The sequence below is a fragment of the Macaca mulatta genome, chromosome 7 (genome assembly GCF_049350105.2).
Source record: "Macaca mulatta isolate MMU2019108-1 chromosome 7, T2T-MMU8v2.0, whole genome shotgun sequence".
NCBI classification, from domain to species: Eukaryota; Metazoa; Chordata; class Mammalia; order Primates; family Cercopithecidae; genus Macaca; species Macaca mulatta.
In genome coordinates, this window is record NC_133412.1 from 174,145,433 (window position 1) to 174,215,388 (window position 69,956).

At 52.5% G+C, this 69,956-nt stretch overlaps 1 long non-coding RNA gene, 2 other non-coding genes and 2 pseudogenes across 5 annotated transcripts; 4 read left to right on the top strand and 1 right to left on the bottom strand.

The window, feature by feature from the left end:
• Positions 1-23,353: 23,353 nt before the first annotated feature.
• On the top strand, positions 23,354-58,869 carry LOC707695 (uncharacterized; annotated as a pseudogene). The gene is made up of 6 exons (XR_013396540.1): positions 23,354-23,453; positions 25,937-26,045; positions 26,263-33,101; positions 33,392-33,525; positions 43,481-43,557; positions 58,535-58,869. The product of XR_013396540.1 is annotated as an uncharacterized LOC707695 (transcript).
• LOC144330396 (uncharacterized) lies at positions 25,958-27,303 on the bottom strand. The gene is made up of 2 exons (XR_013396542.1): positions 26,261-27,303; positions 25,958-26,049 (listed from the first exon to the last, which is right to left on the bottom strand). It is a non-coding gene; the product is annotated as an uncharacterized LOC144330396 (long non-coding RNA).
• Positions 45,414-58,528, top strand: LOC144330395 (uncharacterized; annotated as a pseudogene). Its single transcript, XR_013396539.1, has one exon. The product of XR_013396539.1 is annotated as an uncharacterized LOC144330395 (transcript).
• On the top strand, positions 50,405-50,502 carry MIR770 (microRNA mir-770). Its single transcript, NR_032689.1, has one exon. It is a non-coding gene; the product is annotated as a microRNA mir-770 (primary transcript).
• Positions 58,870-67,878: 9,009 nt separating the features above from the next.
• MIR493 (microRNA mir-493) lies at positions 67,879-67,967 on the top strand. Its single transcript, NR_032545.1, has one exon. It is a non-coding gene; the product is annotated as a microRNA mir-493 (primary transcript).
• Positions 67,968-69,956: the final 1,989 nt, after the last annotated feature.

The following is a 69,956-nucleotide window of genomic DNA, read 5'->3' on the forward strand; positions in this document are numbered from 1 at the left end:
GAAAGAATGAACTGCTCATGTAGGCAACAATGTAGATGCGTCTCAAAATAATTAACGTGCGGGGAGAGAAACCAGGCTCAAAAGAGTACATTTTTATTAAACTCCGGAAAATTCCAAGGAGTCTATAGAGACACACAGTGCGGCAGGGCGGTCACCTGAGGAAAGGGGGCCAGCTTCTGGGGACGATGATCTGTTCCCTGTCCTGAGCGTGGTGATGGTGCTATGATTGTATACCTAAGTCAAAATGGACTCCTTAGTACAGTTTAAATATAGGCAGTTTGTTGTATGCCAAGTCTACCTCCATCAAATTAAAAAATACAGCTACAAACCTTTGTCCTTTTGGTACCGCTGGGATGGGGTTAAACAGGTCTCCAGGTTTCCAGTGAACCTAACTTCTGGAGAGTTAGGCTTGGAGGCGTCTTCCTTGCCCTCAGTAATTACATGATGGGACTGAGAACCTCAGGCTTGGCTACTGCATCGCCCTGCCCTGCTGGAGGGAGAACACAGCTGGCTAAGTGTGGGTTTGCCAGGAGATGGAAGAATGAGGGCTGTGGTCCCCTTCATCCTCTCTGGGGAAATCTTAGTGGGACCCACAGGGTGAGCAAGAGAGGACTAAGATGAGGCTGATGGCATGTGTTGTGGGGCACAGAAGTGCCCAGAAATACCAATAGATAACTCTACACACAGTTTCCATCCTCCACCCACATCACTTTGACATTCATTCGTGCCTGAAAATGCTCTAGAAGGCTCTTACAGAGCCTACCCAAGAGAATCTTATTGGCAGAGAACGTCTCCGTGGGAAAGGGAACCTGTGGGGCGGCCCCGTGGCTGGCTACAGGGCCGAAGGCTATGCCCTGGAGCCACCAACAAATAAGAAAACAGCAGAGTTTGCTAGATCCAGAAGCCCATTCCCCGCCCATCTCCCTCTGGTGTGGACCAGTAAACACCTGTTACTGTCAGTAGTTCCAGCTGGAGTGTCCTGCCCACAGAGGAAGCTACCTTCGCTTTTTACTCACAGGATTCTCTGCGGTCCAGCTCTCTGATAGCCGGGACGAAGCACATGAGAAATGAAATTAAAATAACAGAGGCTGGCACAGTGACTCACACCTGTAATCCCAGCACTTTGACAGGCCAAGGTGGGAGGACGGCTTGAGGGTAGGAGTTTGAGACCAGCCTGGGCAACATGGCAAAACCCTATCTCTATACAAAAGTAACTAAATATATAATTAATTAAAAATAAATAAAATTGCAGCACTATTGTGAGGCCTGAAGGAGAGATGGTTCCGTCCAGAGCTTGTGCCTGGCCTGTGGGGAAGATTGGCAGGGAGGGCCCTGGCCGGGAGGCTGTGGAAAAAGGACATCCCAGCCGAGCTGTCTTTCTACGGGTATGAGGACAGCGTGGAGGGCATCCGGGGAAGTGGCTTCTTGGGAAGTGGCTTCCTGGCTCCCTGACTTTTGCTTGCTCCGCATCTCCTGTCCTCTTGGTTGGCTGTACTGACCTAGGACTAGGGAGGCCCCTGGCCCAGGCAGGAAACAAAATGGGACACGTGCCCTTGGAGCTGCATGCAGCGGCCTGCACTGCTAGATCCAAGCTGTCCCCCTGCACAGGGCTTAGGACGAAGGTGCTTGCTCAGCCATCTCTGGGCTGCCCCTGGGTGCACCTTCCTTCTGAGGCACCCTCCTTTCTCCCTGACACCTCCCTCAGGGGCTGCTCCTACCCTGCACAGAGAGAGCCCCAACAAGCGTTTCCTCTGTTACCTTCTCCTTCCAGTCTTGAGGACACTGGCCAGCCCTGTGTGTGGGCCACACCACTGGGTGGTGACAGGCATTGTGTTCCTGCTTCCCATGCCCTCCCTGACCCCTGGGTGCTGGCCCTGGCATGGCTGCCAACCTTCCCTCGGGGACCCAAGGAAAGCTGTGGGGCCGAGCTTGGCCCTGCGCTCTGCAGGTCTCCCTGATAAACGGCTTCCTGGTCCTCCTTGGAAGGCAGGGGCCGCCAGGCGCTCTCCTGGACCTGACGGGGAAGCCGTCTTGCTTGCATCCGTGGACCATCTACCCACGGTGGAGCCCTAGGGATGAGGAGGGACATGAAGTTGGGTGGTGAAGGGGAGACCCCATGGGAGGTGAGAAGCACGCCCAGGGAGGAAGGTGAATGAAGTCCCTTTTTTTTTTTTTTCCAGGCCTCTTCCAGTCCATGCCACGTGACCCACAAGAAAGAACAGAGCTGGGACACAGGTCCCCGGGACTGGCATCTTCGTGCTGCATCACACAGCGGCCTTTCAGCACCTCCTCTGTTCAAGGGAAACCAACAAACCTGCTCCTTGGACTTTGTGGTACTGAGGCTACCACTCTGGGGAACATTCCATCCAGTTCGGGACCCAGGAGGGCTCATCACGTATTCATCTCACACCTTTGCATTTGAAAAGAGAAGGTTTTCAGGCGAGGTGAGCTTGCATTCAAAGGAAAGTGCATCTCTCAAAGTCAACAAATGCCCCCAATCCTTTTTGGGGTTCAGCTTTTACTCCATGCTGTCTGTAATTTACCTTCTCCGTAGAGCTGGTCAGGGAGGGATGGCTTCGCAAGACACAAAGGTGAATCTGCCCGCATCTTCCCTGGTCTTCCCCTCAGGCCACAAGGACACCCCTAGGCCTGTTAGAGCTGGGGGCAGCTTAAAACCGAGCATGTCTCCCAGCCCTCAGGGGTGACATTGAGCTCTATGGAGAAGCCCTCTCTTCCAGGACTGTCTTCTGAAATACCAGGAACCCAACCGCCTGTGACAGGGCTCCCCCAAGGAAGCAGAACGGGGAGAGAGTTTAGAAAGAGGCTCGGAAACCACACTTCTCACAGTCACAGATCATCGCATTCTTTGGTTTTTATTTTGTGTTTTCTCTTTTCTTCTTGTCTCTCTCTCTCTTTTTTTTTTTTTTTTTTAATAGGAAACAAGAATTATTCCTGTAATTGTCTTAAAGGTTAAAATATTATGACAGTTCCCTGATTGGGCTGTTGGGAGAATTACATGCGACGGGGCTCCAGGGAACGTCAGGGTGGCTTTGGGGACCGTTGAGGCTGTGTACGAAAAAGGACAGCACTTCTGCCACCAGGATCCTTTCCCTCAGTCGTCCACAGGGAGCTGTTGGGCCCCTCAGTTTGTCACTCATCAAATCCTGGCTCCTGGCATCTTCCATGCGTCAGAATCCCTTACCAAGTCCTCCAGGGAGACCCTGCCTGCATCCTAATGGCACACCTAAGTCTCTGAGTGGAATTTTCAGTCATCAAGAACTTTCCGGGCCAAATTCCTACTAGAATATTTAAGTGCTCTGGATCTGCCAAGCCCCTGCCCCCAAACTCCTTTCTCCAGCAAGGGCTTGTGGTCCCTGAGCCCGCAACCTCCACGTCGAATGTTGAGAAGCTCCTCGCAGCTGCCCTCCCCAGCCCTGTCTCCACGGTTGTGTGATGGGGGATTTTGCACCCCAAAAGTTGCCTTTTCAGCAGCACACAGAGGCCTGGGACTGTCACAGGACTGGGATCTAAACTTAGCGCTGCCAGTGGAAGAAGTCAAGTGACTTCACTTCTTTTCTTTTCTTTTTTGAGACTGAGTCTCGCTTTGTCACCCAGGCTGGAGTGCTGTGGCACGATCTCGGTTGACTGCAACCTTCGCCTCCCAGGTTCAAGTGATTCTCCTGCTTCAGCCTCCGGAGTAGCTGGGATTACAGGCATGTGCCACCACATGCCTATTTTTTGTATTTTTAGTAGAGACAGGGTTTCACCATGTTGGCCAGGCTGGTCTCAAACTCCTGACCTCAGGTGATCCTCCTGCCTCGGCCTCCCAAAGTGCTGGGATTACAGGTGTGAGCCACCATGCCAGAGCCACCGTACCCGGCAGCTTTTCTAGTTAGTCACCTATAATATTGGAGAATAAAAAATATACACCTCCAGGGACTCATGTGAGGATGCAGCGAAATAAATGTCAGGTCAATTCCCCCTGAGATCTCAGCGAATTAAAGAGCTGGCAACGATCTGGCAAGCTGGGGATCCCTGAAGAGCAATCCTCACAGTAGAGTTGGGTGGATGCCTCCCCAGCCCCCAGGAGACAGTGTTGAGCCGGCCTAGCTATCCAATCCTCTGAGCTCCTCTCCCAGCCTGGGGCAGGGGTGGTGCTGGCTTAGCAGGAAGTGAATGGAAGCAAAATGCCCTGGGGGTGGTGGTCTTTGGTGTGAGGAGTGGCTCCTGGCTGTTGCTTTAAGGAGAGAAGCACTGGCTGGGTGTGCTGGCTTATGCCTGTAATCCCAGCCCTTCGGGAGGCTGAGGCGGGTGGATCACCTGGAGGTCAGGAGTTCAAGACCAGCCTGGCCAACATGGCGGAACCCCATTTCTACAAAAATACAAAAATTAGGCTGAGCGCGTGGCTCACGCCTGTAATCCCAGCACTTCAGGAGGCCGAGGCAGGTGGATCCCCTGAGGTCAGGAGTTTGAGACCAGCCTGGCTAAATGGTGAAACCCCATCTCCACAAAAAATACAAGAATTACCTGGGCATGATGACAGGCACTTGTAATCCCAGCTACTTGGGGGGCGGAGGCAAAAGAATCGCTCAAACCTGGGAGGAGGAGGCCGCAGTGAGCTGAGATGGCGCCACTGCACTCCAGCCTGAGTGACAGAGTGAGACTTGTCTCAAAAATAAAATAATAATAATAATAAAAGAAGAGAAGATCGGCTGCAGTGGTTCATGCCTGTAATCCCATCACTTTGGGAGGCCGAGGGGGGCGAATCACTTGAGGTTGGGCGTTCGAGACTAGCCTGACCAACATGGAGAAACCCCATCTCTACTAAAAATACAAAATTAGCTGAGCGTGGTGGTGCATGCCTGTAATCCCAGGTACTCAGGAGGCTGAGACAGGAGAATCGCTTGAACCCGGGAGGCGGAGGTTGCGGTGAGCTGAGATCGCGCCATTGCACTCCAGCCTGGGGAACGAGAGCAAAACTCCATCTCAGAAAAAAAAAAAAAAAAAGACGAAGAGAAACAAGCAGAATTCATTTTCCACCCCTCTAACCTGGTCGTGCTAGCTTGAAAATGTCCGAAGGTGGTGGGGTTGAGAAGGTAAGTGATCACGATGGAGGCCTGCCCAGACCCAACCCCTTCTTAAGTGCAACCCTGGGGACTGTGGAGTCAGACTTTAGGGTCACCCTAAGGCTGCTGAGATAGAGGGCAGAGACCCAACCTGCAGTGTTGCGGTTTGCCCTGTAACATGCCGCGGAGTGCCGGGCTCACTCGGCCCACCGGTCACTGGCACGCTTGCTTCTCGCCACTATTCATGGTGTTGTGGTCTCCTGGTTCCCATGCCTGGCAGGGCTTTGGTACCCAGTGATCTCGAGTGGCTATGTGCGTTGACTCTCTGCATCAGTTGACTGCAGGAGGGTACCTGTGCCCCTTATAGTGGTGGCATCAACATCCTAGGAGCTACATTGTGTTTCATTCATTTGCTTACTGGCTGGGAATGGGGTTTGGGATTGCTGGCAGACTTTGCCCATACTTAGGGAAACGTTCCTCCATGATCCCAAAGAGCTTTGCCCTTCAGGCCCCGGGCAAGAACAAGATAAATATGCTTAGTACTTGCTCCCACTTTGAACTTGGCAAATTTCAATCTCGAACCACCCTTGAGAGCCTGTCTGGAGATATTTGGCTCCTTTAAGAAGGGAAACCCCACAGGGTTGGAAAAGATCAACAGCCCAAGGAATTACCTTCTGCTCTCCTGCTGCCTTGCAAATAGCTCTGTCAGCTGGGGGCCTGAGCACTGGAACTGGCAAAGCGCCCCTATGGAATGAGAATGGGCTCCTCCCCTGGGGAAGAGTACACTCCTCTTTTGTGTTTTTGGCCCTAGGGACTGTAGAATCGAGTTCCGCATTTTTGATGTAATTTGACGTATGCAGGACCCCTCGAGACCTCCAACAGCACTGAGCCCAGGAGCAAGATTGGGCTACTGGCTACTAGGTGACTAGGAAGTGAGGATTTCATGCCCCAGATCCTAAATAGGGGATCACAAAGTTTTCAGGTCTGTGAGAGGCTATTTTCCTCCTACCATGATTCGCCAGTGGTGCATGGTTCGCCAGTGGCGCATGGTTCGCCAGTGGCCCGCGGTCTGGAACACTGTAACCGTGTGGGTACAATGACATTCCCTGGGTTCTTCTTTTCTCCCTGCTCCACTGCTGCCAGACTGTGTTTTGCTGCTGCCTTTTTTTTTTCCCAGATGGGGTCTTGTAATGTTGCTGAGGCTGGCCTTGAACTCCTGGCCTCAACGGATCCTTCTGTGTCAGCCTTTCGAGTAGCTGGGATCACAGGTGCGAGCCACCATGTCTGGCTCAGACTGTGGTTTGTGCCCTCAGTTCACCATGAATTGTCAGGCGTTCATTCATCTCTGATCCTTGGAGTGGTGTGTGGCTGTTCCCCTGATCTAGGGGACTGGTGTCACCAGAAAGGCTTTCCTCACCCACACCCAACTGTCCAGGGTTTGCTCTGTGCGTCTCCTACCTGGAATGAGAGGACTAGAACAGCAACAACAACCCCTCCCTGGGATGACCTTGGTAAATTTCACCCTTCCAGCAGCTCTTTAAAGCCTGCAGGGGATGTTCCTTTAAGAAGAGGAATGCTAAAAAGCCCACCGAATTTCAGAGGAGGATTCCCACTCCTCTTACTGTTTTGCAAATGTCTTTATCTTCCTGAAGCCTGCGCTCTGGGGCTAGCAAAGCGCTCTCCTGGTCCCCTCCACCCTGAGGGAGACTTGTTGTCCTCCTCTCTTCTTTTCTTCTCTGGGGACCAAGGAATTGAGTTTTGGGGTATTTGAGGAGATTTGGCATCTGCAGCTTCATGCCAAGATGCTAACTACTCCTTGGACAAGAGAGCACATAGTCCTACCACTGAACTGGGTTCCCGGTAGCCCGCGGTTCGCCATTTGCCCGCGGTTCACTGATACACTTTAATTTGCTATGAAGGATCTGAGCTGCCCTGACCCGCTAGGCTTCCTGGCCCTTCTTTGCTACAGGCAGTTCCCTGCACTATCGTTCACTGCGGTTCACCACACTTCACCCTGGTTTGCAACTTAATGCGTCTCTGAGATTCTCAGATCCACAGGTTATCATTGCTGGGTATCTGCGTGAAATAATGCCAACCACTAATCCCCGGGGAACTTTTTGCACCCTTTCGAGTATTTGCTGAAATTCTGCAGTAGGAATTGCCCCAGACCTTCATCCTGGCTTAGGGAAACCGTTCTGAAGGTCCCAAAAACCCAGTTCTCTTGTCGATAGCCCACCCGTGACCCCAGTTCTTTTCCTTGATGGTTTTTGCAACCCTGACCTGCTCAGTGAGCGAGAGGTGCCAGCCAGTCTGGTGTTCTGTAAAACTGGAGAACGGAAGACCCATTTCCTTGCATTGTTGTACTGAATAAATGGAATGAATTTCGTGATATAGTTACTGAAAACACTACGAATTGTATAAGCGTTTTGGTACCCATTCCCCTTTAGAACCACAAAATCCCTGATCTGCAGCTGGGGCTTGGGTGACCACACTACACTAGCTTTTCTTCATGTGTTGGGCGGACAGGTGAACCAGGCGAACTTTGCCCGGGTAGCTCCTTAATGTCTTGTGTCCACTCTGAGGCCATCTCGTGTGGGATGAGGCAGGATAGGAAAAGCAACAACCATCTTCCCTGCCACCCCAAGATGAATTCTGTAAATTCTGTTCCTTACAGCCTGCCTAAGGACACCCTGTTTTGTTTTGTTTTTTTTTCAGATGGAGTCTCTGTTGCCCAGGCTGGAATGCAGTGGCACGATCTCAGCTCACTGCAAGCTCCACCTCCTTGGTTCACGCCATTGTCCTGCCTCAACCTCCCGAGTAGCTGGGACTACAGGCACCCGCCACCATGCCTGGCTAATTTTTAGTAGAGACGGGGTTTCACCGTGTTAGCCAGGATGGTCTCGATCTCCTGACCTCGTGATTCACCCACATCAGCCTCCCAAAGTGCTGGGATTACAGGCGTGAGCCACTGCGCCTGGCCTGGACACCCTGTTTTTTAAGAAGAGTAAGATAGGGTAGAGTTTAAAAGACTAAATTAAAAAAAAAAAAAAAAGAAAGAAAAGAAAGAAGGAGAAAACCAAATTGAACACTCTTGAACATCAGGGATGGGGCTACCCCCAACTGGCACTGCTTGTTATGTAAATGACTGTCACCCGAGGAGGCCGGCAAATGTACCTGGCAGCTGGCTTGATCTTCCCTGAGAATGAAACCTGTTTCAGGTCTGGGTCTGAGTTATTTGGGGTCTGAGAATTTTGGAGTCTCTGAGATTTGACACCTTTAGCTTCACCCCAAGAGTGCTAGCTGCTCTGCTTCCCCAAGTAGAGGGTGGGCACCCCATCTTGCGAACTGGGTCATTGTTTACACCCCAGGCTGGAATTGCTAAGAGTTTGTGGATCTGTGAGAAATGACTTTGCTCACTGGGCTAGGGCTTGCCTGTTACCCGTGGCTTGCCAGTTGCCCACGGCTTGCCAGTTGCCCGCGGCTCGCCGATTGCCCGCGGCTCGCCAGTTGCCCGCGGCTCGCAGTTGCCCGCGGCTCACCAGTTGCCTGTGGCTCACCAGCTGCCCGTGGCTCACAGTTGCCCGAGGTTCACAGTTGCCCAAGGCTTGCTAATTGCCGGTGATTTGCCAATTGTGAGTGGTTCGCCAGTTGCCCGCGGTCCGCTGAACCCGTAATCCCGTGGTACTGTAACTGGTCACAATGGACGTGCCTTCTAGGCTTCCTGGCTCTCTTTTGCCGAAATGCAGTTCTCAGCAGTGCAGTTTGCTGTGATTCACCACAATTCGCCATGGTTTGTGATTTCATGGGTCTTGGTGATTCTCAGACCACAGGTTATCTACGGTCCTCAGGCAACTTCCTGCTTGCCCGTTTGGAGGAAAGCTGCTGCCAAATTGCTCCAGGCTCGTGTCCTGCACCTCCCCCATCTGAAACTCTACATTTCAAGAGAAATGGAATCTTGATGTTAGGCAACCCTCCCCCAAAGCTCCTGGTTACAGTGAATTAGCCAGAACTCAAGGAATCCCTGCTGGAGGCCAATGGTGGGGGATGGTGGAGTCAGAAGTGGGAAGGGCGGCACCTCCCATTCCCAGGTCCGCTTCTGCTCTCTCTGAGCTGTTTGAGCAGAGGTGGTGAAGACTGGGGGTCCTATCATTGAGGCCTAGGTTGATGTGGTACCTCTGCAGGCGCAACCCTGAGCTATCATGAACTGCAGCCCCAGCCTCATTTTCATTACAACACACAGGAGCACGCCGTGGCCACACGCACACTCACACATATAATGCACATGCACACTTCTGTCTGGAGCAGCTCCATCGCCATGAGATAGATCTTGATTGTTTCCTGGATCAAAAGGTGCAGGGGCTCAAGCCCTGTGTTGTCTGAGGAGGAGAATGAGTTATTCTCATTCCCCGCTGTTGGACAGAGCTGTGGATCTTGCTTTTCCAAAAGGGAGGGCAGCAAGGCTGTCAGCAGACAGAAGAGGCTGGGAACACCTGAGCTCACTGGGCAGAGGACCCCTTGGTTCTGTGGCCCCTGAAGCGTCTGTCTCAGTGGGATGAGGTGTCTATCTCAGGGGAGAAGTCATAGCTTGAAGAACTCTCCTCTGCCCTTGACTTGCCCTACCTTCCCTGGGCTCTTTGTCATCTTGTTTGTGTCAATAAGGGTGGATCTTGTCCTCCGTTTGAAGCAAGAAAAGGAAGTATCTGAATGGTTAGCCCTGAGGGAGCCTTTTCCTTTCGACCTTTAACATTTGATCTGTTGCCAGTGATGGCAGGAGAGAGATGACTCTACAGGACCTGGCATGGCAGGCCCCAGTGCTGGACCTACTCGTCCTCTCAATGTCTCAAGTTGGTCACTTCCCTTGGGGCAGGGGAAGGAGGAGAATGACCTGGATGGTCACAGATTGGCACTATCTCAGTGCTCCCATAGAGAGCTGGAGCAAGTCTCTGGGCCTCTGTGAACCTCCCTTGAGGCATCTGTAAAAGTGGAGGATGGAAGCTCTGTTGGGCAGGATTTGGGGGTAAAAATAAATTTTAAGAGGAGCCCCGAACTAGTAGCATGGGGAGCCCTAAAGAGCCCTGCTCTCCACTGGATGGAGAACTGGCCCTTCCCAGGCCCCAGGAGGCAACACCGACTTTACTGAGCTCCAAGCCTATCATGGGCTCTCCCACACAGCCTGGGGCGAGGAGTGGAATCTGCTTAACCCAGGCTGTGGATGGAAGCAAACTCCCCTAAGGAAGGTGGTATTCGTCTCCCTGGCCATTCCCAGTTGGAGTTGATTTGTTCCTTTAAGAAGGGGAAGGATTCTCGAGCACTGGAGTTTTCAGGTCCCTTCCCAGTCTTGCCAGTTTGCAAATGACTCTGTTTTGGGGGAGGGCTGAGACTGAAAGCCTGTCCATCTCCGCCCTCTGAGTCTGAGACTGGAGACTGGGCTTTAGGACCTCTGGGTCTTGAGGAGGCTTGGCACCTGCAGAATCCACTCCAGCACTGCCTGAAACCTCTCGAGCACTTCTTGCCAGCCACATGTACCCTTTGAGCAAATGAAAAGGGGACTTGGGGATGCACACATGTGTGACTGGGCTGCTTGGTGGCTTTGCAAATAGGATCGAAGAATGCTTTAGGTTCCCTATCAGTGATTTCAAGCCAGCGGTGGACCACGGCTGGTGCACCGGGGCCTGCCAGTCTGCTCTGCTGTGGCTCAGCAGGATTCACTGTTGCTGCCCCATGGCCCTGAGGTCCCATGGTTGGTGATGCACAGGCACCCGGTGGCCCTCACTGTGGGGTTGATGTTGATGATCTTTGGGCTGTGATTTGCAGTGTCCCACCATGATTCCTGTGGCAGCGGGTCCGGATTGGCATGCTCCTCCTGGGTGTTTGCTGAAGAGTTTGAATGGAAGCTGCCACAAGCCTTTCTCCCGAGTTAGGGAAACTGAGAGGCCCCAAGACCCAGCTCCTCTGTGGAGAGTCAACTCGAACTGTGATTTCTGCATTGAGCCGTGTACACCAGAGAGCAGCTAGGGTACCGTGATGCCCCTCTCCTGAGCCGTGTGTGTGTGTGTGTGTGTGTCTGTGTGTGTGTGTGTGTGTGTGTGTGTCTGTGTGTGTGTGTGTGTGTGTGTGTGTGTGTGTGTGTGTGTGTGTGTGTGTTGGGGCGGTGGGGGGGGGCGGTGCTTATGAGCCTTCTCACAACTGAAGGGAGAATGCTAACTTTCCGATCGGGAGACTGTGCACAGATGACACCCCAGCTTCCTTTGGGGTTCTCTGTTATCTGTGTGGCCAAGAACTCGGTTCAACTCAGTTCACTGGACCTGAAGTTTCCAGTGTCCCTGCCCTCCCAGGGGGCAAAGGGGATGGAAGGATTGTGAATCCAATTCAGCAGGGAGATGCCTCTTGGCACAGATGCCAGGCCTGCTTCTTGCATGGTAGATCTGTGCCTCAGTTTCCTCATCTGTAAAGCAGGCATGGTCAAGTACCTACCTCTTGGGTGAAGATTAAATGAGCTATTAAGTATAAAAAGCTCTTCAAACCCTGCCTGGCGCATACTAAGTGCATGCTAAGTGCTGTGCTCAGTTTGCAGACTGATAACGCCGTGCTAGATGTCCTTGTTGCTCTGCGTCTCTTTGCGCTGTGCAAGTATTTCTGCAGGAACAATTTCTAGGAGTGAACGTCTGGGCTGAGACTCATGTGCATTGAAATGCTGGGTACATATTGCCAGAATGCCAACTGAGAAGTCACACCTAGTTAGACTGCAAACATAGTGTAAAGTTGATGAGAGAAGCTTCGTGGGATGGCGTGGCCTTCTAATGGTATCTTAAGGAACTAACAGAAGTTCCGCCAGAATCTTTTGATATGGTCTCTCCCAATCCAGCCATTCCTCGGACCAGGTGGCTCCTGAGCCACCCCAGGCTGTAGGATGGGTGTGAGAGGTGCTAGAGAGTCACAAAACTGAAGTTGCCTGAGCTGGGGGCCTAAAGCAAACACAGCCTCCGCACACAGTCTTGCTGGGGGGATTTGAATCTTGGTGTAGAGTGGGAGGATGGGGAGTTTCCACTTTATTTAAAGGGAACATGAGTTTAAATGTGAATATCTTGATCTAAGGGAACACAGCTCGGCTTCTGTGCTCTGTTCAGCAGAAACTTCTACTTGGGGGCTTGCTGGCCAGCCTGATCTCAGATCTCTGGCCCAGGGACCCCGACCCCAGCCTGCCAGGAATGTGGCCTATGGGGATGAGGCCATCTCGACCTGACACAAAGCATTCCTATAAATCATTCAAACCCTGTTTCTGCCGTGCATTGCCTTCCCCCATCATATGCAAATGAGTGATGGTTTCCGCCGAGCGCCCCAGCCCCCTTCCCCAGAGATCTAAGCTGCAAAGCAGAGGGTGGTCCAGGAGGTGCTCCAGAAAAGTTGTAGGCTCAGCTGCTTCCTTCCTGCCTTCTGGTCAAACACATACCCTCACACAGTTCTTGTGCCTTCAAGCTCCTAACTCACAGAATACACAAGGACTTGGGATGCAGCCAGGAGGAGTGACCACGGGCTGCCCTGCGTCTCCCAGGTTCCTGGAGCTGTGTGGCTAGGGGCCCCTTGGAGCCAAAATAGTTTCTTATTGGGATTTCTGACCCATAGGCCTAGAACCCCCATTTCTCCTGGCCCACTCACTCACCAGGGAGGACATGGCACACGCAGAGTCAGCACGGCCACCAGGTTCCAGGCCCTTGTTACATCTTTGCCTTGTTCATTTGGGGTTGCTTATTTCAAGTCTTTCCCTCCAGGAAGCACTACCTTATGTTCTCAACAAGCCCCATGATGCCACGTGTATAATTTGAGATGCTATGATTGGGATGTGGGAGATGGAGCTAGCGCCTGCCTTCTTCCCCTTCCTGGCCCACATTTCTGTGGCCCTGAGATGGGCAGGAGGGCGCCTTCCCATTCCAGGTGGACATGCTCTTCTCCTTAGCACAGGATGGGAGGCCTGCGGAAACCCCTGCTGGGGAAGCAGTTACCGAGATGGGAGTTGGAGGGGTCTCACCAGGGAGTGCTGGTGACCTTGGGCCCTTCCTCTTCTCCCCTCGTCTTCCTCCCTCTACCTCCTGCCACCACCCTCACCCTAGCCTCCTGCACAGCCTGGTGGGAGAGGGAAGCTTGTATAAGGTTCCCTGGCCACTTCCTGACCTCCTCAGTGGGGATCTTCAGTCTAGGTCCACTCAGATTTCTACACATTAGGGCCCCAATATGAGCTGTGGAAAACAGCTGTAAGTCTGGGCCTGGGTCATGCCTGCTGTTCAGGGTTTACCGGAGGGCCCTTTGTATAACTCCAAAGCAGGGGTCTGGGATTACACACTCAAGCCTTTCAGGAACAGCTCAGGCTGGGCAACCAGACAGTTTTGCTTGGATCTCTGGGGCGGCCACGTGGCCATACATTCAATGCTCTGAGATGCCTTTGCCCTAAGCTAGACAGGAAGTGACTTACAGCTGAAAACAGGATTTGAATGACTTCTGCTCCAGGGAGGCCCCTCAGTATAAACAGTGAGAATTTCTGGGAAATGTACATAAGGCTAGACTCGCGGGAATGGATGTGGGCCCAGATTCCCGATGCTCCCACTGAAGTGAGAGGTGCCAGCTCTTCCTGGGCATCCCAAACCTCTGTGGGCTCTCTCTTGTGGTTAAATGACAATGTTATCGTTTCATTTCTCATTTAATCCTCCAGGGAGAGCATTCACTCAGTCTCAGGGCCTGGGCTGAGCAAGCGACCCATCTAAGATCTAAGCAGAGGCGTGCAGAGTGGAGCCTGAACACACTAGGTGTGCAGTTCAGCTCCCTTGTTGGCTCTGAGCTCAGTGAGGCAGGGTGCTTGTCTCATCACTTGTCATTTTATCCCTAGCCATTGGCATGTAAAATAATGCCAGCCCTAGGCACCCAGGAAGTGCTTCTTGAATGGAATGAATGAATGGATAAGTAAAACAATCTGAAATTGTCTTTTAAAGTTGACAGAACTCAGGCTAAACATTCAAATACTCTGCTGGTGTATTTTGGAGGAGCCCGTTCTGAGTGTGCCTGGCCTGGCTTCCCTGCCTATGTTCCCTGTGCCCCCTGCCTATGTTCCCTGTGCCTCCTGCTCCAGAGTTCCACCTCCCTAGCCCTGGATCTTGATCCTTAACGTCCCTATTTAGTTGGGTAATGTGGGAGGCTTTTAGAAAATAGTCTGTCGCCAGGTGCGGTGGCTCATGCCTGTAATCTCAGCACTTTGGGAGGCTGAGGCAGGAGGATCTCTTGAATCTGAGAGTTCCAGACCAGCCTGGGCAGCATAGAGAGACCCTGTCTCTTAAAAAAACAATCAATCAATCAAACAAACAAACAAACAAACTTGATGTGGTGGCAGGTGCCTGTAGTCCCAGCTACTTGGGATGCTGAGGCAGGAAGATTGCTTGAACCCAGGAGTTTGAGGCTGCAATGAGCCATGATTCCACCACTGTACTCCAGCCTGGGCAACAAAGTCCCAAAAAAAGATAAATAAAAAGAAAATAGTCTGCTTTAGTCTGTGTTCAGAGCAAGTCTGTGGCATAAATATCAATTTTCCTATTTTTGGAGGGGGGAAACCTAGGCCTGGCAGGGCGAAGTGGGCAGGACCCTTCTCAAAGGGCCAGGGTGCTAGTAGCCACCGTCCTTCCCCCACCACCTCCAGGCCCCCATCCCCCACAGTTCACCATTGCAAACACAGCTTTAGGTTGGGAGCTGGTGGAGCCAAAAGGCCGTTCAAAGGCAGCCTTCATTTGCTTTTCCTTATCATCACATGTGTGAGGGCAGCTCTGTTTACCTAGAGGCAGTCGTCTTTGAGCTCATCCTTTCCGCAAACACCTAAAGGGTATGTGGAACATTTGAGCCCCTGTCTCAGAGGGCGCAGCGTTTGCACAACATAAGCCCCGGCAGCTCAGTAGACGGGTGTAGGGGGTAGACTCAGGTTTCTGGGCGAAGCACTGAGAGCCAAGGTGACTTGCGGTGTTCTGGGATGACCTTTGGTGACCTTCGGTCCCGTCCAGCGACCTGGGGTGGTGAAGTTACCCCAAATGGGAGGAAATGAACTCTGGGTAGGCTGAGGCTGCAGGACGTGTTGGCATGATGGCTGTAGAAAGTGCATGCATCAGGGGCTGGTGCACTTCTCGGCTGCTCTGAGAATCTTCCACTGCCCCGGCCTGGGATTCCCAGGAAGGGAGGGTGGTGGAGGCTACAGAGGCGCACAGACTTTGTCTGCCAGGCCTGGAGCTGTTCCTGCAAACAGGAGACCGATGTAAAGGTTCTGAGCTCCACATTCTTGTGGAGTGGGTGGCACTGTGAGGCCTGCTCTCCTTGGGGCAGCGGGGGCTGTCTGCAGGAGGAGGGAGGATGCCACTTGGGTTACTGAGCACCCACTGCCTCATTTAACCTTCTCAACACCCTTGGGAGTCTCGCTCTGTCACCCAGGCTGGAGTGCAGGTACTATTATCCCTGTTTTACAGGTGGAGAAATTGAGGTGTAGAGAGGTGAAAGGATCCCAGCCAAAGTCAAGTGGTGGTATCAGAATTCAAGCCAGGCCGTCTGAGTTGGGAGCCTGTGTTCTCACTCACCTTGCCTGATGGCCTCCTCACTGCCAAATGTCCCATGCCAGGCTGCAGAGTCCCCACCCCAACCAGGAACAAGAGAGTCACAGGAAAGACGGCGGGGCAGGCCAAGTGTCCTGGGAATATTTTTATCTGGAATATTTGTTTTCCCACTGAGCTTGTAAACGACATCTCAGATTCCACACTCTGAGACAGGAAGTCTTAAATAGGAAGACAGCACCCTACACAGCCCTTGTCGGCCACGAGGAGAGAGGGCGAGGGGCCAGGCGGCTGTGTTCGGGTGGTCAGCCTGGGCTGCTGACGACCAGCGAGGCTCAGCCCAAAGGCCTGGAGTGGGGACGCTTGTTTCTCTTCCCTCTGGCCGATTATGGGGACTGGCAGGGCCCGTCCCCAAAACCTCAGTGGGGCGCAGCTGTTTTGCATTTCAGAGGAAGCATTCAAGGCTGTTCCAGACTGTCCCACGTCCGTGGGAAGGGAAGGGTAGCAAGGCACCCACGGCACAGGCCTTTGCTCATGGACCTAGCTGATACGTTGGATTAACTCTTTTAATTTAATTTATTTTTTTTTTTTGAGACAGAGTTTCACCCTTGTTGCCCAGGCTGGAGTGCAATGGCACGATCTCGGCTCGCTGCAACCTCCTCCTCCTGCGTTCAAGCGATTCTCCTGCCTCAGCCTCCCTAGTAACTGGGATTACAGGCATGTGCCACAATGCCTGGCTAATTTTGTGTTTTTAGTAGAGACGGGGTTTCTTCATGTTGGTCGGGCTGGTCTGGAACTCCTGACCTCAGGTGATCCACCTGCCTTGGCCTTCCAAAGTGCTGGGATTACAGGTGTGAGCCACTGTGCCCGGCCAAACTTTATTTATTTATTTGTTTGTTTGTTTGTTTGTTTATTTACTTACTTATTTTTGAGATGTAGTCTCGCTCTGTCACCCAGGCTGGAGTGCAGTGGCACCATCTCGGCTCACTGCAACCTCTGTCTCCTGGGTTCAAGTGATTCTCCTGCCTCAGCCTCCTGATTAGCTGAGACTACAGCCACCCGCCACCAGGCCTGGCTAATTTTCGTATTTTTAGTAGAGACGGGGTTTCACCACGTTGACCAAGCTGGTCTTGAACTCCTGATCTCAAGTGATCTGCCTGCCTTGGCCTCCAAAAGTGCCGGGATTACAGGCATGAGCCACTGTGCCCAGCCAGATTGACTTTTACAAAATTACAAAATAAAATTTTTCTTCTTACAAAATCAATGCAAACTACATGGAAGACAAGAAGGCTCTTCATCCCCACCCCATGTCATATGGCTGGGGCCTGCCATGAGCACAGCACACGTTTTCCCCCATTTAATCTTCTCAACTGAAGAAGGTATTTTGTCCCCATTGTACAGATCATGACAATGAGGTTCAGAGAGGTTAAGCCACCAACCCAAGACCACACAGGTAGCAAGTGGACTAGCGCCTGCAGTCTGATCTTGGGGCCCAAACCTTCAATCACCAGGCAAGACTGCTGGTTGCCTTGCGAGCTGCACTCACTGGTTTGAAAGAAAGACTGCAGTCAGCATTTGTGACACTGTGCTTATGGGGTGGTCAGCCCGCCCGCCAGGTACACGATGTGTGGCTCGGTAGACTCTGGGCAGCACAGGCCATTGCATGGAGTGGCACTCGCCCTGCGCTGCCATGTGCCGCGCTCTATTTGATTCTCATCTCCTTTCAGCATCAGACAGCAGTGGCAGGCAGCGGTGGCAGACAGCAGTGGCAGACAATGGTGGCAGACAGCGGTGGTAGGCAGTGGTGGCAGACAGCAGTGGCAGGCAGTGGTGGTAGGCAGGGATGGTAGACTGCCATGGTAGGCAGCAGTGGTAGGCAGCAGTGGTAGACTGCCATGGTAGGCAGTGGTGGTAGGCAGTGGCAGGCAGTGGTGGCAGGCAGTGATGGTAGGCAGCGGTGGTACACTGCCACGGTAGGCAGCGGTGGCAGGCAGTGGTGGTAGGCAGCGGTGGCAGGCAGTGGTGGTTGGCAGCGGCAGTAGACTGCCGTGGTAGGTGGAATGCATCGTCCTGTCTCCCAGGGATTGCCACTTTCCCCGGACCCCTCATGAGCTTCTGAGTGACTCTATGAAGCAAGAGTCCCGTGGATTTGGGCTTTTTGGAGAAAGTTAAAGGAGATTCCTACTTTTGCTGGTACCCTCCTCTGGGTGTGGGCTGTGACATGGACATCAGCAAACTTAGGCTCAACGAGGGAGGACTGTGTGCCCTCTGGAACCCCTGACCACTGCCTCTGTGTGCACGGGCCTCTAATCACAGGGCGTCTCCTGTGCACCCTTGGCTCCACCAGGAGTTGGTGGCTTCTGGGTTAGCTCTGAGACAGAGGTATCACCAGGCTTGGCTCAGGGAGGCCAACTGTGTGCTCTGGAGCCATCCAGACCCTGAATGTTTAAATTGAAAGTGCGCCCAGCATCGGCCCCCTTCCCTTTGACATTAAGACTTAAGACATTTCTAGTCCTTGTTGAAACCTAGGACAAATGCCCCCTCTAGGAGCCTCTTGGGTGGGGTGGGAGGTTTTCAACTGTCAGCAATCTTTTAGTTAAAAAAAAAAAAAAAGAAAAAAAGAGAAAACTTTCCTGTCCTGTTCTACCTGGAACACATTTTCTCCTCTGGGGCCCCTCCCCAGGCCTCTGCAGTTCTCTGTCAACACAGCGAAAGCCACCCCCTCCCTAGCCGCAGGCCGTTGAATGGAGCAGTTCTTTGCTCCACCGAAGGAAATATTTCCATGGAGTTGGGCCAAGAAAACCCCTTGCTTGAATCTGGGGCTGGCCCACACCCAAAGCCAGGGGGCCCCGGGTGGGGGTGGGGTGGGGCAATGTGGCTATCTTTTCCTAGTGTCAAGATGTGACTTCTAAAATCCCAACCCATGGCAGTGGTCTGCTTCACCAAGACCCCGTTCTTGGCCTGCTTTGTCTTCTCGTAAATGGATTTCTCTAGGTCGCTCCAGTAGGAATGAAATCATTGAGGTGCACTTTTTTTGCTTTTACCAGCTTGGAATTTGTTCACCTCTGTGACAGGTTCAGGAGAGTCCTTCCAAAAATTGGGCACAGCTAGGTGACTGCCACTGGCACCCACCTCTGTGCCCACCCCACAGCTACCACCCATGCATGAATGCCTCTATCCAGGAACTTGGCCTTATGCTATGCAGGACATGAATCCTGGGTCTCTTGATTTTTATTTACTTAATAAAAAAAGATTTTTAAATTGAGGTCAATAAAGAAGAGGCTAAAATGGTCACTTTTCTTGTACTGTTACATTAAAATGATTTTTAAAAAACAGTTATGTCGCCCAGGCTGGCCTTGAACTCCTAGGCTCAAATGATCCTCCCCACTTCAGCCTCCTGAGCAGCTAGGACTATAGGCACATGCCACTATGCCTGGCTTTGAACTGCAGCATTAAAACATACACATACTCTCTCTCTCTCTCTCTCTCTCTCTCTCCGAGGAACACATGCCAGTAAAGGAATTCGTAAAAGCAGAAAGGAAGAAGAAAAATCACTCAGAATCTATTCATCCAGCACAACTAATGGTACCATCTGGGGGCATTGCCTTCCAGCTCTTTTTCATTGGCACTAGTTATAAAAAGTAGTCCCAAAGAGCAATGTCCCCTGCTTGTCCACATACCACGCTCCTCCAGAGGCTGATGAGGAAAAGGGCAACTCTGTTGTTGAACATTTACTCTTGGGTTACTGTTGGTCAATGGGGAATGGCTGGAAGTCTAGCTAGCTCAAACACACAGATGTGCTGCCTTGAAACCCAGCAGTCTACCTGGAATTAAACTTCATCCTTGGCCTTCTGTGAGAGGCGTTGAACTTTATTTGTCTTTTAGTATCTACGATTTGGCAAACTGTTCTATGCAAGGTTGGGGCTGAGCCCAGAACTCTGGTTTTAAGGGGAGCAGAGTGTTCCCGGCACTGGGAGCTGGGGTCGGTGTGTTTTCTAGAAGAGCCGCTGTCAATTTCAAGGTCCCAGAAGATAGGCCTGGTGTGTTTGATCATTTCCTCCAAATCCTTGACTACTTGATGTCAAGCCTCACCTCTTATGAGAGGCAGAAGTTGTACTTGACAATGACAGGCTTCCCCTTGTCCCACAGGAAGGAAAAACTCAGCCCTATGGAAGACTGCCCAAGTGCTCAACTGCTTCTCTGACTTGAGCTGAGGTCTATGGCAGAGTGGGAGGGGGTTCAGCAATGTTCAGGGGTTTGAATGACCAGTGGCTGGCACTAGAACTGGGGATTGGGACTGCAGTTGTAGCTTACAAGCAGCCTCCCTATCCCTGCAGCCCCCTGGGGGGAGTGTGGAAGAGGGGCTCAAGAGATCTCTGGTGCATGCTAAATTTCAGGGGTACGCAGAAAACTGGGACATTGGCTTAGAGGGGGAGGCACTTGGGGTTTGCTGTTTGTAAATGTTCGGAGTATGCTTTTTGAGAAGAGAGTGCATTTAACCATGCCTGGGAGATGGGTATAGGAGGACCTTGTCTTCATTTCCTGGCCGGCTCTTAGGAGGTTTGTCCCCTTGCCCATAAGTATGTACATGTGGATAGGAGGCTGCTCACACGGCTTTTGAGGGTTCTCAAGTATGAATTAAAAAAAGAAGAAAAATGTGTGCTTTGAATTAGATCTATGTGGAAAAAAAAAAAAGGCAGCAAGCTAAGCCATGCGTCTGGGACACTGGCTCGCCTCCAGGATTTCAGGAGAGTTGGGTTTCAGCATGCACAGAGAGAAAGTGCTCCATTTCTCAAACCTGGATTTCCTTGTCTGTTTTCCCCTATAGATACAAATCTGAGCCCTTGAATGGCCTTTCTGAGCGAGGAAAGCATGTATAGCATTGCTCAGATTGAGAAATAGTTCAGATCCAAATATTACCATAGGTTTGGCTCCTTCAAGAATTCTTCCATTGCTTTGGACCAATAAATATTTAAAAAGTTAGGTTCTGAGCTCCAGAAAAGCCAACAAAAACATTTAAACATATGGATGTTTTTTAAAAATTGTGGTGAAACCACGTTCAGAGGAGATTAGTTTGCAGCAGTCTTTTCTTTCTTTGTCTCCCATTCCCGCCCCCCACCCCCCCATCATTTTCTTTCTTTTAGGAAGCCAGAAGGGTAAACATGTTGCCATGGAGTTCTGTTTAAAATAAAATACAATGGAAAGAAAAGCAGCATGATGAAGTAACCACATGGACTGCAGGATACACCTGATACTAATTACTGTCATGCAGAATGTTCTGGAAGACATTTGACTCGCCTGATGTATACATTCAAATCAAGCAAAGTAGGACTGGAAGACTCCTTGGGGACCATCTTGTCCAAGTCTTTCCTTTTTCCAGATGAGGAAGTAGGGGCCCAGCGAGAGGGAGGGCCTGGACCTCAGCCTTCCAGCGTGGAAGGAGAAGAGCCGGGATTCAAACCCATGGTGCTTTGTAGGAAACCCATAATTTCCACGGTCTTTTTCCTTCAGCTGTCAGTAAGGCCCTGAAATAGAAGAGTGGGGTTTACTGTGAATCTCAAAGGAGCAGGCTCAAGAGCCAGAGGGCCCAGAATAGGGCAGGGCTGGCTTCTCACTGGGAGGCTCAACTTCCTGCAGGGGCGCCAGGCCTCGAGGGGAGAGACTGGATATCGGGCGTCTGGAAGTTTCTCCTTCTAGGGGCTCCAGGAGCAATCCAACAGAGGCCTGGGGCTCCCACCAGAACGTCAACTCATGTCCTTTTGGGGCGTCAGGGCTGACGCAGGCTGGCACTGTGTCTACGACAGCCCTCCGGGCCCCCGGGTGCGTGGCTGCGGATGCTCTCTGGCGGCCACCACAGTTCCCACGCGCGGAGGGTGAATGCGAGCCCCTTGTCAATACGCGCCCCTCGCCTCTGCCCCCGAGAGGCTAGCAACCGGGCCTGCCGGCGTTTGATTGGCCGTGGGGGCTTGACGACAGGGGCTCCTGGCTGCTGATTGGCCCCGGCCAGCTCTGGCTGTTTCCTAGCTATTAATACTGTGGCTAATAAACGTTCTCCTGTTGACGCGGGTGCTCGGAGCCATGATTTTTTGAAGCGTTCTTGACGTCTGTGGCTGATGCGGGCGTTTCTGCTGTGCAAGGCCTGCTTCCGGGGCTCTAGTCCCTGGGGTTCCTGGCAAGCTCCACAGGCTGAAAAGGGGGTGTTTTCTTTCTCCCTCTTGTTACCTGACATATTAAAGCAGCGCCCCACGAGGACCCCAACGTCCCACGTCTCTATCTCCCCAACGGTGCGCCTGTTTGTGCAAAAACGAGCCCCCTGCTCGCCCTCCCAAGGCTCAGCGTCTCTGGTGACCTGACGGTCAATGTTCACTTCCCTAGTCATTAACTGTGGACGTAGAAATAGCCTTTCTCCCTTCTGTTCAGCCCAGGAAGCTCCCGTCTGATTTACAGTCACCTCGTGGGATCGTTGGGCATGGGGGGCTCCCTCTGACGCCACTTGAGCCCCCCAAAGAAGTGCGGGGGAGCGGTTCTGACTTGATGCCTTCGGTGGGGCCTCTCTGCTGTCCTCTTTGGGGCCCCTTGCTCATCCTCACCCACTTTCTGTCACCGGGCACTCCATCCTTGTCCTCCCGGCTGCCACCCACCTGTCACCCTAAGATAGATCCTCGGTCCTTTTCAACAGCATTTTGACCTTTGCGAGAGGACATTTGATTGACGGCCCTGCACGCTCTGCCACTCAGAGCCGGGCAGAGCTGCCGAGGGCTCCCACCTGTTAGGGATTAACTCTCATGTGCCAGCCCCAGAGCCGAGGCCGCGGCGGGGCTCGGCGCAACATGTGTCGCTGCCTGTTTTTCGGGGCGGTGGTGGCAGTGGGGCTCTTCCAAAGGGCATGTGTGTGGGGATCACCCCAACTTTGAGGAGTGGCCCAGGCATCTCCACATGGGACACAGTCCGCCCTCTAAAAGTACTTTCCTTAGAGGGCACGACTCCTGTCTGGATTCTTATTACAACCCTGGTGTGTGTGTAGGGGGGTACCCCTCGTTAAGGTGGAGGAAACGGACCCCGTGAAAGAGGAAGGGGCATAGCGGGTTCCGTGAACATGAGTTGTAAGCGGCAGAGCCCGGGACTCACAGCCAGGTTTTTCTGACTCGGAGACGCGGAGCTCTGTCTCCGGTGTCAAAGAGAACCAGTCAGAAACGCACGGGTGGGCTGGGAAGGGGTGACAGCCTCCGGCTTACATCTGGAAACCAGTTATGTCGCCCGGGCGTTTTATTTTCCTGAACAATAAGAGAAAGCATAATTTTCTTTCGCTAAGCCCGCATCCTCCGATGGATGTTCCGAAACCGCCAGGTGTGGAATCTGCGCCCCGACAGCCCCACCTTGGCCCTCGGCCGCCCTCGGACGGCCAGCCCTCGGGACCATTCCCCCCACACATTGTGCCCGAATTCACCCTGCCTGGCGAGTCGAGCTCACGCAGGGAAAAAGCACCCGTGACCACAGGGTGTTGGTCATGGCGGCCAGGGGCACTGCGGCAGAATTTTTTCCTCCCTTCTTTGCTGCAATCTGGGTGCGGCTAGAGCAATTTGTCATAGAATCTGGGGGGCTCATTTTTCCGGCCAATCACTTTTAGAGAAATGAGCGCATTGCAGCAGAATGCGCTGACGTCAGAGACCACCCCTTCTGCGCCTCCATATAAACCCCACCCAGCCAGCCCCTAGCGCAGACGGCGGAGAGCGGAGAGGGAGCGCGCCTTGGCTTGCTGGCCTTGGCTGCGGCTCCTCGGGAGAGCTGGGGCGCCCACGAGAGGATCCCTCACCTGGTGAGTGGTTGGCCATCCTTGCCGCAAAGGATGTGCCAAAGGAAGACGGCATCCCCTTCTGGGATGGGCTCTGTCCTCCTGGACACGCCGAGAGCCTGATCCCGGGTCCTACTGCTGGAGGCGGCCACTTCGCCTGGTCCCCGAGTGTCCGCAACAAAATTTTCAGAAGGAAAATCTTGAGGCACATTTCCCTGGGGGGAAGTCAGGGCTCCTCTCTGGGGGGTCTAGTCCTTGAGGGTGGGCTGGGTGGCAGGGACTTCAGAGGAGCGGGAGGAATCAGACGGAACCCCTCTTGGATTCGGGTGTGTGGCAGTCACTGGGGGGCGAACCCCGGATTTCCTGTATTGGAAGCCGCCTCTAGAATCGCGTTAATAGTGGGAGATATGGCGGCGATGCCTTCTGCATGCCCCATGAATTAGGGGGGGAAGCACCCGAATAGAAGGGTCTCCCGGGCATATTTGCCTTGCCAGCTGTTGGCCAGGTTTTTGGTGGATCGTGGGCGGGAGGAGTGGAGGTTCCTCTTCACGAGGTTTTCCAAATCCAAATACACAGGTTTAGTGCAGTGTGGACCCCAGGCAAAATGTAGAGTAAAATTTCCACCCGATATCATCTGGTTCTGTCCTGATCAGCCACTTTCACAGTGGAGAGAGATGGCGCCCAAGTGCAAACCTGCCAGTAGCCCCCTAGGATCAGTCCCTGCGGAAGGGGGTCGTGGGATTGGGGACAGAGGCAGAATAGATGCAGGGGGTGGGTTGGGGCAGAGAGACGGCCGTATCCTTGGGTCTGGGAAGAGGGAGGAGAGAAATGAAGAAAAGAGGTGTGTTGCTGGGGTCTGGATGCTGGGAGCTGGGGATGGGGGGCCGCAGGGGTCTTCAGAGCGTTGCATGGTGGTCACTCGAAAATCCTGACATGTTGCAGGCTTGGACTTTTGGTCAAGTTGCCTTTTGCCATTTCCTTTGTCCGAGTCAAGCCCCCCCAGGCCGCCCCCTCCCACCCTGGGCCGGCGGGCCTGGTGGGGGCGCAGGCGGGTGGCTACGTGGCAGGTTTCTGGAAGGTTTCCTGGCTGGCCGCGAGAGGGCGCTGGCGGCACTGCGGAATTTTGGGGGGCGGGGTGGGGAGGGGAGGTGGCCTTTGTTCTCCTGATGGAGGGGGTCGGGCGCGGGATCCACTGGAGGATCCTGGATTCATTTACCCAAGAGGGAACAGTTTCGAGACCCCCGGATTCACTGCGGAGGGGCCGCAGAGGCTGGGGTCGGCCTTGGCGCCGTGGCTTCCGGTGTCGTGGAGGCGCACAGAGGCACGTTAGTTGATTTCCAGTGGTTTTTTATTTCGGGGGTCTTAGGAAAGTGTGGCTTATTTGAGCAGGATGGAGAGAGAGGCAGTGACAAGGTCAGTGAGGCGCCATCAGCGGGGTCTGGAAATTGTTGCTGTGGCGAAGGAGGGAGGCACGACTTTTAGGGGCGCGATGTCGACGCCTGGGGGCGAAGGCGGGGAGCGGCAGGGTGGCCCCCTTTGCGTTACTTTCCAGCGATGTCACAGGTTCTGTCTCTCGTTCCGAGACCACCCACATGCGTGACAGCGGTGTCTGGAGGACTGGGTCTTTCTGACTTTAGTGAACGTGTGTTTAATTAATTGGATTGCCGAAGGTGGGAGTTGGGATTTCTGCGTTTCCCTGTAGCAGGCGGAGCGGCGCTCCTGAGGGGCCTGGCGCGGGTCTGCTGGGTGGCCCACGTTCCTCCGGGGCTGGGGCCGGGTGACGGGAGGCGCAGGAGGCTCCTGGTGCGGGCGGGAGGCGCTGCGCCGCGGCCACAGGTGGGCTCTGGCTGGTGGTGACTGGAGAGGTGTCGAGGGGGCGTAGCGACCTGGCGCGGTGGCCTGGGGTGGGCTGTGGAGCCTTTCCTAGCCTGAGACCTGCTGGGCACCCCCTGTCCATCCAGGCCCGCCGGCGCGGGCGGGGGCGCCGCAGGTGGCTGAGCTCCTGGGTTACGGGTGCGGGCCGCGCGCCCCCTAGCGGTATGTGCCTGCCACGCTAACTTGGGTTTTGAGTTGCGCACGCGCACACAGCTAACACTTGTGACTTGTCAATCAAATCATCCTTACCCCCTCCCACTCCTCTCCTCCACCTCCCATTTCTCCTCTACCTCCACCCTTTCTCATTTCCTCATCCCTCCTCCCCCTCCTATTTTTCCTCTCCCTCCTCCCTCTTTCATCGTTCCTCTTCCCTCCTCCCCCTTCCCCCCTCATTTTCCTTATCTCTCTTTTCCCCTCCCCTTCCCTCCTCCCCTCTCCCTGACCCCCCTGCTTCCTCCCTCCATACCCCTCCCTCTTCCTCCCAGTCCCTCGGTAAGCCTTCCTCACTCCTCCCCTTTGCCACTCCTCCCTGCCTTTCCCTCCGCCTGCCCCCTTTGGCTCTCTGCTGTTCCGGTGCTGGCCATTAGAGGTCACGAAGATGGTTTCTAACCTGCCGCCCTCCCATGCCATAGGGTCTCTCCTCAGGGATGACATCATACGTCCACCTCCTTGTCTTCAAGGACCACCTCCTCTTCATGCCGAGCTGCTACCAAGGGGCCTGCTGCCCATCTACGCCTTACGGTACCTCAACCCTCCTGCTATCGTTTCATATTCAACATGCTGGGTAGAATCTCCCAACCCCACCACTGTCCTTGCACCACCCCCAGACCCACTAGCAATTAAAAGACAATTTTAAATTTTTAACTAATCAGCTTAATTGTAATTAATTAACTTAAACTGTAATTATGATCTAGGCTTGGGCTTTTAAGCAGGTTCTCTAACCTTTGATCAATTGCAGAGGGCACTAGGAGCACGGATTCCTGGATCCCACCAGCATACAAAGCAGCCACTGACTGACCCTCAGGACCAGGATGGCAAAGGATGAAGAGGACCGGAACTGACCAGCCAGCTGTCCCTCTTGCCTAAAGACTTAAACCAATGCCCTAGTGAGGGGGCATTGGGCATTAAGCCTTGACCTTTGCTATGCTCATGCTGTGACTCTATGAGTACTTTCCTATAAGTCTTTGTGTTCACCTGCTAGCAAACTGGAGTGTTTCCCTCCCCAAGGGGGTGTCAGTCTTTGTTGACTGACTCTGTCATCACCCTTACGATGTCTTGAATGGAAGGATCCCTTTGGGAACTTCTCAGGAGGGGGACCTGGGCCAAGGGCTTGACCAGCATCCTGCTGGCAACTCCAAGGCCCTGGGTGGGCTTCTGGAATGAGCATGCTACTGAATCACCAAAGGCATGTCCCACCTCTCTGGAGATCTTTCTGTCCTTTTCTGGGGAATGGGGTCGATGGGAGCAACCTCCTAGGGTTGTTGTGAGAATTAAATGAGATAAAAGAGGCCTCAGGCAGGATCTGGCATAGAGGAGGTGATCAGCAAATGTTTGTTGAAAAGGTTTGGCAGGTCAGTCCCTTCCCACCCCTCTTGCTTGTCTTACTCGTCTTATTTATTCTCCAACAGCACTCCAGGCAGCCCTTGTCCACGGGCTCTCCTTGCATCAGGTAGGGGCTTTGCAGAGACCATCGACGGGCTGACTTGAGTAAGAATACGAATTATGCATGTGGCCATTTCCAGAGCACTTTCTATGTGACATGAACATGGGATTTTTATGTAATATGTGTATGCAAATGAGGCAGCCTCATTTCCAGGTGAGGATGAATTTGTTAGTGTTGATTTGTGTAATTTAAAAAAGCTGAAAGGAAGAGAGGACCCGTGAGGACTGAACTCCCTGTCCCGTGGGGCAGGACTTACATTTACATTAAAGAAACTGAAACTTGGGGGGAGGTGTAAGTATTTGGTCACATAGCTGGCAAGAGAAGGGGTTGGAGTTGGACCCAGGGTGCCACGCTAGCTGCCCTCACCCCTGTTTCCCCTCTGGCCCAGCATTATACTAAGAGTCCTTTTATTTCAAACCAAATGTTTGACAATGGGACAGACTGTTTGAAATCCCAGCTGCCTGGGGTGGTCTTGGGGGTCGGGGTGGCCCCAGTGCTGGTACCATGTGCTGACTTCACCTTTTAATAATGATGTGACCTTAAACAAGTCGCTTAACTTCTCTAAGTTTCAGTTTCTTTCATGGTCTAAATGGAGATTAAAACACACACACACACTCACACACATACACACACACACACACACATACCCTCGTGTATCTACCCCACAGGGCGCTTTTGAAGACCAAATGCTGTAACTACTATGAAAGTGCTTTGTAAATTGCTGTGGAAATTGCAAGCTACTTAACCACCCGAGGCTGTCCCTCCTCGCTCACATGTCCAGCCCTATTCTCCCTTAGTGAGAACAGCACTGAGTAGGTGCTGTGTGTGTTTGTGTTCAATTAAGAAATTCCAGAATAAATAAAAATGAATTAATTCAACAAACATTTTCTGGAGCACCGACAATCTGCCCAGTGCACCAGGCTAGGTATCTGGTACAAAGATAATGAAAACAGTCTCTTGGAACCTAATTGGGGTCCTCATTTGATCAGGACTTTCTTTCGTCCCCTTTTAAGCCAACCAGTTTTGTCCGGACAAGACAAAACCAACTTGGGCTGCTTTAGAGAAGCCCAGCTCGGTGTTGACAATAGCTGCCCAGCCTCTGAAAGGGACTGATTGGATTATGTGGCAAATGGAGGTGCAAGGATGACTCTGACGGTGACAAACGAAGTGGGCGGAGACCTGCTTTGAGTTAATCCAGGCTATTAGGAGGGGACCTTTTGTCTTCCAGAGACTGGCAGCTTTTACCAGTGGTTTTTACATCCTTAATGTTCAGGACGAATAATTTATGGTCAGTGAAAATCTGGGCCCCAGTGAGATTCGAGTGGGCTGTAAAATCGGGAGTCCTGCTCCCAGTGAGTAATGGTAGTGAATGTTTCTGTCACTTTTTGCAACCGTCCATTCATTTGATCCTCACAACTCCCTGTCCTGAGTCAGGGCCGGCCACTGCCACTCCCAGGGAAACAGAGGCTGTCAAGAGGCTCTGTAGTTTGGGCCCCACTGGATCATTGAACTCCTGTTCCCTGAGTTCTAGAGGAAGAATTGTACCTGTCTCAGTCCCGGCCTCCTTCAGAAGGCCTCCCTCTGCATTTCTAACTTTGCTCTGCCTGCAGCCTGGAGCCTCCCAGGTCCCTGCTGTCATCTTTTCTAGCCACTACAGCCTCTGTCTTTCCTTTCACAGCCAAGCTTCTTGAAAGGCCTGTCTACACTTGCTGTCTTCCTTCCTCACCTCCAATTTCCTCTTCAACCCACTGCTTCCTGACTCGCTCTACTCCGTGGAAGGGCTCTCACAAAGGTAAAGATTTTTCTGTAGCTTAATCCTTGTCATGTTTTCAGCTCATGGACACGACGACACATTTTCATGCCTTCTCTCACAGGGCTCTGCGGCCCCGGTTCACTTCTGTGTCCTTACACTCCCCTTCACAGAGACACCTGCTCCCCCTTCTCTCGTTCTTAGCGTCCCCTAGGAACTTGCATACCCAGGTCTCTCGACTTCTGGACCTGCCTCTTACCATGCTGTCTTAAGCAGTCAGGAGTCGCTGACCTGGGTTTGAGTCCTAGTTAAATTACTTAGTGCTGAGACCTCGGGGTAGGTAAACTTTTCCAAGCCAGGTTTATCTCAGTTTCAAAATAGGGTTAATCATCTTTATCTGGCAGGTCAGGTGGGATGTCTCACAGGTAAGCACCAGATGCTATTTGAAGGGCTTGAAGCAAAGTCAATAAAGCATTCATGAGAAAAATACAACTGGAGGCACCACTAGATTTTCGTATACATTCGGTTCCCATGGGGAGGACTAAAGAGAAGAAAGAAGTGGAAAGGGAGGGGCGTGGAGGAGAGACAGGAGAAGAGAATAACTAAACAAAGGCATTAAAGACAAAAAACAAGTAGGAAAGGGAGACTTGGAAAATATTAAAAGCCAAAAACACATCCAAAGACGGTTTCCCCTTACGTTAGGTTGGGCTAAAAGAAAGCAAACGGGAAGAAGGTTTTAAATTGATTATCCCAATGACAAATCCCAGGAAGCTTTCACATCAAATCACCCTAGTTTGGGTTTTTAACTCCTTCCATTGAGTTTAACCTCTTTACCTCCCACATCCTGGTAAAACCTGCCCCCTCCCCACCGCCCCCTTCGCTGGTGATTAAATCCTGAAGGTACACGAAGTATTTCAGTGAATGAATGGCTAGCAGAAGAGGGCCTCCCCTCCCCCTTACCCCGGTGGTGTTTTTCAGTTTTATTCCACTTTCCGTCCTTTTCCCTTAATGAACACAGGGCTAATCTTGGGCCTTGTCGAAGGAAGAGGCTGCAGACGTTAATGAGGTTAGCTGCTGGATTCCAATATTCGTCGCATAAGGAGCCTTCTTTGTCTGTGAAGGAAAAACACACTGATTATCATAATGAGGTGAACTGGCCACTGCCGGGCCGGGGCGATGTGGCTTCTTAAGCCACACTTCTAATTTTGGTGATGGAGTCGACGTTTCTTTTGCTCCTCATTTAAGTCTTTGCCTCTGACCCAGCACGAAGTCCATTCAGTGGGGTTGAAAGTTGCAGGCAGCTTTGAGAAGGGGGGCTTTGGACAGGGTTGCATTGTAGAAAATGGCTTTGTTCGATGCTTTGCGCAGATGGAACTGGCCAGAGCATTCATTCCCTCTCTCCAAGAGCTGAGGACCAGGGGGACCACTGGTGATCAGTTCCCTACTCTAGCTCTCCTCTGACTTGTCTCAGGACCCACTGAGGACATCCAAAACTCACTCAAGATTAACAAGTGATAGGGAAGTAGTAACTCCTAGGCGTGGCCCTAGGGGAGTGACTGCAAAGTGAGTACCCATGGAATGCCTAGCCAGGTGAAGAAGTGAATGTATGTTGGCATCCCAGAGGGCCCCCCATAAGAGGGCATAGTTTGGGGTTCAGATTTGACTCCAGCAGACTGTTGAAACTGGGGCACAGTGGCTATTGATTAGTCAGGATCAATCAGTGGAGAGGAGATTAAAACTCACATCTGGGAATGTAGCATCAGAACTTGTAGTTCTCTTTTTTTTTTTGAAACGGAGTCTCTGTCGCCCAGGCTGGAGTGCAGTGGCGTGATCTCAGCTCACTGCAACCTCTGCCTCCCAGGTTCAAGCAATTCTCCCACCTCAGCCTCCTGAGTAGCTGGGATTACAGGCACCCACCACCACAGCTGGCTACTGTGTATTTTTAGTAGAGACGGGGCTTCACCATGTTGGTCAGGCTGGTCTCGAACTCCTGACCTCGTGATCCACCCGCCTCGGCCTCCCAAAGTGCTGGGATTACAGGTGTGAACCACCGCGCCCGGCCTGTAGTAGTTCTTTTGCCCCTTAATATCCTCACCCACATGTCCTGTACCCTAACTGAGCCCTCATCCTCTTTTCTGATCTTTGAGCTCCCTAGAGCCCATAATTCTTTAGAGCAGGTATGTCCTGAGTCTGAAACATGCCCTTATTTGTCCCAAGCTCTGGACATTTCTCACCCCAAGGCAGATCAATCATGATTAGATCACTCCAATTAACCTTAGGCTCCAGTTGGACCTTTAGCCAAATGGGAAAAAACTAGGGGATAAGGCGGGTAGTTGGAGCAAGAAAATGTTATTAGTTGAAACCTTATGGGGCCTTCCTTCCTTGATGAGTCTGTTGGCTAACGGTTCTCTGACATCGTGAATTAGAATTGGATACCGTTTCCAAGTTAGCAAAACCAACTCTACTGCAGTGCCCCATGAGAAAGAACGTGGAAGGATCTTCCATTGGCAGGTTGGGGCAAAAGCCTGAGGCAATCTTTCATCCCCTTTTGCCAAGGTGAGACTTTCCCAGTGATGTAGTTGGCCACTCTGTCTAGGGGAGTGTTGAGACTACGGGTGGACTGGGGTATAGACCTCTGAAGCTGAGATCACACGAAAACCTGGCCTCCCTGCCATGTAGCTGTTGGCGAGTAGAAAAATAGAGCACGCCTGATTCTAAATGAGAAGACTTTCTTCGATAGTAACGAAGAATCGATGGCACCCTCCTCACCCTCAGATACATGGCAATCATTAACACACAGGCCCCAAAGCCACTGTTAGTACTACAGTAGCTCCTGTGGACAGTCAAAAGCCTGGAGAGGGCATGGAAGAAATCAGTTAGCCCCGGGCAGGTTCTCTGGGGTTTTGTGCCCAAAGCTCCTGTAGCCTTAACAAACTTAAAAGTTAACTCCCCACGTCCCCATCCTGCTTGGGTTTCTGGACTTTTCTGAGGCGCTGGCAGAGGGATCTCATTGCTTCCTTGAGTGTAGGGGCAGCCCCTTTAACCTGGCTCCTTGAGTCACTGCTTTTTCTGCTTCTGTTGCCTTCTTCCTCGCCTGTCCTCTCTCAATGTCTCCCTCTCTTTGTCCCTCCCCAATCCCTGACCTGGCCCTCCTGTGGTGCCCTTGGCCAGCCCCGTGCTTCCTCAGGGTGTCCCAGCACCAGCCTGGCACAGAGTGGGGCTCTGTTAGAGTATGTGGGATGTAGGGTTTTGCCAGGTGAGTGGATGGAAGGACTCGACCACCACAGCTGAGCCACCAGGTGGGCCACGCGAAGAGTTCTAGGTGCAAAGGCTGGAGGGTGGAATTCATTTTTGAGAAGGGTGTGAGCAGTTTCCGACCCTGGCCCCACTTGAACGGGGGCCTTGCTGGTTGCGTCCTTGCATTCACCTGCGCGGCCATCCATCATCCAACAGTTGATCCTAACTGAGCACATCCACAGCCCTGGCTCTGGCCTGGGCACCTGCCACCGTAGCCCATCCCTTGATGGCCTCTGTGTCCCCAGGAGGGCGGGCCGGGGGGTTGCCCCAGGGGCTGGAGCAGTGGACTCCGGCTCCATAGAGGTCAGGCTGGAGGGTGTGAGGGCAGATTCAAGCTATGCCCAGGGCTCTGCTCTGGTCGGAGCCAGCACCTTCTCCCTCTCTGCCTTCCCTGCCCCATCCCTGATGCTGAGCTGTTCTGGACCCCTGGCCCTGAGTCTCTCAGGACCAAAGTGGGCATGGGAACAGCTGTAGTGTGTGCCCCCGGGCTTTGGCCACAGGTCTCCCTCTCGAGGTGTGGTTGTGACTGCGACCCTTCCCTTGCCACGATGCCTTCCTCCCCCGGGGCTTGGTCCAGCTCCTTAACCCTCTAGCAGCTGCTGGGGCCCGTGTCCCATGCAGAGGACCAGCAGGGGAAACCTCCAGGGAGCATCTGCAGGCTCTGCCTCTGCCCAGCTGCTGACTTGGCTCTCCCTGGTGGCTCTCCAACGGCCAGGTTCCTCACCCACCCGGCGCTCCGCTTGCTCTGTCTCCTGAGGTGGGCCTGACCCACCTCCCCTTCTCTGCCTCAATCCCTGGGCTCCGGGGCTCAGCTCCACAGCCCTCTGCCTAGCAGTCTGGTTCTCCCTGCCAACCCCATACCTGTGGTCACCTGGCCCTCCTGAGGTCTGAGTATCACTGCCCTGACCCAGGAGCCACTCCCACTCCAGCTGCCTGTTTCCAGCAGGTTCCCAGTGCCCCCGACAAGCCCCGGCTGGTGTCTCCATCTCCTGCCAAGCATCCTCCAATGCCTCCTCCTGTGGGCCTGGCCTCAGGGCTATGGACAGATGCCTCTCCCTTCCCAGAGACCCCTCGTGATCGTGCCCTGGTGGGTGTTGCCCCTGCCTGCCCTTGTCTTCGCCATGGCCCTGAGAGTCCTGGGCTCTGCCCTGCCTGGTCCCTTGCTCCCCACTTGGTTCTGGGTTTGGGGCTGCCTCTAACCCAGCCCGTTGCTTCTTTGCACCTTTTCCTATCATTGGACATCCCCCACTAGTCACCCCACTCCACTGAAAAGCAAAAAACTGCAGGTGAGGCCAAGCCCCGTGTCTTTCTTGGGCGTGTTTGGCTTTTCCGGGATGCTTGCCTTGCCGTGATTCTAACTCTCTGCCCTTCCCCAAGGCACGTGGGCCGTGGCCTGGCTGGGTCAGCTGAAGAACTGCTGATGGACGCCGCGGAAGAGGCCCCGATGGGGCCCACCACCCTGGACCCAAGTCTTCTTCCTGGCGGGCCTCTCGTCTCCTTCGTGGTTTGGGGTGAGTTTCTTGCTTTCTTGAGACACCAGGATTTTATTAGCTCAGCTCATGTCTCTCCTCTCTGATCAAGAGTGTCAGCATTTAATCTGGGGAGGAGGCACCCTGCCAAGGTGAATCCTCTTCACATCAGCCCGAGGGGTCTGGGGGCCGGAGAGCTGCCCGGAGTGGAGACCCTTGCTATACCCAGCAAGCAGGTGTGGGGGTCCAGCCTGGCTGATGGATGCTGTGGGCCGGCGATGGTAAGTGGGAAGTGTCCACCTCCATTCTAGACCCCCGAGAACGGCTCGGGCCAGACACACAGGAACCCTCAGTACGGTTTTGCTGAACACACTGTCAGAAGGGATCCAGGGGGCACTTGCCCTGCCCACACCCGGCCCAAGGACCCATTGAGAGAGGAGGAAATGGGAATGCTTGCCTGCTCCTCAGCCAGGAAGACATTTCTTTCCACCAGCCGTGGTAGCGTCCCGCTCTGTGAGAACCGTGGTTTCTCACACATGAGGCTTTGATAATGTCCGTTAATCAAACAGTGGTTTTTGAGCAAGTTCTTCTCTTTCCTCCTTTCCTCACCCCTGACGTTGCAATGAGATGGGAATGTTTTTGTTTGTTTAAATAAAATCAGCAATGGTAGAGAAGAAGAAAGCAGGGGATTGGAGCCACACAATTCACTCGAGGACTCATCATTTGTTTATTTGTGTTTTACTAATTCAAGATGCATCCGGGAGCCGCCCAGGGCTCGGGCTTGGGGTTATTCTGGGGTGCCTAAGGTTGGGCTTTGCACTAAGGACCAGAGGGTCTAGTTGGGTGCCCCGGGAGCACCCATGCAGCAAGGTGGCTTGCACGGCAACCAAGCAAGGTGTCGTGGAGGGCAGGGGGCTCAGGGTTGCGTGTTGGACAGCCACGCCAGGGTGAAGGCTGGGCCGGCAGGAGGAGAGGAGGCTCAGCTCAGCTCAGGCCACTTTCCTTTCTGCTTCCCAGGGACTGATCCTGTGGCTCACTCAGGGCGATGGGGTGTTTTTAGAGCCAGCCGCCCTGGGAGGCAGTGTCAGGATCCTGGCATCCCTCATATCTGATGCCCCTGGGGTGGTCATTGGGGTGAATGAGTGCAGTTAGACTTCCAGAGAATCCGGGTGGGTGCTGAGAAAGTTCTGAACCATGGGGTGAGGCTGGCTCCATTCCCCTAGACATTTATGGAGCCTTGAGGGGGTCCTAGCACTGTCCTTGGCCCAGATGCCAATACTCCTCACTGGAGACCCACACATGGGGTCTCTGAGAAGGAAGTGGATGAACAGAGCTGCACACCGAGTGGGGCCCAGCCTCTAGTCCTCAGCCGTGTGCGTGCATTAGCCCGTGTGCAGTTCCCCGCCCCCCGTCCCCCACCCTCCACCCCCCCACCCCCACCGCCACCCCCACCCCCAGAGTATCTCTGGTTTCCAGCGCAGCCTCCGTAATGCTCTTTAATCAAACAGAGGATTTGGAGACAGCTCTTCTGCAGCCCTGCCCTTCTCCCCTGAAATTGAAATGGGATGGGGATATTATTTTTAAACAAAATCTGGCAGCATAGGCAGAGGGGGCAGAGGCGCTCTAACCTGGGGCTGTTGCCTTTGTCTGCTTGTTTCTGCTCTCTGGAGAGCCCCACAGCCTGGAGAGATGGGGGGAGTGTGTGCCCAGGGCTAAACCCAGGGAGGGGGCCCAGGAAGGCTCTGCCCTGTGACATTTACTCCAAGGCTAGCATTTGCTGAGCCACCTGCAAACACAGTGATGTGGAGAAGAGGCCTGGGAGGCGAGGTTTGCACAGGGGCAGGATGCTGGGGTCCTGGGGGCATCGTGTCCCAAGCTTACTAGAATGCATTTGAGTAGCTGGTCTGAGCCAGATGCCATCAGCTCCTGGACTGGTTTCTCAGGGACATCTCAGGACTTTCCCAAGGTGGACTAAGCCCAGGGGCAAAGTCAAAGTGAAGGCCAGGGGCACACGGGTGAGGCCCAGACAGGATCAAGCTTTGGCAGCCCCTGGCTCTCAGGGGTTGAAATGGAACCCTCTTTGCACTGAGTTCTGTTTCAGGTGCTCATGAGTATTTCGGTCTCAGGCAAACACGTATTTGGGGTTTTGTGTGTCACTAGGTAGAAAATAGGTAAAAATATACCATGTTCTCAATTCAAGAAGTTGAAACGTGACTTACTACGTCAGCCTTGCTGATGATCTTCTCGGGACCTGTTGAAAGGCCATTATTATTATTTTTTGAGATGGAGTCTCGCTCTGTCGCCCAGGCTGGAGTGCAGTGGCGCGATCTCGGCTCACTGCAAGCTCCGCCTCCCGGGTTCACGCCATTCTCCTGCCTCAGCCTCCCGAGTAGCTGGGACTACAGGTGCCCGCCACCACGCCCGGCTAATTTTTGTATTTTTTTTTTAGTAGAGACAAGGTTTCACGGTGTTAGCCAGGATGGTCTCAATCTCCTGACCTCGTGATCTGCCCGTCTCGGCCTCCCAAAGTGCTGGGATTACAGGCTTGAGCCACCGTGCCCGGCCTGAAAGGCCATTATTAAGTGCTGAAAGATATGATCATTTTCAGGAAAATTCTATTTTGATGGATTGGCCAATGCCTGAGCCATAGTGAGTGGAGATGAGACCCCATCTGACCAGGCAGGGAGCCACAGAGGACCCTGTCACGTCGGCGGAGGGCAGTGAGGGGTCTCTGGCCATTTGTCATCGTGCTGAGTGGTTCCTGGGTCCGCCTCTAGTGGCACTCTTCTGGGTGGGTGCAAGTGTCTGGGTAAAGATGGTCTGGTCTGGAAACTGGCTCTCCTCGCACCTGCCCACTCTGGGTGGCTGGGAAAGGAAACCAAGAGGGTAGCTCAGGCCTGAGCTCGTGGAAAGGAAGAAAACGCCCCCACATTCTCTCACCTGCGAGTTGCTCATTGCTGCTTCCAGGCCCCTGACCTCATGCCTCCTGCGTTGTGATTCAAACCCCAAATGTATTTCCAAGTACGTTTCTCCAAATAATGTCAAAACCTGGCAAGACTTAAGGGCAACAGGATGCATGTGTTTCTTATTCTTTCATTTACATGAAATAACTTAAATGTGTTTTTTATGAGCAATCTGACTTCCAGAAAGAATGAAAAGGAATATCTTCCCATTTTTAATGAGCTTGCTAATGAATTATTCCTTGCAAAGAAGAAGGGAGCTTTCCACAGAAGGGAGTGTGGAAGGAGACAGATTCAGGTCCCAAAGGGTTAAAGGGCAGTGGACAGTGTGGAAGCCAGCATTGTGAGCTGCAGTGGAAAAGCCCTGGGTTGCTGGGAGCGGCTTCTTTTTAGGAGACTGGAATTAATAAGTTGTGAATTGTCCCCTAGGACTGGTTCCCCCTCCCGGCTGTTTCTCTGAGCCCTGTCCCCTCTTCCCAAGGAGGAATAAGGAAGTCTAGCCTGGTCTCCCATCCCTGATTTGAGCGGATGGAAACGTCTAGAAAAGAGGTGTACCTTTCGAAACGAGGCCTCTCAAGTGTGGGGTTCCTGGTCTGGAAAGGAGAAGGATGAGTCTGCGGTAGGAGAGGGTCTTGTATGGAGCCCATTCAGAAAGGGCGGTCCCACACCTGGGCTGCCCACAGCTTCTTGGGGGAGGCTAAGGAAAGAGGAGCCACAGAACAGGCTTGCCTCCTTGGCATGGATGGGTCAGTGTTTCAGAGCCAGGAACGGTGGGAGTGCAGAGGGCCCCTCCCCTCCCACCTTCCCTCCCAGGAGCCCTGCAGGCACTGCAGCAGGACGGCACATTGCCAGAACAGGGGTCCCAGCTCCAGCCAGATCCAGTGGACATGGAGAGACCCCTTATCTGTGCCAAGACGAGCTCTGCGGTGCCTGAGACGCCCGTAGATCTGGAATTCCTAGGGCCTTCTGGGTTTGAGTCAGGTCCTGAGGCCAGGGCCTGGGCCCCAATCCTCACCGTGGAAAACTGTGGTCACTTTACTCAGGACAAACTGTGATGAGGACTTGGGACATATCTCTGTCTGTCCTCTCAGCTCCTGTCACCCCCGAGCCCCTGGCGATCGTGGGCGGCCCATGTACAGAGCAGGTGCTGGGTTGCTGGGGCCACCGTGGGCCTCCCGACATGAGGGACTGTGTGTGAGAGAGTTCATTAAGGGAGAGGATGGTGGTGGAGGGTGTAGCCATGACTTTCTTAATTGCTCTCCAATTTCTTTGAGCTTAAAAATAAATCCAGATGGAGAGTTCTTAAGTCCCCTGCCCTGAGAGAAAGGAAGGCTGCCCACCACCTTCGGCTTGCCTCTACTCTGAGCAGTGAATAGGGTCTTTGGCAGGGGCTTAAGGAGGAGACTCTTAGCCTGGGAGCTCCCAGGGCCGTTTCAGATGGAAACAAAGGCTCGGGCCGAGAGGAATGTGGGGGAGCCCCCCATGGGGAACAGCCACCTGGGGATCCTTGGGAGGGCTGAGCGTAGATGAGTTTTCCCAGGTCCTGTGAATGCGCCTTTTCAATGGAAGGTGCCTTTTCTTCAGATGAAAAGAAGAAAACGTCAATTACCTTCCCCTGAAACGGAGTGTGTGTGTGTTCCCTCCCAGGGCTTGCGTGGGGCCCCTTGCCCTTGTGTGTGTGTCAGGAGCTCCAAGGCTGCACAATGATGCACTTAACCAGCCACCGGGTTCGCGCGACCCTGGGATGCTCACGCTCTCAGATTCTAGGGATTGCTTTTGAAAGTTTCTTAGCAAAGGGGAATCAGAGTGGTTGTGCCTGTAAACAAAAATTTGATCAACTGGGGCCTGATGCCCGACATATAGCCAAAGAGACAGAATGGGGCTGCGGGGAGAGAGGTCCGGGATGGAAAGTTGGGGAAGGAGGACAGTTGGGGGCCAAAGGTTGACCGCGTGTCTGCTCCAGCCTCCTCGCTCACAGCTGGGCTGTTCCTTCTGCCACTCCAGCCCTTACTCTGGACCCTCCTGGGAGTGGACACAGAATGATTCTGTACTCAGGAAGTTGGGGGTAGGGGGCTCAGAAATCCACAGGGCTGCTGTTTCATGGTTAGGGAGGAGAGGAGGGGGTCATCACGGCCCGCAGGGTTGGTGGGCAGCTGCGAGAGAGGGGACCCTTTGGGTTAGAGCGAAACTGTTTGCACCACCACTGCCCCAGACTGCCGTAAGGGTGAGGCCACTCCGAAGGCACCAGGGGCAAAGTCCCTGCCATGACAGGAGTGGGGCCCGGTCTCGGTCTTGGCTGGTCACTGACTTTGCTGCTGCTGGCTTCCGAGCCTCATTTGTTAAACTGGGTACTAGCCTGTCAGTTCTCCATATTCTCCAAGTCAGAAGGAGCCTGGGAGGTCAGTGCTGGAAAGCAAGGCCCCTGTTTCACCAGAGTGGGTCTCCACTCACCTCCTGGCTGGTCACACTGTCGCTACTCGGGACTTGCCAGGTGGACAGAGGAGAGAGTTCTCAGCTCTCTCCCGCAACTCGGGAGCAGTCTTCCAGACACCTGGTTACAGCCTGTGCTCAGCCCTGACTGTGGGTGTGACCTTGGCCTCTGTCTCCAGTCCCCTAGGCCTCAGTTTTCCCATCTACAAAATGGGCGAGTACAGACCCGTGGTCGTCCAAGTGGCCTTGGCGCTCCTGCAGTCTCGGGGTTTCTTCGGGCCTCCCTGGAGGTCATTTGTGGTTTGTTTGCTGGGTCTTTGGAGTTGTTGGGACTTTGGGGGTCACTGGTCTACTGCCCCCTCTGCTTTAGAGATGGGGAAACCAGAGATCCCAGAGGCCCAGAGCCTTGCCCAAGGTTGCACAGTGAGCTGGCAGCAGGCCCTGGAGGTGAAACTCCTGCCAGTTGCCAGCTCCTGCGTGACCTGTGTGGTCAGGGGGTCACAGTCACCGGTCATTAGTGTGAGTCAGAGCCTGAAGAAGGTTCCCAGGGGCTGCCGCATGAGCTGGGGCGCAGGGATCCTGTTTTATGGGGTATTATTCCAAACAGGAAGGCTACTGGGCTGGTCTGGAACACCTTTTTGGTCTGTAGAGTGACTCTTGTGTAATGAGACTGGACTTGGGGCTTCAGAAGCAGGAGATGTTCGTTCCCGCCACCCCCGTGGCTCACCTTGTGCCTTTTGGGTCCTGAGACCCTCGCCAACGCCTCTGTTGGCACTATGGCCCAGTCAGCTGAGAACTTCCTGAAAAAGCCAACAGGATGACAACTTCTGGAAAAGTGATCATCACCCGCCTGCACTGGCTGCCCATCTTAGACTCAGCTTTGCAAACATTTCCAGCTACTCTTTGTGCTGCAGTGTGTGGTAATGAACAGCTCACAAAACCTCGGGTCGGGCCTGCACCTGGTTATTACCATGGTGGGCTGCAGCTTTTGTTTTGTGACCTTGGTTGCTACAATACCTGCGAGCTGAAATGAGGAATCGAAAAATTGCCAGCTTCAATTAGACGGGCAGACTGCTTTCCCAAGGCTGCCTCCGCCACTCCAGCCATTAACGGTAAACAGGCACCAAAGAGGCCCTAATTCTCTCTAATTGCCCACTCCTGAAGCAAAGAGGTGAAATTCCAGGAAGAGGCATATGTAAACATCCTCTGTAACCTGACCAAGTAAAATTAGAGGGCTGATGGGGGCCTGCAAGAGAGAGAGGGGACACGATTTCAAAAGATGTCCCAATTACCTCTCCTGTTTTTATAAATGGGTCCGTAATGTCCGGGGCCCCAGCCTCACAAAGGTACAGGAAATTAGCTCTGCGAAGAGCTTGCATTTGTCCGGGGAAGTTGTAAGGGGGTGGTATTTACTCAACAGGTAGGAATTATGAGATCTGAGGCAAGACTGATTATTTGTTAACGACAGGCTCTATTTCTTGAGATCAACATTTTAATAAAAATCATCCTTTTAGGTCTTTTTCTGTTTGAAACAGCCATAAGTTATTTATAACAAAGACATGCCAGATCAATTAGGTGCTGTTTGCCTTCAGAAAAGAGTAACTTTTAAAATCCTAAGATGCAGAACTGGAGTTTTCTAATCCCGTTAAGCTGTGGAGGATGGTTTTGGAGTGTTCACCAGCGCTTTCTGCGTGGGTCATGAGCTCACTGCACGCACTTATGAGGTCTTTGATCAAATGCTTGTGGCAATTACTCCTCTGGACTCTATAAGGAGGCCTCGTGTTTTTCTTTGGTTCCAGACAGTGACTCATCTCTGCAGCTTTTCTGACATTTGTTAAGATTCTAGCCCAGCACTGCGTTATTAACACATCACGGCAAGCCCAGAGCTGGCACACGCAGCTTTTAAACCAAGGCACGAATTTGTCGGGACTTCACTGTAGCAGAGAAGCCCGGGGTCTGCACACAGAGTTAATTAAGGACAGTCAGGGACTCTGAGGGTTCATGGGGTCCCTGGAGCAGAAGCTGGAAAAAACCCAGATGCTCCTTCCTGCTTCTGATTTCCCCGCTCCTATTAAAAACACAAAAAAGAACAAAGCAAAAACAGCAAAACAAAGCCCTGGGCTCTGATTCCTGCGGGAAATGGCAGTGCCTTTGGTCTCGCTGTGTGTTCTTGGCCTGAGTCTCGTTGCCACCTTAAGACGTGGTGATGGTGAGAGGCCACCCCAGCCACGCGCAGTCTCAGAGGGAGGGTGGGAAACGGTCTCGAGTGGTGGTCAGTAGATAATGGGTGGTCTGGCAGCCTTTAGGTAACCGAAGCCTGCCCCTCAGTCACCCATGCACTGATCACTGCTTCCCTAACACTTATTTTAAGACTTCTTGTTTCTTGGTTATCAAATTAACCAGTTATGGCAAAACAGGGTTTATGAAGGGCAAGGCCAGGGGAGTAGAGTTTAGGAGGATTTGGAGGCAAGAAGTGTCCCCATTGCCCTGGCTGGGTCTTGGACATCCTGGCTGGAGACATGACTGACTGGGAATAGAGAGGCAGAGGCAGCAGGGGTGGCCCAGATGGCAGGGGTGGGTTGGAAAGATCCCTGAGAGGCCTGGGGACAGGTGGTCTTGGGAGTCCCTAAAGACCTGCAGTGGGGCAGGCAGCTGGGGTCAGGTATCTCCCGAAACCGTTTATTTGTTTGTTTGTTTGTTTTGAGACAGAGTCGTGCTCTGTCATCTAGGCTAGAGGGTAGTGGCGCAATCTTGCCTCACTGTAACCTGCGCCTCCTGCGTTCAAGCGATTCTCCTGTCTCAGCCTCCCGAGTAGCTGAGACTACAGGCACGCACCACCACGCCCAGCTAGTTTTTAGTAGAGATGGGGTTTCACCATGTTGGTCAAGCTGATCTCGAACTCCTGACTTCAGGTGATGCACCCACCTTGGCCTCCCAAAGCGCTGGGATGACAGGCATGAGCCACCCCCCTGGGGCCAGGACCTGTGGTCTGTGGTTTCTGCCTTCCCCAGTTTCCCCACATCCCTCTCATGGCCTTTCTGTTTCCTGGGTGGCTTTGTGGTGGCGTCCCATGGTCTCCCCGTGGCTTCCTATCTCCACCTGTGCCTAACCCAGGAAACAGTCCCTATAGAGGGTGTTTTCAAACAGACCTTGGCCCTGTCCTCCTCCTGGCTCAACCCCTGGCTGCCCCATCACCCAGCTTGCCGTGCTGGTGGGATCTCAGCCATCTCAGGCTACCTTTCTATGACACCTCCTCACCTTAAGTAGACTCTGTGAACAGATTTTAAAAGCTATTCATTCAACACATTTTTTAAATGAATAAACTTTTTTTTTTTCTGTGTAGTTTTCAGTTTACAGAAACATTGGTGGAAAAGTACAGAGAATTCGCAGACCCTGTCCCCACCATCTTGCCTCTCACTCACGCGTTGCCTCCGTGTGGTGCGGTCTGTTTGTTCCAATCGATGGAACAACTCTGATACATGATTAACTAAAGGCCTTGGTTCGCATCATTAGGGCTCACTCTGGCGCACATCCTGTGGGTCTGGACAAATGTGTCATGATACGTGTCTGACATTGCTGAAGTCAGCTTTTCTTGAAGCTTAAAAGTTTGGGAGTGGCCGGGCGCGGTGGCTCACGCCTGTAATCCCAGCACTTTGGGAGGCCGAGGCGGGCGGATCACGAGGTCAGGAGATCGAGACCATCCTGGCTAACATGGTGAAACCCCGTCTCTACTAAAAATGCAAAAAATTAGCCAGGCGAGGCGGCGGGCGCCTGTAGTCCCAGCTTCTAGGGAGGCTGAGGCAGGAGAATGGCGTGAACCCGGGAGGCGGAGCTTGCAGTGAGCCGAGATCGCGCCACTGTACTCCAGCCTAAGCGAGACTCTGTCTCAAAAAAAAAAAAAAAATAGAAAAAAGTTTGGGAGTATTCTGAACCACGCTTGGCCCAGCCTGCTGCCCGATTAAAAAAGAAAACACAAACAAAAAAAACAAGTTAAAACGTAAGGCAAATCTTGACACTGAAGACTCAATGTGCCTGGCCATGGTGTTTCCCAGTACCTACTGCAATGTGAACAAAATTGCCGCAGTGGAGTTGTCTGTCCAAGCGTATGACGTGTGTGCCATGATTTTGGGAAACCCTGCCCGTTAATAGCCCTGCAGCCCTCTGTGGGTTGCCCTCCCGGCTATACCCCGCTTCTCTGGACTCCTCCAGGGCCTGCCATCCTGCTAACCAACCTGGGCACCTTGCTTCTTCCAGAGCACAGGTTCATGCCCTGTCTTCAGGGCCTGGGTCACTCCCCTTTCTCATCTATGCAGTGCCCTAAGCCTTTGGGTCCCACAGAGCACAACTTAGGTCCATGGATGGCACCAACCCAAGTCTGTTCCATATTTCCACTCCTGCCCCTTCTGCTCCATAGGCAGCTGGTGGGCAAGGGGAGTGAGGAGAGAAATGCATGGCCTCTCCAATTCCACACTTGCTGGAGGTTGGGGAGTCCTTGCTCCAGGCCACCCCTGCCCCCCCCACCCCGAGCTGTTATCCTTATCCACCCTCTTCCTCCTCGCCAGCCTGAGTGAGGTTCCACTCTGTGACCTAATGCCTTCTCCTTACAGCCGAAGCCATCACCTGGATTCCTCCGTGGGAACGGACCTCGGACGTGGGACCCCAGCCCCCCCTCCAGCTCGAAATCGTAAGTGGCTGGAGCGTAAAGAGCACACACACGTGGCCTTGCTGCTGAGGGTGGGGCCTGCCTTCTGGAGCACACTGCTAGGCGGACCGCGTGGAGGGGCTGGTGGGCGCTGGCCAGGGGGTCTGTGCACGGGGAGGTGGGTGCCCATCGAGTCAAGCCAAGTGCAGACCTGGGGGCTCCTGTTTCCTAAGACAGGAACCCCCAGCCTCCTTGTGTTGTCTCTGTGGCAAAGGAATTCTATAGGCGGCTTCAAATGTCGGACCCCAAAAGAATTTCTTCTTTTTCACTCTTCTAAATGAATGGCTCTTTCATTATTGAGTCTCCCTTTGGCTCTTGTGCCGCAGGGCAGACTAGGATGGAAGTGCCCTGTGAGCTGAGGGGCCTTCAAAGGGCCAAGGAGAAAACGCAGGCCGAGGGACCAGCCTTCCAAATGGGCTTCGAGCTCCAATGACCTCCGCTCACCCCCTCGAAATGTCTGGAAAACATAATGGGCAGATTTTCTGTCTTCAAAGTTTCCGGCTAAACCTCTTCAAGTTCTTTATTGTTTGGGACTGAGACACTCAGCCATGGTAATGGGTAGTTTCTTTTGTATTTGCCTTGAAAGGCCAAAATATTTTTATATTGCCACAGACAAAGCCACCTATTTAAAAATGAACTCCATGTCCGTCGTTTCCCACCAGGAGACTATGTACCATGTGTGTGTCTCTATGTATTCTGGGGTCTTGAAACAGGTTTCTCATGGGGATGGTCATTCACCATGGTCCAGAGGGGCAGAACGGGGGGTGCTTGCCCTGCCCAGGGGGCCTGGGGAATGTGGGCCCTCATCTCAGATCTGCCCCCAGTATGTCTAGGACGTGAGCCCCAGAAGGATCTGGGAGTAAACTTAACATTCACTGTGTCTCTGCTCTGCATCCGCCATTCGTGTGTGTTTCCGGACTGTGGGCTGTGTGTACCTTGGTGGGTGACTCAGTGAGAAGAAGCAGGAATACCAAAGAGACTGTGAATGTTCTGGATTTTGTTGTTGTTGTCGAGAGGTTGTTTCACTGGTATCTATTGCATTACATAGTAAATGACTGGATGAATGAATGAGTGAAGAAGAGGGAATGGATAAACAAGTAAATAGGTAAAGAAGTAAGCAAGCCAGGAGGAGAGTGTGTGTACCCAAGACCATGGTTCATCCACTTTGATGCCTGGGCAATCAATATATAAATAGAAAAACCCGTTGAATCACTAAGTGGTAGGGCAACACACAAAGCAATATCAGGTGATTACGGACTAAGGGATATGTATAATTCAAATATATGCCTCTGACATTTGACAATGAAAAAGAACCTAAATAAAGGAAAGAATGGATGCTTGAGTAGTGAAGTGCAGAATGAGACATAGATTTGGAGGCCTGTCAAAATGAAAGGATGCAAGTTAGGGAACAAGTGATCAAAAGGGAGAAGGGAAGGATTTTTTAAAAAAACCAAAACAACAAATAAAAGATAGAAAGTTAAAAAAAAAAAAAACCAAAACAAAACTAGAGGATGAGTAACTCTATAAGGAGGACCATGTCAGGCTATTGTAAGCTAAACATTAGGACTAATACAAATAGTATATGCTCCTGGCGTAGAAAAATAAACCACAGAGAAAGAGTTCAAAGAATAGCAAAGAAAGAAAGAGGACCCAGTGGGCGAAATATGAGAGTGTACTTTTACCAAAAGTTATCTAAGCCTGAGCACTTGAAGTCTGCACAGAAATAAATCAATGACAAAAGAAAGAAAAAAGCCAAAAAGTCTATATTGCATGTGTGGATGAACGAATGAGCAGTGAGAATGCAAGTGCCAGGCCACACGGTGTCATGAGGGGTTTTGAGTCATCCAGTCCTGGGCACTGAGGTCTGTTAGATGAAAGGATATGAGAAAGATAGTGTTGATAAATAAAGAAATAGGAAAAAATGTAACAAATGTTAAGTACAGAAATACATTAATGGGTGATACATAAAGATGTAAAAGAAGGCAGTGTGATAGGTAGTGGCAAAAGATCATCACAATTAAGGGCTATGGCTAGTCCACTTCTAGAAAACCACAGGCTATCCATTAAATAATAAACATCTAAGTGAACAAGTCAGTGAGTATCTAAACAGACAAGGATGAGGCGAATGAGAAGACGTGGCCCCATGCGTCCTCCTGATGAGGGTGTTGGGGTCCCCCCTGGGCACCCCAGCTGCATGAGAATGAAGGACAGGAGGTATGGAAAGCTGTGACAGAAGAGAGAAAGGAACAGTAAAAAGAAATAACAGCCAAACGGATAAATGGGTAAATCCACGAGAAGAGTTAGGCTAGGACTTGTCATAAGGGCACCTGATTCTACTAATAGAGGAATAAATGTCAAACAGAAAGAGAGAAAGCAGGAAAGAAGGATGCTATGAATGCAGGAAGGAAGGAATGAGTGAGACATGGAACCGCACGGCCAAGGATGGGCGTTTGCGGGTGGCTTTATGATGTGTACAGCCACTCCATGGCACTGAGCTCTGAAGACAGAGTGCAAGAGAGAACGAGTGAGAGAGTGAGAGAGAGAGACACAATAAAAAACGGGAAGAAATGTGAAAAGGGAGAAAGGAAGAGAGAGGTAACATATTAAGAAATAAATACATGCATGCAGATTTAAGACAGAGCCATGCTAGAACAGGAATGAAAGGCAGTGTGAACCAAGCAGGCCACTTAATTGGCATTGTTGCTGCTGGTATAGTCTGCCACCTACTCAGCTAAGGAACGGCTCAAAGCATACACATGGGAGGGAGGAGTGGGGCCACAGAGAGAGGGCCCATTAGTTGCAGATTATGATGTATCCAGTTAGATGCACCTGCCGTCTAGAAGTGTAAAAATAAGTATTTACATAGAAAGAAAGACTGAATGGATGCATGGCGAATGCATGAATGAATGAATGACAGAAAAGATTCGCATTGACCGATGAGGAGGGCATTGTAGACAAGGGTGGGGGTCATTGATCCTGGGTGCAGCTCTCCAAAAGAATGACAGAATGAAAGAGGGAGTGGTGGAAAGAAACAATAGGATGGGAAAAAATGAAAATGGAATAAAAGGAAGTGAAAGAGATAATAAATAAGTAGATGGAACAAGTTGATCAAAGGGGGCTGGTTTAGCACAAGCCATCCACATTAATTCAGATCTGTGGCTCTGAAGTTTGTTTTAAAAATTACCACAAGTGAAAGACTGAATGAAAGAATAGATGCATGCATTCCATAGGAACGCAAGAAAAGGAGCAGGGAATGGAAAAATTGGAAGAATGAGAGAAGGAGAGATGTAAGAAAAGAAAAAACTGAAGTAGGCATATGAACGAAAAGGCACTTCCTGGACAAGCACTGAAATATAATGAGACATTAAATATAATATAATATATAAATATAATAATCCATTAAATATAATAAATAGTAAACATTGAGGTTAATCAATAAAAGCACAAATACCTGAATAGAGGAGTGACTGTCTGAATGAATGAGAATGGATGATTTTCCCTATCCTTTGCACTCAAGGCCCAAAAGAATGAAAAGAGAAACCAAGAGAGGAGAGAATATGGAAACGTATGACAGGATGTGTATAAGCAATACAAACATATTGAATGAATAAATAAAGACATAAATATGTGGGAGAGTGGACCGTGCAAGGACAAAAACAGGAGAGAAGGCAGCAAGAATTATGACTAATTCAAAACTGGGTTCCTAAGATAGTTAAATAAATCCTGCACCAAATCCTCAGGGAGAGGAATTAACGAACAAAAGACAGCCCCACGCGGACCGGTGCGCAGAAGGCTCCGGGAACCGCAGATTATGGTTAATCCAATTCTGTGCACCTGAGGTCCATAAATAAAAGAACAAATATTGAAATGAAAGAATGACAGAAAGAATGAATGGACACATGAACGACTGAATTAGAAATGGAAATGCCTGGCACAGCCAGGAAGGAGCTGCCCATGGGATTCTCATTCATCTCACTCTGGGCACCTGGGGTCCATAAGCGTGAAAAGAGGCAAGAAGAGAAGTGTCAGGGAGTCAAAGATAGAGATAAGGAAAGGCAAAAATGAAACTAAATGAAAGCGAAAGGGAAAATAAAGAAAAACCAATAAAAAAGAGAACGAATATGTGGGTGTATCTGTAAGAGCAGGATCTGTTAGGATTAGTCATAAGGCTGTCGGTAATCCTGAAGATGGATGAGATAATCCAGGCCCAGGTTCCCGGGGGAGGGAAACTGGAGAAAATATAAAAAGAAGTGAAAAAGGAAAAAGGAAAGGTAATAAACAAACAACCAAAGTGATAAATGGATAGTTAAGGGAGGTTGTCTGAACAGGGATTATAATTAGTTTACATACGTACTCCTTAAATAGATAAATACATTACACCTTTCAAAGAATAAATGAAAAATAGAGAGACATACCTGGCTCCAAAACAAGGCTGTATCTTCTGCCACTGTAATAAAATAGATGCAATTGAGGTTCATAAATAAAAGAATAAATACTTAAACATAAAAGGTGACTAAATGCGGGGAAGAAAGATTGCAAATAAATACATGGGCCAAAGATGTTTGTTTTGCCCGTGGGGTTTTAATTAACACAATTAATAAGGAAAACAAATACCCAAAATAAGAAAGACGGACAAATGAGTGAGTGGATGACAGAGTGAATGGTGCTTAATGAAGGAGCAGTAGTGCTTCAGAGACCAGCGTGAAGATGATGACCAGGAGCCCTGATTCATTTGATTCTGTGCTCCTGACTTTATAAGAACCAGAGGATGGCTGGGAATGGTGGCTCATGCCTGTAATCCCAGCACTCTGGGAGGCCGAGGTGGGTGGATCATGAGGTCAGGAGTTTGAGACCAGCCAGTTTAAGATCAGCCTGGTCAACGTGGTGAAATTCCGTCTCTACTAAAAAAATACAAAAATTACAGGCGTGGTGGCACGCGCCTGTAATCCCAGCTACTCGGGAGGCTGAGGGAGGAGAATTGCTTGAACCCGGGAACCCGGGAGGTGGAGGTTGTGGTGAGCCAAGATTGCACCACTGCACTCCAGCCTGGGCTACAGAGCAAGACTCTCAGATTTAAAAAAAAGAGAAGAAGAAGAAAGAACCAGAGAAATATAAGGAAGGTGAGAGAAAGAAAGAAAGATACAATTTGGGAAGCAATGAATAAAGAATAAAACAACAGTCAATAAATAGGACTTGTGAATGGAGGCCTTTAGGCCAAAGGTTCTGATTAATTTCAAGCTATGTTACTGATGTCCATAATCAAAGGACTCAGGTCTAAATGAATGAATGAATGATTGGAAGAAAGGGTGGTAGGAAGGTAGGAAGAAAGGAAGGAGGGAAAAAGGGAAGAGAGGAAGGAACATTCTTTCCAGCTCTGTGTTCTAGACAGTGGAATGAAGTGGTCCCCAGGGAGGGTGGCTGTTGGCATGTCATGTGCTTGTCACACGCACTTGCCCTGGCTCAGGAAGACCCTGGTCTTGGGGTGCTGTTGCCCTATCTTGGCTGTGTGGGACATTTCACTGCATCTGTCTCTTCCTCAGTTTCCCCATCTGTAAACTGGGAGTGGCACCAGCTGCCTACTTGGGTTGACCTTACGTGTCCCTGTTGACGGTACCCCATCTATGGCCTGGATAGGCAGGAAGGGCTTGGACCCTGGGCCCTGCAGAAGGTTGCATGAACAAGTGGTGTGAAGCCTGGTGGGTAGCTTGGCCCTTCCCTGGGCATGGGTCACCTGTGCAGGAGGTTTTGCCCGCCAGGGGGCAGCAGAGGGTCAGGGAGCAATAGGCCCTGGGTGGAGCATGGGCCCCGCCTGCTGTGTGCCCCCCTGGGTGTGGCGCCTACTCACATCCAGGGGTTGGTGCAGGAAAAGGCCAGAAGGTGGCCAGGGGCACCTGAGAAGGGGGGACCCAGAAGCCCCGGGACCCAGGAGCCCTGGGCAAACCACCAGAAACCTTGTTCTTGCAACTCTCTGCAGTGTGCCCAGGCCACCCTCTGGCCTGGTCTTCCATGGGGCAGGGCATCCAAGCTTCTCAACTCAGGGTTTCCTGGGCAGCAGGTGCACCTCAGCACCCCTGGGGTTGCAGAAGTGGCCTGGGGACCCTGGCTCCCTTGACATGCCATCCTTAGAGCCTGATTCAAGGCCTCTCTGTCTTCTCAGCTGTTTCACGATGTGTTTTGTAACTTGGCGGGATCGCGTTTCACTGTGTTGAGGTTGTCTCTTCTCTGACTCACCCTCCAGGGGACTGCAGGGGCAAATCTGGAGAGTTGCTCATGCTGAAAGTCGTCCCCCAGGGCCTCCCAGGTTCTGTTGAGTCTCCTTTCTCTGTAGTGGAGGAAATGTGCGTAGTTCTGTGTTGTGTGCATGTGTTTGTCTGTAAAAGCAAGGACCAAAGTCTCCCTTGTGACCTCTCAATTCCTATTTGGGACATTTAAAAACACTGGATTCTTAACAAGTGCCTGGAGCAGTAGGAGCACAGCTTGGATGGACTCAGGACGATGGCAGGGAGCACGTGGGAGGCAGGGGAGTAGGGTGGGGCCAGGCGGTCTGGAGCGGTGGGGGTGGCGTCATGCTCAGAGTGACTCTGTAGACACTGTGTGGGATGGGGGGGTGCGGGTGCAGGCATGCATAGGGCTGTTACTCTAGCATGATGCTTGAGGTCTGAGCTGATGGCGGCAAAGTGGGGTGCTCAGGAATCAAAGCTATGGGGTTATAGACAGAATATGAAGACGGGAGGGAAGCAAGAAGAAGGGGGTGGTTCTCACGCTTCCAGCTCCGGCCGAGTGGATGGCAACAGCATTTAGAAGGCGGAGGACATGGAATTCATGTGCCAGGAGCCACCTTCCGAGCCTCCAGTACCACGTGTCAGGGCCACATGAGCTGGGCCTCGTGGGCCTGATGTGGTGCTGGGGCCTCAGGGGTCTGCTCTTCTCCTCTTTCAGAATCTGGGGCTGCAGGCTCTGCCTTGGCTGGACTGAGGTCTTATTATCCCTGGGGACACCTGCTGAAGCTTCTCCCTGACAAGCCAAGTGTCGCTGTTGGATGAGGATGGGGCGGGAGGGGCTCAGGGCAGAAGAAGACCAGGAGGGTCTTTCAAAAGAACTCATGTACAGCTGTTAAGAAAAGTCAGCAGAAGCTCAGGAAGACTTAAAGTGTGCAGAAGGTGGGGAAGGGAGGGCCCGTTGCATGCACCAAGAGAAACTGGAAGGAACAGGTGACTTTGGCTGCTGGGAGAGCCTTATCCCAACATTTAGGGGCTGTCCTGATGGGTCACAGTGGGTCGAACTGAGCCAATGGGAAGAGCTCTGGGGGTAGGTGGGTTGGGGTTGCATGAATTCTCTGTGTCCTTTTGGAAACGCAGAGACCATGAGGGGGCGTCAGGGCTCTTAGGGTCTTTGACCCTTAAGAGTTTTGCATCTGGAATTCAAAGGGTCTTTAGTTCTGGGACGCCGAGATCCGGGATAGGGTTCCTAACGGCACAAAAGCCAGGGACAAAATGTCTTTCACGTGCTCCCCACCCGGTTCTTTCTGAACCAGACCCACAAGGTCCGAGCTGCCATCCTAGCGCTCCTGTCTGGTCAGGGCCTATCTTTATGTGTTCGTTCAACTTTTAAAAATGAGAACAAATTCTGTCTCTTGACATTGTCGTTTGCATGCGCCCCACACACAAATCCTTTCCTGGTGACACCAGGAGCTACAACTCTCCTTGGCCTCCTCCTGTGACTCCCAGCTCCCTCCTTGGGAAGCTTGGCCTCAGGGCCTCTGGGACAGACAGGTCCTAATGTAAATGGTATGGATGACATTTGACCTAGAGCAGTGGGAAACGCATCCACCACTCAACATTCTGACATGTCACCCATTTTACATTCTTACGGGCATTTTTTTTTTTAAAAAAAGTGTCCATTTTTTAATGAGCATCCCTTCTTTAAAAAAACCTAATTGCCATTATTCACCACATACACTTTTTTTTTTCTTTTTTTGCATCCTGCCCCTTCTGTTTAATATTCTGTCATCAACATTTTCCCTTGTTCCATTCATCTTCATAACCTCACTGGCTGTGTTGTGCCTTGTTGAGTGGCTATGGTGTCATTCACAGAACCTTTCAGTTATTCTTACATATAACCACCTTTTAAAAATATTATGAATAATGCCACAACTAACTGCTTAGAACACCCTTTTTTTCATTCTTAAGAATCATGTTCTTCCACCCAGAAATTATCATTGCTTCATTACAGATCAGTTTCCCCTGCTAGACTGTGAGCCCCTTATGGGCAAGGAGCTTATTGAATTGGCCTTTATATCTCTGATGCCCAACATGTCGTAGACTCTAAGTAAATGATGGAAGATTGGATGGAAGAATGGAGGAAGGAGCGAGTGAGTGAGCGTTTGGCTGATGGATAAGAGGGGGAAGGATGGGTGAATACATGGATTGGTGAATGAATGAATGAATGAATTTCCTTTGGTTAAGTCCCTTGAAGGAAAGGCTATGGATCTTTGTATGGATATTGATTAATTTCAGAAGGCTTACAGCATTTTACAATGTTCAGCTATGTATGACTATTTAATTAAGATCTGGCTAGTTTGTGTCTGTTCTAAAGTACTCTTGCATTACTTTAACTTGCATTGCCTTAATTACTAATGACGGGCGAACACTTTCACCTATGTTTGTTAACAAATTGTATTTTCTCTTCTGTGAACTGTTTGTCCAAGCCCCTTGGGTCATGGCTTTCGGAAGAGACTGGTCCCAGGTGTCCTTGGGATGTAGGGAGCCCTTACCTCACTGGAGGCATTCAAGGAACCAGCTAGGTAGCCCTCAGGGAAGATAGTGTTTAGGAGATTCCCATGGTGCGGGGTTGGCCTAGGTGGCCTTTCAGGTTCTTTACAGATCAGTTTTCCCTGCTAGACTGCGAGCCCCATGTGGGGCTTTGCTTATTAGGATTTGCTTATCCCTGGGAAGTGGGTGATGGGGACAAGGACACCTTCCATTGGCAGGTGGAGACACTGCAGGCTGGACCTGCTGGGGGTGCTCATGAACTCCGATCTTGCCCTCCATAAAACCCCTGTGGGACAGGAATAGCTCTCTGAACCTCCAAGGTCCAGACAACCACATCCTAGCACCCTGTACGATCAGTTGGTGGCCTTCCCACCAGCCCAGTCTTTGGGGTTTAACTGGTGAATGGAACATTTTGGATCAGGACTGATGGGAGAATCCCCTTTTGTTTTTCTTCACCTGGGGCAATTACATTCCAAGGAGCAGAATAAGGGGCATGTTCTGCCCAAAGCATCAGGGCTCACAGGTCAGTCACAGCCATTTGGGGAGGGCACATCACCCAAGGAGGGCTCGCCCTTCTTTCCAGAGCATCCTCCGCTCTCAGCAGAGCTGCTTCTGCCCACCCATCCCTCTACTATAGCACTGAGCACTGTTTTCCTGTGTCAGAATCGCTCACCCACATGTTTAGCTTGGTATCCAAGCTTGGGAGGCCGACGATGACTTTCAACATGAATTGCTCCAGCTACCCATCCATGCACTCGGCCTACTTATCTTGACCCCGTGCTTTCGGCTTTTTCTTCTCCTGAAAGCAACCCTTTCATTTTGGGTGGGCTGTGTAGCACCATGGGCTGTGGTTATGAAGCAAACACCTTTTCTTGTAGCTCCTCCTCCGGGGTTACTGCTCTGAGCACATCCCAGCTGGATCTCATCTGCCACTGTCACCCACGGCTTCTTCCCCATGGTGCTTTCCATGTGTCATACACCACGACTATGACCCAGGGTCGGGGTCCCAGAGTAGCCCTGGGCCAAGCCCTCCACCCATGAGCGGAGAGGTCCTGCCCAGGCCTCGCCTTGCCTGGCGCATGGTCCCTGCCATGAGCTTTGCATTCAGCCTTTCAGCTTCCTCCACCAGATGGCAGTGGTTGTAACTCATCCATTCATTCCTTCATTCCTTCATTCACTCACAGCCAATAAACATTAAAAAAAAATTAGCCAGTGCTATACTAGAGCTGGCTCCCAAGGACCCACTGCCACATTGCCTTTTGAAAGGAAACAATGAACATTTTGGTAAAGGGGCCGTGCTTGTGTGTCGGTGACAAGGTGAGATCCCTGAGTCTGCTCAGGCTCGTAGATTCGAGTTCTGTTGCAAGTTTCCCTGCCCCTCTGACTTTGTCCCCTGTACAAGTAGGTTGATTAGGAATCAGCCAACTGTGTTCCCTGGGTGCTCAGAAATCACAGCCCATATCCTCGAGAGGCCAAAATGAGAGCCAGGGGTTCCGAGATGAGTGGCTGCTTCTGGCTGTGAGCAGGCTTTCAAGTCATTAGAACACTCTGGCCTTTCCTGGAGGTGATCTTGGAGCCATTCCTGCCCCTTTCAAGAGGAGTTAATGCCCAGCTCTATTTAGAGAAAATTGGGGGAGATGATTGCTCATGTGGGTGATAAGAATCACCTCCCGTGCAGGGGTCTGCGTGGAACACTCCATTGGCAACCCTGGGTGTCCAAGGCACGTGGCATTTTGCAAACTAAGGGCACAGCTCTGAGCTGTCCTGCAGGTCCCAGACCAGGTGAGAACTCCCTAAGTTCCTGCTGCCTCAGTAGGGGGTGAGGCATGGGTCTTGGGGCTTCCACCTGGAATTCTGAATGTTACTCATTGCATTGGAGAGGAAGGAGAGTAGGCAAAGCCAAGACCCGGGAGCCGGACAAACCTGTGTGGTTTAAAGTCACTGTGAGAGCTGGGGTTGAGCCTGCCCTCCGGGGAGGACTGCGGCACCTACCTCGCAGGGCTGTTGTGAGGAGCAATGTAACCGCCATTTTGAACTGTGATTCTGGAAGGGCGGTGTGCGTGTCCCCGGGGGTGTGCCAGGGGAGTGAGGATAAAAGGCCAGGGAGGCAGCCTGTCTCAGGCGGCTGAGTGGGAAAGTGTTTCTCTCTAAACATGGAGGGGTGTATGGTGGGACAGGAGGAATTTTGGCAGGAACTTTCGTGCTAGGGGTTTGGGGGACTCTTTGGGCAATGCCCCTGGACCCCCCGGGGGTACGGTTCACGCTCACCTCTGAGAGGCTGGAAACGCCTGGCTGTGCTTTCTGAATGCTGTGTGCTTCCTGCCTCTGTGCCTGGCCTGTGGGCAGCACCTACTTGTGTCCGCCTTCAAAAGGCCCCTCTGGGTGGTGTCCTTTTCCCCAAAATATTAGGCACCAGCCATCAAAGACACTGCATTGTCCCCTCCTCCACCCCTCCCATAACTGACAACTTTTGGGCTCAAGTGCCGGCAGGCTGGGTGCCCAACACAGTGCCTGGCGAGTGGTAGCGCTTGCCTTTCTTTTCTGTTGAATGAATGGATAGCTAATGAAATTGTAACCAATGACAAGCCTTGATGTTTATAACCTTTACTAAGAGATTATTATTTTGCTCTTCATGAACCTGTTAACAACTGCCATATTGTATCTTACGGACGTCTGTATGCCATGTTTGAAGAGCAGGAGCCTTGTTTTGGCATCATGTGATGGAACCTGAGCTGTCTGATGAGAATCTGTGTTTTGTGTTAGAAAGAGCCTGGGCCTTAGGATCTGGCAGACCCAGGGGCCACTTAATTAACCTTCTGCCTCTTTGACCCTTGATCTCCTTTTCTCTAAGCCATAGGTCACCAGAAAGCCTACCTCACAGGGCTGTTGTGAGGGCCGAGGGTGGGTGCGCTGTAACAGTGCTGTGCAGATGCTGGCTTTCCCTGGGAATGGGCATATGGTGGGGTTTGTCTTGAAAGCATGAGTGATGGCTTTACTAGTCCTAAGTGAATAAAAAGTCAGCCCTGACCTTACGCTGGGATTGCATTTCCCACAGTCAGTGGCATGTGCAAACCAGTGGTGGAGCAGCCTGCAGGTGCGTAGCTATGTGGGCCCAGAGTAAATATTTGTTTGATTGATAAGTGATGGCTTTTCCTTCCTCAGAGGTTACCCCGCCCCCCGTTCCACCATGGGCTGCTGCCTCTCCCCAGCAGGTTGTAGCTGACAGGGTCGTTGTGCTTTGGGGTTTGCTGTACCTGTCGGTGCCATGAGGGGACGGTCTGTCTGCTTGGAGGGGCTTCTGCAAACATTCATGTATGCCCCTGGTTTCGTTTGTTAGGGAGGAGGAGTGGGGGTGGCCTAGGGAGAGGATGAGGAAGGGGTTCTGGGTGGCATCCTTGGGGTACTAACCCTCCCTTCACCCTGTGCTCCGAATTTCCTCATGGCCCTTTTCTTTCCCTGGTAGAAGGTGCAGAAGGTAGGCTTTGCCACCTTCCCTGGGTCTGGCACCAAGCTTGGGGGTCTTGTACACTTTCCCTTCTCTAACTGGGATGTGGGCCCATTTCCTAGATGAGCTTGCTGAGACTCAGGACAGCTGGTATCAGAGCCGGGACTTCCCAGTCTTGCACAAACAACCTGTGCTTTTTTGAGTCCACCAAATAAGGCCTCCTACCTGGTCCGGTTCATCCCTGCCAGCGCCCAGCAGATGCAGCCTGGTACGTCCCCACCCTGCCAAGTGCCCAGGAGTGCCCTGGAAGAGGAGTGCAGGGATGAGGAAGGAGGCTGTGCCCTCCAGGGGACTCAGCTGCGTTAGAGAAGGTGCTGCTGCGCTGGCAGGGGTCTCCGGACATCCCAGGCAGGGGTCGTTTCTGATCAGGGATCTCTTCACCAGACCACCGTATTCCTTTTCCAGCCCTCGTCTCTCGCATGTGGGGGTGCAGTATTTGGCTCTCACATCCCCACATTCCAGCTGGTGGGGGTTTGAGCTGGATGTTCCTTCTGCTCCCCACTCCCCACTCCTGGTCCCCACCCCATGCAAGGCTCCCTTGCCCCTACTCTTTGTCTCCAGCTTTCACAGCCTCAGTGGGCAGGCACCTGGGCCCCTTGCCGCCCCGGGTCTCATCCACCCGCCTCTTCTTTCTCAGCCTGAGCTTTACTGTGAGGTCTGGGAGTCACACCTTGGTCCCTGCCATGCCTGTCCCCAGGAGCACCCACATGGGTCCCCTGATTCTCCCCTCCCCTGGGCTTTGCTGAGGAACCCTTGCAGTGTGGCCTTGGTGTCTGCCCCATGCCCATCCCCTGTTCTTGAGAACCTGGAAGCAGAGGGGGCCCCTCCTATTGCTCCCAAGGGGCTCCACAGTAGGAGATTCTGAGTCTGTGTTTAGGTATCTATTCCTGGATGGGGCTTGGGGTCCCCTCAGGCCAGGCCTGTGTGTGACCTAAGGCTGGGGGGGCTCTATTAGGCACCTAGTGTCCCTTGGAGTTGGGCGGGGCTGGGTCCCGGACTCCTGAGGGCGGGTGGGGAGACAGGCTCAGGGAGATTTCCATGAAGCTGCCCTTGAACCCCTGCTCTGAGGCCTGCACTGCCCTGACCCTTTACACCCTGCCTCCTGCACTAGTAGGCACCTAATAGATGCTCGCCACCTGTGGAGGGCGGGGTTTAAATGGCTGGAAAGAGCTGAGTGGGCTGGTTGGCTAGTGTACGTGCATTTGTTTAAGAGGAAAGGGTGTGTTTCTTGGCAAAGACTCTTCGGAGGAAACTCTGAACTGGGGAAGGGTCTCTACCTGTTCTGGAGCCTCACTGCCCTTCCTGCCAGTCTGGGGACAAACTCACTGGTGGGTTTCCCCCAGTGGAAACACAGTGTTTTGGAAAGATTTAGATCTAGGATAAAACTTCATCTGGACCAACATGTGTGTGTTGGTGTTGTGGCCCAGGTGATTTTGAGAATGTAGAATACATTTGGCAATTTCCAAATGGAGGGATGACCTGCTCCTCCGCCCCCCATGCCCTCCCTGAGGCTGGAGGCCTCAGAAGCCCGTGCCTTGGGAGGGGCCTGTCCCACCTGAGAAGGCTTTGTCCCCACCATTGGTGATAATCAGCGTTGACCTGTGAGGCACCTGCCAGGTTTGGGATGCAGCCTTAGATATTCAGAAAACTGGGGGTTGAGGGGTGGGGGGATCAGACCCCAGAGCTTGAGTCCTTTGTCTGTCTCAGTCCTGAAGAATGGTGCATGAGTACCAGGTAGGTTACTTGAACCACCCTGAGCCTCGATTTTCCCACCTATTAGAAACGGGGTAATTCATGACAGTGTCTGCTCGGGAGATGGCTGTGACCCCGAGAATCCTGGCTGCATGCCTTAGGCTGGCTCGTGAGACTCAAGGTCTGGGTTCAAGGCCCCCCCAACCCCTTTTGACTGTGTGGCCTGGGCGAGTTTGCTGTTTTTAACCTGGAAAGCATCACACTTGCCTGGCACGGTTATTGTGGGATTCAATGAGATTGTTTGTGTGAAATAAATGCTTTGTGACCTGGCACACAGGTGCTCTCACCCCGGCTCTCCTGGTGGGCCTGGACTGCTGGGTACTGGCTGCAGAGGCCCCTGTGCTCCTGGAACTGTCTGCGCTGGTCCCAGGGACTCTTGGGCAGAGTGGAGGGCAAGGGGGGAAGCACCAGCCCGCTCTGGGGAGACAGTGGCAGAGGGAAGGGTTTGCTTTTAAATACAGACACTCAGCAGGTTCAGATGGGAGATGATCAGAGGGGAAATGTTTACAACCCTCAGGAGGAGGAAGAGTCCGAGTTTTAAGAAAAACACCAAAGCTGGATAGGTTGGGCAGAAGAGCTGGGGATAGCATTTAGAAAGGATGAGATTCCTGGGTTCTGGGTTATCAAGGTGAGAGAAATCAGGGGTTGCCAGCTGTAGGTGGGCGTCAGGACCAGAGTGATGCTTCCAGAAGTTTCTACAAGTGGGCAGAGTCCAAGGTACGGCAGGGTACACCAGAAGTTGAGGGGCACTAGGTAGACGGGCTGAGCTGGTGGCTGGGTGCTCCCCTCACCCTCCATGCTGCTAGGAGCCCCTGAGCACGGACTCACTCTCTTCTCCTCCCTCCTGGGGCCTGCCTGTCTGTCTGTGAACTCTTGTCGGCCAGCGAGGCCGGGAGCAGGTGGCCTTCATCTGCAACTGTGTCTCTCTCAGCCTCCACAGCCACGGGGACGCCCTGCACCTATTCCCACGGGACAGGCTGGACCCAGAGACTCTGGACCCGGGGCCTCCCCTTGAGTAGAGACCCGCCCTCTGACTGATGGACGCCGCTGACCTGGGGTCAGACCCGCGGGCTGGACCCCTGCCCACCCCACAGGAACCCCGAGGCCTAGGGGAGCTGTTGAGCCTTCGGTGTCTGCATGTGGGAAGTGGGCTTGTTCACCTACCTCACAGGGCTGTTGTGAGGGGCGCTGTGATACAGTTCTAAAGCACGGGCTTGGCGCACCCCACTGTGCTCTCAATAAATGTGTTTCCTGTCTTAACAAAAACAGTGATGGGTGTGCTACTAATATAAGGAGGGGTGAGTGTTGGGTGTCCTGTCTCACTGGGCAGTGTGATGGGTGGGAGGGTGGGGAACCAGCTTGAACCCCACACAGCTGCCAGCACCCGACCCTGCCCACTGGGCTCTCAAAGGGGAGGGTGGCTCTTGGAGGTCCGGAGGTTGACACGTGCTTGGATGAACTAACGTCTGTCTGGTCACCTCCTTCTCCTGATCGTGGGATGCCAGGCTTCTTTCCAGAAGGGACTGGACAGGAGGAGGTGGGACAAGTCTGGTTTTGGTGGTGGAGAGGGGTTCTGAGTTGAGCTCACTGTGTGAGTCCCTGGAGCCCCAGAGAGGAAGCTCCCCTGGGGCTTCGAGTCTTCCTCCTCCTCTTCTCACATTCCCCAGGGCTGGGCTGAGTGGTCGTCATGCTTGACCTGATGTTGAGCGATGGCCAAGATGGCCCAGCCAGGCTGGGGCTAAACTCATTCCTCAAAATGGCTCCTGAGCAGGGCTCTGTGTATAGGCTCCTGAGCAGGGCTGCAGAGGTAGAGCCTCAGACCCATCCCTGCCCGCGGCAGGAGTGCTGGCTGAGCCGGGGAGGTGAGCCTTCCTCCCTGCAGAGTGCTTTCTGTGAGCAGCCTGTGGCTGGGCTGAGTGGAGGCACTGAGGGCAAGGGGCTGAAGGGTGCTAGACCTGTCAAGATGGATCCTGAGTCTGCACACCTGGCTTTGCTGCAGCAGATGATAAGGACATGCTCCCTGTGGGGAAGGAGAGACCGACTGCTTTTGCTGCCACAGCCACCATGGCCATCACAGCTACCACGGCCACCACGGCCACCACCACTACCACCACCATCACAGCCATGGCCGCCACCGCCACTGCCACCTCCTCCTCCTTCTCCTTCCTCTCCTCCTCCTTCTCTTCTTCCTCCTCTTCCTCCCTCTTTTCCTTCCTTCTCCTCCTCCCTCCTCTTCTTCCTCCTCCTCTTCCACTTTCTCTTCTTCTTCCTCCTCCTCCTTTCTCCTCCTCCCTCTTCTTTTTTCTCCTTCCTCCTTCTCCCTCCTCCTCTTTCTCCCTCTTCTCCTTCCTTTCCTGCCTTCTTCTCCTCTTTCTTTTCCTCGTTCCTTTTTCCTTTCCTTCTCCCTCCTCTTTTCCGTCTTCTTTCTTTTTCTCCTCCTCCTTCCTTCCCTTCATTTGTTTCTCCCTCTTCCCCCTCCTCCTCTCTCTTTTTCTTCTCCTTCTTCCTCCTCCTCCTCCTGCTTCTCCTCCTCCTCTCCCTCACAGGGAGGTATCTCAAGAGAACTGCAGGCAAGTCCAGCCATAAGTGCACAGGACTGAGCATGGCTCCTTTGCTGAGAGAAACAACTGCCTTGAGGATCATGGCCATGACTTCACAAAGGAGACCTGACCCAGCCCCTGATGGAGATGGTGACATGGATGGCGCTGAGTGATGACCCAGGCAGCAGTGAGAAGAGGAGGAGATGGCCTTCAGAGTGCACCCCACCTAGACGAGTCAGTCTGTGCTCAGCCAAGACCAGGCTGAGAGTCCAGGAGAGTCCTGTGTGGTGAGCAGAGTGTCAGCCTTTGATGAAACTCAGGTGTCCAGAGCAAGCCACCCACTGGTGTTCCAGAGCCAAGATCACAGCTTCAGCCTCTGTTGAACCTTGGGCATTCAGAATGAGCCGCCTGACTTTTGATGTCCCAGAGCTAAGACTCAGTTCCAGCCTCTGATGATGAAGCTCAGATGTCCAGAAAGAGGGACCTCCATGATGTTCTAGAGCCAGGACTCCAGATCCACCATCTGATGATGCTCAGATGTCTAGAAAGAGGAACCTTCTTGATGTTCTAGAGCCAAGACTAAAGATCCAGCGTCTGATGCTCAGATATCCAGAAAGAGGGACCTCCTTGATGTTCTAGAGCTGGGACTCCAGATCCAGCATCTGATGCTCAGATATCCAGAAAGAGGGACCCCCTTGATGTTCAAGAGCCAGGACTTCAGATCCAGCATCTGACGATGCTCAGGTGTCCAGAAAGAGGGACCTCCGTGATGTTCTACAGCCAGGACTCCAGATCCAGCATCCGATGATGCTCAGATGTCTAGAAAGAGGAACCTCCTTGATGTTCTAGAGCCAAGACTAAAGATCCAGCGTCTGATGCTCAGATATCCAGAAAGAGGGACCTCCTTGATGTTCTAGAGCCAGGACTCCAGATCCAGTGTCTGATGCTCAGACGTCCAGAAAGAGGGACTTCTTGATGTTCAAGAGCCAGGACTTCAGATCCAGCATCCGACGATGCTCAGATGTCCAGAAAGAGGGACCTCTGTGATGTTCTAGAGCCAGGACTCCAGATCCAGCATCTGATGAAGTTCAGATGTCTAGAAAGAGGAACCTCCTTGATGTTCTAGAGCCAAGACTAAAGATCCAGCGTCTGATGCTCAGATATCCAGAAAGAGGGACCTCCTTGATGTTCAAGAGTGGGGACTCCAGATCCAGCGTCTGATGTTCAGATATCCAGAAAGAGGAACCGTCTTGATGTTCAAGAGCCGGGACTCCAAATCCAGCATCCGATGATGCTCAGATGTCCAGAAAGAGGAACCTCCTTGATGTTCTAGAGCCAAGACTAAAGATCCAGCGTCTGATGCTCAGATGTCTAGAAAGAGGAACCTCCTTGATGTTCTAGAGCCAAGACTAAAGATCCAGCGTCTGATGCTCAGATATCCAGAAAGAGGGACCTCCTTGATGTTCTAGAGCCAGGACTCCAGATCCAGCATCCAATGATGCTCAGACGTCCAGAAAGAGGGACTTCTTGATGTTCTAGAGCCAGGACTCCAGGTCCAGCCTCCAGTGAAGCTCAGATGTCCAGAAAGAGAGACCTCCTTGATGTTCTAGAGCCAGGACTCCAGGTCCAGCCTCCAGTGAAGCTCAGATGTCCAGAAAGAGGGACCTCCTTGATCTTCTAGAGCCAGGACTCCAGTTCCAGCCTCCAGCGAAGCTCAGAGGTCCAGAAAGAGGGACCTCCTTGATCTTCTAGAGCCAGGACTCCAGGTCCAGCCTCCAGTGAAGCTAAGATGTCCAGAAAGAGTTACTACCTTGATGTTTTAGAGCCAGGACTCCAGCTCCAGCCTCCGATAAAGCTTGGATGTTTAGAATGAGGGTCCTCCTTGATGTTCTAGAGCCAAGACCCAGCTTTAGTGCTTAATGAAGCTCAAGTGTCCAGAAAGAAGTGCCTCTTTGATGTTCCAAAGCCAGGATTCCAAGTCTATCATTTGATAAAGATCAATTGTACAGGAAGAGAGACCTCCTTGATGTTCCAAAGCCAGGACTTCAACTCAAACTTTTGAAGAAGGGCAGATGTCCAGAAAGAGGGACCTCTTTGATGTTCTAGGGCTGGGACCCAGCTCCAACATCTGACAAAGCCCAGATTTCCAGAAAGTGGGAACTCTTTGATGTTCCAGAGCTGAGGGACCTCCTTGATGTTCCAAAGCTAGGACTTTAGCTCTAGCTTTCGATGAAGCTCAGATGTGCAGAAAGAGAGACCTCCTTGATGTTCTAGGGCTGGAACCCAGCTCCAACCTCTGACAAAGCTCAGATGTCCAAAAAGAAGAGTCTCCTTGATGTTCTAGAGCCTGGACTCTAGCCCTAGCCTCTAATGAAACTCAGATATCCAGAAAGAAGGACTTTCTTGACATTCTAGAGCCAGAACTCCATCTCCAGCCTCTGATGAAGCTCAGATGTTCAGAAAGGGGGACTTCCTTTATGTTCCAGAGCCATGACCCGCTCCAACCTCTGACAAAGCCCAGATGTCCAGAAAGAGGGACCCCCTTGATGTTCTAGAGCTGGAACCCAGATCCAGCCTCTGAGGAAACTCAGGTGTCCAGAACTGGTGAGAAAGCCTCAAGGCTGTGGGCTTCCCTGGGCAGGGATAGGTGTGACCAAGTTTGAATTGAGACTGGAGAGGGCAGACAACACTCTTCTGTGCAAGGGTGGCCTACAGCATTTCTCAATAGTGACACTAGCATAAAGACGGGTCCCGGTTGCAGAAGGAGAGATGTGGAGAGGGGACTCCCTGTGGGAGGAAGAGTATTAGGAAGAACATGGCAGCAGAAATCATGGATTGCAGATGGGGTGCCTTCGATGAAGCCTGCCTGAGGGCGTGTAACACTGCAGCAAAGCACCGTTTTATGCCTTTTAGTTGTGCTGGACTCATGGCTGGCCACACACCAACCTTGACCCACAGGGCTGCCAAATTGGCTGGACCCTGGAATGTAACCCAAGCTAGTTTCTGCGGCTTAGCTCCTCTCCCAGTGGAAGGTGCTAAACCCCCACTTGCCAGCCCAGTGTAAAGCTGCAACCTTGGGGCGAGTCAGATCTGGTTGCCTCCTTCTAGCAACGGAAGTTCACCTAGGTTAGGACTGGGACAGGGTCAGGCTATCACAATGGGTGTGAAGACAGCATGAATGGCAAAGGAGGCCCCCAAATACCTGGGGACATGGATGCTAATGTCTCAGGTGAAGCTGGTTTGGGGCTGGAGCCCTGCCCTGAGCACCTTGACTCTACCACTTGCCCTCTAGGAGCTCCATTGACACCAGACTGTCCATTAAGCTGAAGAGAGATGGTGAGTAAAGAAATAGGGCAGGAATACTGGCTTGCTCAGAAGCCATAAGAGCATTATAGGTAGACAGAGTCCAAGTGATGAAAAATGTAGACTTGGGGAGGAGAGAGTGTTGAATGCTATTCAGGGTGTTTGAGCTCTGCAATATCCAGATTGGGAGAGAATCTGATCTCACCAGTTTTGCCATTCAGACACAGCTATGAGAATGGATCCTAGAAGATGATTTACTTCATTCAGCTGGAGTCTGGAGGAAAAGGGAGCAGCTAGCAAGAATTCTTGAAAAACATACCCTAATGATGCCACATCATTCTGGTGATATTTCCTAGAAACTCATTAGAACTTGGAACTATGTAAACAAGAACTTCTTTGATGAGTAACTGGAACTTGAGACTTGGGATTGAATGAAGGAGAAATGTCATATTAGAGGACTGCGCCCCTGCTCCCCACCCTCATTTGGCCAAGTTATTTTAGGAAATTTCCAAGAACAAGCAATTGGAATCACTCGTTGCTGATTTCCTAGAAGTCTCCACAACAGATTCTGAAGCCAAATGCAAAATGGGCGGGCCCAGCTTGTGAGGCTTGTGAAGAAAATGTGACTCCTAGTCTATAAAGTCATTGACCTCAGGGAGCAAGACTCAGAAGTAGAGCTGCGTTAGGGAAAATGAGGACAGAACAGAAGGTCTAGATGGCCAGGCAGAGCCCCATTGCAAGGGCGAGCCTTGAGATGACTGTGGGCCCTCCCCTGCTGGCAGCCACAGCTTGCCTCAGACTCACCCCTCAGAGCCTGCTTCTCCGTCACTCCCTTTGTCTTTCTCCTGCCCATCAGAGGGATGTTCTCCAGCCTCCTGTGTTGCTACCTGGCTTCCATGGGCCATGGCCTGAGCCAGGCTGTGGGCTCCGGGTGACTGTCCTTGAGGTATGGTGAGCTTCCTGAGTGGTGGCCACGTGGCAAAGTGGATCCATTGCAGGGAAGTGGGCGATCACTGGGGGAGAGGAAAATCATGGCTTTCTTCCTTCCCAGGAGGGGCTGAACTGGGCTCCCAATTTCCCTGACACTCCCAGCTCAGCTTGTAGAGGAATCAGGGAATGGAGACGCCTTGGGCTGCAATTTTCTTTCAGATGACTGTAATTTTCCCCTCTTATCCTCACGGGTAGCTGCCGTGGGACAGGGGCAGGCGGGCGCTCTGAAAGCGTTTCCTCAAGCTCCCCTTCAACTCAGGGCCGTTCTCACGTGCCCACCAGCCAGCAGGAGGTTGTGCTTCCAATTGTGACCCCCTACTTCTCAGAAGACACTTCGGACTCCACCCCTGCCTCCATACCCAACAATGGCGTGCAGCATTTCGTGTGACTGAAATGGAAATCCAGCCTGGCCCTCCAGGGCCTCAGTGAAGCCAGTCCCAACCACAGCACATGATACCCTCTGCAGAGGCCGGGCTCATGAACGGCCTGGGTGGGTGGAGGTGGGTTGAGGGGACAGGGTGGGTAGGGCAGGGGAGGGCAGGAGGACAGTGACCAGCCGGTCCAGAGTCCTGCCAAATTCAATCCAGATGTTACTGGATTAATCAGTCAAGGAGGGGGAGCCCCGCCCACACCCCATGGAGACATTGATGAGCCCCATGGGATAGCTGTGGCTTTCCAGGCAGCCCACAGACCTACAGCTGCCTGTCAGCAGCCAGGGCCTTCTGGGCAGAGCGCCTCGAACCCCAAATTGCCCTGGGAGGGTGGGTTTTTGGTGTCAGCTTAGTTCAGCTCAGCCGGCTTTTATAGAGCACCCACTGGCTGGCTCATTGGGGTGATGCTGTCATGGGGTAGATGAGCAGCAAGGCAGATGCACAGGGTTGGGTGCAGGCAGCACTCCATGGGGGCGTGCACAGGGCCCCTGCTTTTCAAGCAGAGGTGGACTGAAGGCTGGGCTTGCAAGGGGGTGGGCTGGGGTGGGCGCTGGCAGGGAGTTCTGAAACATTACCTATATACCTGCACTTTACAAAGCACTTTATATGTTTGCCTGGTGTTGGCTGATGGTGCAAGGAGTGAGTGGAGATGCCTGTCTGTGGCCTGGGTGCTAGTTAGTACCCCCATGTCAGGTACAGACCCTGGGCTCAGAGTGGGCAGAGGCTGTCCTAGGGATTCTTGAATGTCTATCGGGGGACTGAGATTCCCTTCCTGGGACCAGCGGGGGCTCTTCCTGAGATGCTATGGTCGGTGGCCTTCCTCCCCCAGAATCACAGGGCCATATGCTAGGAGGAAAGACCTTGTAAACTCCAGACCTGACCTCCTGGGACCTGAGGTTAGTTACCCAGGTGGGGATTTGCCTCTCTTGCCCTTCATTTAGAATTGGCTGTGAGCCCCTAAGGGCCAGGCCTTAGCCAAAAGCCTGCACGCAGCCCGGTGCTCCTGCCGAAGTGCTGCCTCTGGAGGGTTTCTGCAACTTGGGACTCCTGGCAGCGGGGCTAGTGTCCCCCACTCATCCCTGCTCCTGCACAGTCCCTAGCACTAGGTGGGCACCCTCTAGTGTGGCGTGAATGGGCTCCTATGCCCATTAGCCCCGGGTTAGGCTTGGATGTATGTACTGAGCTCCTGTTATGGGAGGGCTCAGAGACAGGGACCCCTGGCCTGGGAGGGGGTAGCTGGGTGCATATGTGTGGGTACATATGTGTGGGTGCGTGTGCCTCCATGAGCCTATGTGTGCCTTTGTGAGCCTGTGAGTGTGTGAGCATGCCTGATGCACATGTATGTGGGTGTGTGTGCCTCCGTGAGCCTGTGAGTGTGTAAGCATACCTGGTGTGCGTGTGTGTGGGCGCACGTGCCTGCGAGTGCATGCATGTGCAGCTCTGTGCTTGTGTGTATGTGCGTGGGTGGGAGACAGATGGTGGAGAGCGACGGAGTGGGCAAGAGTGGATCTGTCCCTAAGCCTAGAGCACCCTGGGTGCCGATGCCACATCCATATCCTGCCCCCAGACCTGCTTCCCAGAGTCACCCATGCCTATACCCCCTGTGGCTTTGCCCACCAGTCCATCTGTGTGTCCAGGTCTGCCTCAGTGAACAGAAGAGTGAGAGTCTTGGCCCTCGAACCCCTAGTCTTCTCCACGCTTCTCCACCTCCCCCACTGCCTCTTCTTGGCAAAGCAGCTGGAGTGAGACCTGGGCTGAGGCCAAGGGTGGGCGTACTGTGCCCCCATGGGCTGCAGACACCATCCTCTCACCAGCTCTCCCTCCTGTGTCCTGGAGTGGAACCTGCCCCCATTGCCCACTGCTTAACCCCTACCCCCTTGTCTGGGGTTCTGGCCATGCCCCCACCCCCACCTGCTAGTCTCCAGCTTCCAAGGCAGCTCCCAAGACAATGGGTTGAATAAGGGGCAGGCTGGGTCCTGTGCCTAGCCCCTCAGCTCCCCCAGCCGCTGCATGGGGCATCTGCTGCTCTGTGGCGCTGGCTGGGGAACCTCAGAACCAGATGGGACCTCCCAGGCCTCGGCTGCTGCATCACGCTCTGGACAGGGCCTTGGGCCCGGACGACACCTGTGCCCGCCATGCCCTCTGGCCAGATGCTGCACCCTCCACCCAGCCTCCAGGTGAGTTCTCGCCGTGCCCACGGTGCCCCACCCTCCTCAGCATCCAGGTGATGCACCTACCTGAGGTTCTGAATGCAGAGGGGAACTGCTTGCCTTTGCGCTGCGTATTTATGCACTAATTTCAATTGAAGGGTGCCCAAAATGACATCAGGCTTTTTCTGAAAAAGTCTGTTTTGCCTGATTGGTTTGCCAGTGAGGTTCAGAGTAGACAAATGAAAATGAGCTGATTCCACACCTCTGAGGTTTTGACAGGTGCTCCAGACGTAGCATTTGTCACATTTATATGCTGTAGTGTATGCCAGAGGCCACCTCATTGCAACTTTGTAGACTTCCTATTAAGTTTTATGGCCCGTTTAAAAATGGGCTATGGGACAGGGAGATCCGTGGCTTTCCAAAATCCCTTCATGGGGTCTGCAAGCAGAAATGTCTGCTGCCCCCTGTTCCAGGGCACGCCCCGCTCCTCACTGGCAGGGCTCTCGGGCTCACTAATTGTTCTCTGAGCTTCACACACGGCCGATTTTCTGTTAATGCAACTGCGTGAGTTGGGTAGCGGGGGCGTCGAGCCGAACGCTGGGCTGGACGGGAAAGGCTCCTGCTTCATGTCCCACCTTGACCCTCAGAGGTTTCCAGGCCCAACTCTTGGGCCCTGGCTTCCTCCTCTCCCTCTCGTCTTTGGGGGGTCTATCTCATGCATGTCTGTTACCATGGACTCCATCATCACGGCTCCCATCACCTCCATCTGGCCTTTGTCATCCTGGGCACAGCATCTCATCTCTGGCCATCCCAGCCTCCATCACCCGCCTCACCTCCATCATCCTCGCTTCGGGGCTCATTCTGGCCTCCAGGGCTTTGTACATGGTAGGCTTTCATTCATTCGTTTGCACATTCGGTGAAGGTCTACTGTGTGCCAGGCCCTGTGCCAGGCATCGTGTAGATGGACGTTGCCCTTGTGAGTGCACGCCTCGGGGAGACACACGCCAGCCGGTGGATGGCAGGAGAGCCTGGGCCAGGGCTGGGGTTGGGGTATGGGTGTGGGCATGGGCACAGAAGAGGGCGAGCTGCTCTCCAGAGGGGTGGGGTCTGCTGGGGTGGTGGGCAGGGGGTGGGGACGTGGGCTCAGCTGAGGTCCCGCTGTGTGGAGCCTGGGGGGAGAGATAGCACGTCCCCTCTCTATTCCCCACGGGTCATCTCAGTAATGGCTGCAGGAGTTCAGGGGTCCCTAGATCGTTCCCAAGGTCCTCACTTCCAAGTCCTTGGCAAGATTCCTGCACCCTAGGAGCCTTCTGGCACCTGAACTCTGCCACCTGGTCTGTTGGTCAGCCTCTGCGCTGCCCACCTTGGTGGGTGTCATTGGATTGTTAACAATGTGCGTTTTGCTCTAAAATGATGGTGATTGAGGATGGGAATTATTTTGTCTATTGATTTTAATGTTTTCTTTTTTGTGTGTGAAGTGTTTGTTGTGAAATATCTATTTTGGAAGATTTTAGGTGTTGGAAAGCACCCTGTGATGCCCTGGGGTGAAGGGATATGGACTCCCAGGGACAAAACAGTGGACTCTGAGGTCCTCAGGGGCGCCTGCCTTTAAGGACTGGAGCACACTCAGTGTTCGGGGGCCTCTGTGGTCTTTATAGATGTCCCATGTTTGTTAAGGAAATGTTACTTTTGCTGGATGAACTTCTGAAAAACGTTTAGAATTGTTTATCTGCATGTTTTACTTCATTCAGAATTAGAATGGGTGGCATGTAGATATGCTTCTGGGTCTACTGAGATGAGGCAGGCTGCCTGGGTCTCCACCTTCAGCTCAGGACACCCGTGATTCCCCTGGGAGGGGCTTGCTTCATTAGATGTTCACAAGGTTGAAAAGTGTCCCAGCCTCAAGTGTCACGTGGAGTCTCTCACACATGCATCACCAGGAGCGCCTCCTCCCCCATCACTCTGACCCTGCCCCACACTAGGGGTGACGTGTCACACTAGGCTCCTCCTCAAGTCATGTGTCACATGAGACCCCCCATGTGTCACTTCCAGCCCTGACTGCTCAGTGTCACTTGGAGCCTTTTGCCCCTCCAATGTACCACTTGAACTGTCCCCAATCCATGTGACACACCGAATCTCTGTGTCCCACTGAGTTCCATCTGCACTCATGTGTCACACAGTTCCACCCTCATGTCTCAAGCTGAGTCACTCCTATGTCACATGTCACAGAGAGGTCCTGTCGCCTCCCTTGAGCCATCCTGAGAACCTTCTTTCTCCGCTTTGTCCCATGGAATCCTCTTTTACCCAGGGTTCCTCCTCAGCACCTTATCCACCTGTGTGTCCCATGGAGCTCTTTTCCTCCACCTGGGGTTCATCCTCAGCTCCTCCTCCTCCCATGTGTCATCTTCAGAGCTCCTCCTCCCTTGTGGATGTCCCATGGGGCTCCTCCCCCCATGTGTCATCCTCAGACACTCCTTCACCTGTGTGCCCCATGGAACCCCCTTCTTATCTCATGTGTCATATTCAGCACCTTCTCCATCCTTGTGTCCCATGGAGCTCCTCCTCCTCCCATGTGTCATCCTCAGCTCCTCCTCCTACCTGTATGTCCCATGGAGCCCCCATCTCTTCCCATGTGTCATCCTCAGCTTCTTCTCTCTTCCGTGTGTCCTATGGAGCCCCTCTTCTTCCCATGTGTCATCCTCAGCTTCTTCTCCCTTCCGTGTGTCCCATGGAGCCCTTTCTCCTCCCATGTGTCATCCACCGCTCCTCCTCCCTCTCAGGTGTCCCATGGAGCCCCTCCTCCTCCATCCTTGTGTCATCTTCAACACCTCCTCCACTCATATGTCACATGGAGCCTCCACCCATGTGACACAAATAATTTCTCATCTACTTGTATCACACTGAACTTATCTTTCTTAAGGGTGTCACAGCAAGCCCCA